This window comes from Bicyclus anynana, chromosome 26 (genome assembly GCF_947172395.1).
Source record: "Bicyclus anynana chromosome 26, ilBicAnyn1.1, whole genome shotgun sequence".
NCBI lineage: Eukaryota > Metazoa > Arthropoda > Insecta > Lepidoptera > Nymphalidae > Bicyclus > Bicyclus anynana.
Genome location: NC_069108.1, coordinates 2534694 through 2606782, shown reverse-complemented (window position 1 = coordinate 2606782; position 72089 = coordinate 2534694). Strand labels below are relative to the sequence as shown.

Below are 72089 nucleotides of genomic sequence, written 5' to 3'. Positions count from 1 at the left end.
GAAACATAATGGTTTGTGAATCCTGACTTTTAGGGGTTTTGCACAATGTGTTTCTTTGAATATTGTGCAAACTTTATATTTAAGAAATTAGTGGTTCCACAGCTTTTAATTTAATTCTAATCATTGTGCAAAGTAGTTGCACAATAAATAATACACTGTTAGTGGAGTATTTAATCCACCATTCACATCGATCTATTAAAAAGTGGATGCACAATCAGCGACCAAAAAACTTCCCCGCTCAATGAGTGCCAAACATAACTTCTTGGCACTCAATTCAATTAGTCGCATTTGCAAATTAAACCCTAAACTCAATCCTTAAGGTTGAATTTACTCTGAATTTGGGCTTTTGTTGAATATTGGACTATATTTAAAGGTATAATTGTCTTTACCAATAATTCTAAAACAGTCAAAGCAAAATTGACCAGTTTTTAAGTGTCATTTTCTATAGAGTGTCCTTTTATTATGAGATGTCAATGACCATAGACTTTTAGGGTTCATTTACACAAGCGGTACGGTCGGTAGCAACTACTTATAGTCATTGAGTACAGTCTCAGACCAATTATAGAAGGACCTGTATCGCACTCATAGTCACGAACAAAATTGACTGTCATTTTCTGAAGAAAACGAACTTAGATTTGGTATATATCTTATACTAAACTAGAAGTTTTTTACACAATTCAATTACACAAAAAGGTATTTTTACGAAGCTCTTTAACCGACGAACACGATTACAACTATTTAACATCGATTCTATAGAGACAGTTTTTATAATCGCATTAGATCGTTGATCATATAGTTTGACAGAAAAGTAACGTCTAGCGAGGCAGGTCCAATACAATAATTGGTCTGAGAGTACAGTATACGTTACCCAGTAGATGCTGCCTCTCGTCGGTAGTGGGCAGCACGTAGTCGTTCGCAGACAGCGACACGAACAGCGCGAACGGCACCACCCATAGACACAGCGTGAAGTACGACAGCACCTGACCATCGACAATAATTAATTTTTAACTAGCGGACGCCTGCGACATTATTCTTTAAACGAACCTTCAAACGAACACGATGACAAATAAGAAACATTCATTCTATTTATTTATTTTTAAACAGGACAACAACAGGTTACAATAAAATCTTATAATAAAATATATAAGTTACGGCAATAGGGATGATGACAGTTTTTTACATTGTATATAAATTAAGAGTACTTTCAGCAAAGCAATTTTGTAAAAGTAACAGGGTATCTGCGATCATTACTTTCGGAGCTACAGGGATTTAAAGTGTCAGATTTGCGGCGCTGCCGCGGATCCCTGAAAAACGCCCCATACAAAATAGCACGATTTAGTGACGTCGTTGGCTCGCTGATCGTTAGGTTTGTATGGGCGTTCAAACAAAATTACTTATAACTTTGTTATTTGTGCGTTTATGTTTATAGTTAATTTATTGAAAAATGACACTTTTAATGTAAGGAAGCTAAAACTGTATGAATTTTCATCTAATTACGATAATTAAAATTTAATAGATTTTGAAATTTTATAATCTTATTTATTTTACAAATATCTAGACAATCTTTGCTTTTTATGTATAAATTAGTTTAAATTGACCTTATTTACCCGAATGTATCATAAAAATCAATATATTGAAACCTAGTCATCATCCCCATTATTGCAGGCCCACTTATTGGTTGTCACAGCATGCATTAAGGATAAGGATAAGGCCTAGTTCGCTCTACTCCAGTAATCCAACTCCAGCCGAGTACAAACGATTTATGGGCGCTAAAACCAAAAATCGTTGGCATCCGACTAAAACAATAAAGTAATCCGAACTAGGTATAATAATATAAAATAGTTTATAATTAATACATAATTCAAAACATATAAGTAATGGGTCCTTTGTTTTGTTTAATTTATTATAATATTTATTTACCAAATTATTATGTTATCATTTATTTATTGTATTATTATTTATAATTGGCTTATTTTTACCACTTGTTTCTACTAGTAATATTTTTGTATTTAATTTACGTATCTGTCTCTGTTTAATATTTGTCGATGTTTGTTAGAGGCGCTCCGCACGTCTCGATACCGTCCAAACGTCACCTTAATGGCTTCACGGAAGATCAGCGCGGTATCCTTACGGACACTGCAATATGCTGAGTGGTGACCCTTTTAGGATCACATCATGCAAGTTGCGATGTATTTAATTTATTGTTTTTTTTTTCTCTCTTTTCTTTGTATGATGTGTATTCTGAATAAACTTTTCTTTCTTTCTTTCTTTCTATAATTCTAATGTACAAAGAACCGATTAAAGTAAAACTACATGTAAAACGAAATATGTGTGTATTTGTGTGTGTGTGTGGTTCTACTCGTATAAAGACAGTTTTTTATAATCGCATTAGATCGTTGATCATATACTTTGACACAAAAGTAACGACTAGCGAGACTGGTCTTCACGTAATTAGTCTGAGACGGTGATCGATGACTCATAATTGAAATCGTATTATCTTACAGCGAGCTAAAAGTCCTTAGACCCTTGATTGTCCCGCCGCATTTGACCGTATCCGTACAAACGGTCAAATGCGATTCAAAAATTTAATAAAAGTCATACGGTATAAAGTTACAAAGCCTACAAAGCCTAGTACCTACATACTACTAAGCACTTACCTTACCGTATCGAAAGTGACTAACGAATTCTGCACTCCTGTTAGTATTCGCGGATAGATACAAACGTTAGCGTGACGTAGCACCGCGCAGCGCCATCTTGTTTCGATGTTGTGAACTAATACGTTTTGAGAGAACTCTATGAATGAATGTGTTAAACCTAAATTTTATTCATGAAAATTTAGGTTTAACACAGAGTTCCCCAAACTTTTTTGTGTCGTAGACCCCTTGCCATGTTTTTCCGTGTTGGGTAGACCCCCTACTCAGTGCCGACTTTAGCCCCTGTGCGAGAATATTACGGCGCCCCTCTCCCATTGAAACACATACGAACATTCTGTGTCTGTATGTGTGTGTATGTGACACTGACCTCAGAGAAGTTGTAGTAGACGCCGGAGAAGTGCCAGAGCGTGTCTGTATGTGTGTGTATGTGACACTGACCTCAGAGAAGTTGTAGTAGACGCCGGAGAAGTGCCAGAGCGTGTCTGTATGTGTGTGTATGTGACACTGACCTCAGAGAAGTTGTAGTAGACGCCGGAGAAGTGCCAGAGCGTGTCTGTATGTGTGTGTATGTGACACTGACCTCAGAGAAGTTGTAGTAGACGCCGGAGAAGTGCCAGAGCGTGTCTGTATGTGTGTGTATGTGACACTGACCTCAGAGAAGTTGTAGTAGACGCCGGAGAAGTGCCAGAGCGTGTCTGTATGTGTGTGTATGTGACACTGACCTCAGAGAAGTTGTAGTAGACGCCGGAGAAGTGCCAGAGCGTGTCTGTATGTGTGTGTATGTGACACTGACCTCAGTGAAGTTGTAGTAGACGCCGGAGAAGTGCCAGAGCGTGTCTGTATGTGTGTGTATGTGACACTGACCTCAGAGAAGTTGTAGTAGACGCCGGAGAAGTGCCAGAGCGTGTCTGTATGTGTGTGTATGTGACACTGACCTCAGAGAAGTTGTAGTAGACGCCGGAGAAGTGCCAGAGCGTGTCTGTATGTGTGTGTATGTGACACTGACCTCAGAGAAGTTGTAGTAGACGCCGGAGAAGTGCCAGAGCGTGTCTGTATGTGTGTGTATGTGACACTGACCTCAGAGAAGTTGTAGTAGACGCCGGAGAAGTGCCAGAGCGTGTCTGTATGTGTGTGTATGTGACACTGACCTCAGAGAAGTTGTAGTAGACGCCGGAGAAGTGCCAGAGCGTGTCTGTATGTGTGTGTATGTGACACTGACCTCAGAGAAGTTGTAGTAGACGCCGGAGAAGTGCCAGAGCGTGTCTGTATGTGTGTGTATGTGACACTGACCTCAGAGAAGTTGTAGTAGACGCCGGAGAAGTGCCAGAGCATGTCTGTATGTGTGTGTATGTGACACTGACCTCAGAGAAGTTGTAGTAGACGCCGGAGAAGTGCCAGAGCGTGTCTGTATGTGTGTGTATGTGACACTGACCTCAGAGAAGTTGTAGTAGACGCCGGAGAAGTGCCGCAGCGCTGTGTAGTGGTGCAGCGCGAGGTTGGCGACGGCGGCGCAGAACACGGCGCTGGCGGGCCGCACCACGGGGAACTGGCGCAGCAGCAGCAGGTGCAGGAACTGCTGCAGCAGCCCCAGCGCGTGCAGGTGCAGCGGCAGCTCCTCCAGCAGCGCCAGCCCTACGTGGATGGCTGCTGTTATCTGGAAATAACAATAGTTGCAAAAAAAAAGGATGCCTCAGAGCAATTTGTAAATTATGTCAACGAGACAGTTGTAAACCGTTCTCCAAAAAATTAAAAATATTAACGGTACCATCATTATATATTTATGAAGCAGTCATGTTTGTAGTTAATAACAAAAAAATATTTATACCTTATGAAAATAAACGCGACAATGATAAATTTAGATGCGAACAACATAAAACTACTCTGTACCATAATAGTTTATTCATTGCGGCAGTAAGAATTTATAATAAGTTACCAAATGAAAAAATGGAAAAAAGAATTAATAATTTTTCTGGAAAATTTTTTTTATTTACAAGTTAGCCCTTGACTACAATCTCACCTGATGGTAAGTGATGATGCAGTTTATAAGTAATAAAATAGAAATAAAAATTTTAATAAAAAAAATTCAACCAACTTCCAACTCAAAAAATAACTTTAACTAAAAAGCAAAAAATAACATCCTACTTATGTGCTACCTTCTGATCAGTTTGAAGGCGGTGCCAAGCCAGTGATGTTTTAATTAAATACGTTTAAACTACAAAATTTCTGTGGTTATTCCAGAAACAGCTTTAATTAAAACACGACACTGGCTTGGCACCGCCTTCAAACTGATCAGAAGGTAGCACATAAGTAGGATGTTATTTTTTGCTTTTTAGTTAAAGTTATTTTTTGAGTTGGAAGTCGGTTGAATTATTTTTATTAAAATTTTTATTTTTTTATTTTTAGTGTTAGCATACCCACTGCGTGTGTACAGTCACAACCTATCTAAGTGGAAAGTTCTTATGAATACAAAATTATCAAGTCCAAACACAAGGTAGCTACTGTGAGCCGTCGAGGAGTTCTCTTCACTGTGCTTCGTCTTCATCACCAGACCCTTAATACAGTCGCAATCCATCTTGGTGGAAAGTTCTCATCAATACAAATTTATCAAGTCCAAACACAAGGTAGCTACTGTGAACCGTCGAGGAGTTCTCTTCACTGTCCCTCGTCTTCATCATCAGACCCTTAATACAGTCACAACCCATATAGGTGGAAAGTACTCATCAATACAAATTAATCAAGCCCAAACAAAAGGTGGCTGCTGTAAATCCTTGACGAGTTCCATCGTCTGTGTTTCGGCTCCATCATCAGACCAACTCCAAACCTTCATAAAGTTGTAGTGGTTTAAAATAGTCGCCGTCTCTACAACTTTCGAAAGTTCCCCTCAATTTCTCCAGGATGCCATCATCAGATCCTGACATGAAAAAAATGGGACCACCCTGGAAGTTAACCCTACAGAACAAAAAAAGAATTTTCGAAATCGGTCCACAATTGACGGAATTATCGCTGGACATACATAAAAAAAAAAAAAAAAAAAAAAAAAAAAAAAAAAAAAAACATACATACAGCCGAACGTAGAACCTCCTCCTTTTTGGAAGTCGGTTAATAAAATAACACAAGTTGGAATGATTTAACTGTATTTCAAATAACTTATTACTCATTCTTAAACAAATCGTTACTTTAGTAGATAGATGGTTAATACATTCATTAAATTTACGTAACACCGTCATCATCTTTTTTTTACATAGACCACAATACCAAACCAAACCTCAGAATAAAACCATAATCATTAATAAACAGTACAGATTAAAATATTTATCTGGAAAAAGGAGTTTTTTATATGTTGTCTTATGTATTTATAATTATTTAAATAATTAAAAATCTAACATAACTTAGAAAGCATAATTTCGGACATTTTTTTTTATGGTGTCCAACCTGTGGCAATTTGTTTTTAATTTAATTTTAATATCCTTTGACCATCGGAGATCTGTCGCTGTACCATGGTCCGATCAAATGACTGTTAAGTTTGTTGTGGACACACATCCACTGATGTTGTGTCTTTTCAGAAGTGAGTATAAAGGTTACTACAGTTTGGCAAATTCGTTCGCAACAATCCCGATGGGCCGCACGACTTCATACCCGCGCAGTCCTTCCCTATAGCCCGCGCGCTTGACTTCACACCCGGACAGTCCTTCCCACCCCGTTGCCCGCATATCATAGGAGTGGCAACGAATTTGCCAAGCTATATATTATGTTTGCCAATTGTGCCTGATACATTCAATTTGTGCACCTTCAAGGCAATCTTAGATTCATCTTAGATCATTGCTTTCCATTAAGCATGATTGTAGTCAAGTCATAAAAAAGATTAGTTTTGTGTTAGTAAAATGTATTATAGTTATTAACTATCTAAAAATGGCCATGTGGTTAGTAGAAGTGAGTGCGAGAGGATTACCAGCAAAGCTCTATAACTTGCCTTGGCCTCTCTAGAACGGCAGAAAGTTCTATGTATATTAGAACGGGTATCCAAAGCTGCTCTAATAGGATATTACCAAATTTGGCTAGGCAGAGAGAACAACACGATCGGACAATGGGAGTGCTAATCGATTATCAAGGAATAACCATCCACAGTGAATCCATGGATTGCTAAGATATTCGTCTCTATACTTACAAAGACCAACCACGTGATGACATATTTGGCTGTGACGGTGTACTCCTCAACCACCTCAGCCAAGTAGTACAGGCCTGCCGCTGAAACATGCATAAAAATTTCATGTCAAACTGTTTCTTTATTCGCTTTCTAGTCACTGTTGCGCTGATTTTTTTTTTTTCGTTCCGTTGGCTCCATGTGGGACTACTACGGCGTCACCGGGGGGTTTGGGCAAGCGCAAAAGCATCGCTGAGATCCATTTCAATCAGCCTTCAGATTTCAATTTTCTGAAATAAAGATAGAGGACGGAACGACTCTCTAAAGGTGTCTCCTATGAGACTCGGACCTCGGCTTAGAGGTTAGAGGTAAATTCACCACGCATACCACTGTGCCACGGAGACCGTCATCACATTACAGTTGCAAAAGTTTCAGTGGTACAAAGTCCACCCAATGAATATGTAACACAAAAAAAAATTAACCCAATGTGTGGATTCCCAAAGTATGTGTCACCCCACCAGTGGGGGCAAATATTGAGTGGGCTCTGCAACATGAGCCAACAAATCTGTAGATATTGTTGATGGTTATGATAAATAAAACAAACTCCCAGTTGGTACAAAGATTATAACTAAAGTTACAAATAACAAACTATAATTACAAATAAACTATATTTACAAAGAAACTATAACTACATATAAAGTTCTAAAAACCATCACAAACGCTCCATGGTTCACCAAGATATTGGAATCTCATGAGTATGTAGACATGAAAACAATCAAGGTGAGTCTGCAACTAGCGCTCGTCTAGCACGGTAGTCTGTCTAATCTGTCACTCAAAATGGTGGTTAAAAAATGTGTGTCATGTAAAAAAAATGTTACGAAGAAATCTCCAGGCTTGGAGTGCAGTTGATGCCATAAGGTGGTTCATGCTGAACCATCTTGCTGTAGGCTGTCAAACAAGCAAATAAATACGCTGCGTAACGCAACGGGCGTCGAATGGAACTGCGAGGAATGTCTTCAAAATATGACCCACAGGTCATCCTTTATTTTACCTGATGACGACACGGATGAAGATTCTGATACAGGACATACTATCCTCAATAAATCTACTCTCGATACGCGTAAGTTGGTTCAAGACATTAGCCGTGAAATCAAAAAAACATTGCTTGAAGAAATTAGTAACTTGATTGAACGCGCTAATCTCAGGAATTACTGGTCCGATTTGAAAAATTCTTTCAGCGTTAAATAGCCCATTTATCGAGGAAGGCTATAGGATATATATTTTCCCCGTATTCTTACGGGAACGGAAACCACGCGGCGTCAGCTAGTGAGCTATAAAAATCGCATTATTATCCATGAAAACAAACTTGCTACTGCCCTCAGTGTCCCAATGGATGTTCGAAAGCTAAAGCGTACATACATATGGGATTTCCTACAAAATAAATAACAAAAAATAACAAAGTAAATTAGCCAGCATGACATTTCATGGGAAATTGACGACCTCCGTGGCACAGTGGTATGTGCGGTGGATTTACAAAACAGAGGTTTGATTTTGAGGTTTGAGGTGATTTTGAGATCAAACAGAGGTTTGAGGGTTTGATCCCCGACTAGGCAGATTGAGATTTTCTTAACTTGTCCAGGTCTGGCTGGTAGGAGGCTTCGGCCGTGGCTAGTTACCACCCTACCGACAAAGATGTGTTGCCAAGCAGTTTAGCATTCCGATACGAGGTTGTGTAGAAACCAAAAGGAGTATGGATTTCATCCTACTCCTAACAAGTTAGCCCGCTTCCATTTTAGATTGTATCCTCACTTAACATCAGGTGTGATGAGGTCAAGGGCTGACTTGTAGAGTATAAAAAAACAGTTTTTGTTAGGTGGGTCAGAGCCCAATAGACTTTGGGAACCACTGAATTATAGATACATTCAATTGCTAGGCCCTATGACCTCTATGCAAATGTCTATTTTTACAATAATTTTTGTAGTAGGGCTATGTAGGTAGTATTTTAAAAATTACTTTTGTCATCATTATCACCCTATTTTATGGCCCACATAGGAGCCAGGCCTCTGTTTTCATAGCAGAATGGATATGGATAGTGGAGATAGATGGAGGTCTAAGCCCACCTCTGCTACAATGTTGGTGGGCTTAGAGTAATAATATTTTAAATATCATAGTTATATGGTAAATTTGAACACTAACTGATGTCTTAACTGTCTCTCTCTCTCTCTGAAGCAAGGGGGCATAAATATTAAGTACCCATTTCCAGGCTGAGAAATTTAATAGAACATTTAAAAAAGCAACCAATATTTAAAATTGAAGGCTAATAAACATAATTATTTACTAAATAATGATTTGTTTTGCTTTTATTTAAGAGCAATAAACAAATCAAGGGGCCCTCAATATCATTAATTTTTACAAGCCCCACGATTCTATATTCGTAATTAAGTGACATTAATAGTGATATATTTTTGTTTGATTTTAAAATTCCTTGGTTGATACAACACCGAAAACTCGTCAATATTTAGTCTATTTTTACTTTGCTAGGATAGCTGCCAATCAAGGCCTTTGCATACTGTAGTAAAGTTTTAAAAAAACAAAACAAACATTACAATATTAGAATTATTGACGAATAATGAATGAATAATTAAAATATTTACCTATAGATAAAGTTACGAAAGCAGCTTGTACCACTATGGATAATATACTTAATAAATAAAAGAATAGCATATTAAAAAATCAACTTTTTACACTATTGTTTGGATATTTTCACGTTCACAGTATTTTTGAATGAATTTGATAAACAATTAGAGGTTATTTCGTTGTCAAATGTCAAAGTCAATTAAGTCAATGTCAAAAAGGTTGCTTCCGAATGACTCACAGATCCGAATGACTTTGCATTTGCGAAATTGATAGAAAGTACCAAAAAGTCAATGATAAATATTAATGATGAAGATGATTAGGAAAAGACGAACCAATGAACATAAATAACGCAATAAACGTTGCGTTAATTGCCAAACACGCCCTTGTACGAAAAGAAAATTGATTTTTCACAATGTAGTAATCGGTTCACAACTTACAATCTTAAATTAATATTAAGTCAATGTGTTGTTACATTATACCCATTGTACTTTATCCACATGACTATGTTATTATGATTAAAAAAAACATACATACAGGCTGTATGAAACAGCCAAACATAGAACCACCTCCTTTTTGAAAATCGGTTCATGACAATGCTTAGTATAATTTGAGTTCAATAGGAACGCAACATTGTGTTCAGGGTTACCACAACACAAAAATGTTTTCCATTTTAAATATTTTTTTTTTTAACTTTGAGCTAGGATTAATTTAATGATACAAGTAATTCTTGTATGCTAAAATCATATTTTTTAAAATCAATCGATTCCTGTCACTTCGGAAGCGTAAATTGAAAATTATATATATTTTTTATTCTATCAATATTTTATTTTATAACTAGCGGATCCGGTCAAGCTCAAGCTTCGCTTTGACTTATGCGTACTTTTTCTCTATACTTACACTACCCTACCCTACCTTAGATAATAAAATATCTACCCACAGATTAAGAATAATAGGCAGATAGATAGAGCGCACGGAACATGTCGGTATCGATACTGTACACACTGTTCGACAATTTGAGATTGAATTCAATAGTTTAACCTAATACATATTTGGCATACGGTACAAAGACAATATGACAAAAACAAAAAAGCTATTGCATTTAAAATGTTTATTTCGATAAAAAACAATTAAGATTCAAACCGTTATTATTACAGTTTATTGCACATACAGTAGTGTTTCAACATAATCGTCGCCGTATTCGTTTTCAGCTCTGCAGCCATAGTATCCTTGGTCACTCTTCTGGATATTCTTGATTATGAAGTCAGACACCACCACGTTGCCCTGGGTCGATGTGACGGGTTGGGTCCTGGAAGGCCGGGAACCGTTGAAGGTCCACGAGACCTTGGCTTCGGGAACCGCGCGTACGTGGCATGGTAACGTGACGTCATCGCCTTGCTTCACAACCAACTTCTGTTCGGATTTCTTGATGAACTTAGGGGCGCCTGTGAACAAGTCAAACTTTGAAATTTTGCAAAATATTACCTATACCATACCTACATAAAGAGCAGTGATAGCCCAGTGGATATGACCTCTGCCTCCGATTCCGGAGGCAGAGTTGTTCGAATCCCGTCCGGGACATGCACCTCCAACTTTTCAGTTGTGTGCATTTTAAGAAATTAAATATCACGTGTCTCAATCGGTGAAGGAAAACATCGTGAGGAAACCTGCATACCAGAGACCTATCTTCATTCTCTGCGTGTGTGAAGTCTGCCAATCCGCATTGGGCCAGCGTGGTGGACTATTGGCCTAACCCCTCTCATTCTGAGAGGAGACTCGAGCTCAGCAGTGAGCCGAATATGGGTTGATGACGACGACGACGACCATACCTACAGGAACTAAAAGTTTAACGCATACAATAAAAGAAAATACGAATGTACTGTAGACCTCACGACTGTAATAAAAGTTCTTGAAAAAAAAGTTTCTGTACAATTTAAAAGAAACTCTACCTTTTTTATTGGGTTAAAAACAAAGATTCAAATATCTATGAGCCTCAAGCATAACTGTATCGTAATAGGTCCTTGAAGTGCACAAAAAGGGACTGTTTCAAAGTTCTGTATGAACGCCATCTACTGGTAGTTTAAAATAACAAACACTGTTCACTGTTCACTGGACATAGGCCTCTTGCATGGACTTCCAAACAAATTGATCTCGAGCCGCCAGCATCCAGCGGCTCTCTGCAACCCGCTTATGTCCTCAGACCACCTTGTGACCCCAATGTCCATCGGCTCTTCGAACTATGTGCCCCGCCCATTGCTACTTCAGCTTCGCGACTCGCAGCTATGTCAGTGACTTTGGTTCGTCTACGGATCTCCTCATTTCTGATTTGACCACGCAGAGAAACGCATAGCTCGTTCCATCACCTGCTGACTTATAAGGGCCACATCAAGTGTTAAAAATACTCACTGACAACTTTAACGTGGAAGCTGTGTTTCTGCACCTTCCCGATCTCATTGTCCACGCTGCAGGAGTATTCGCCGGCGTCCTCCAGCCACACTTCCTTGATGATGAGCCGCTTGCCCACGCTCTGGTTGTGGCGCGTCACGCGGTCCTTGGGACCGTTGTTGACGTCCTTGCCGTCCTTGAACCAGTCGGGGTGCGCCAGGGGACTGGAAGACACAGATGAATGGGTCATGGAGTTAAATATATCTTTACGTAATATTAAACTGAACATGTGGCTTATTTTAGATGGGACTGTCCATTTACTTAGACTCTTTGTCCCAGTAGTATCCTAGCCACCTAAGTATAAAACTCACCTTTGTTTTCACCTCAAATATTCCTGCGCTAATCGATCTTTCAGTAATCAGTCGGGATTATGGATTGACGTTTTTCCATGGAAAAACGGCGGATCCTAATGTGTGACAGTAAATTCGTTACCACATTTGCTGCGTCTCATATCATATCAGAGGGACAGAATCTAGACCGAGAGAAGCAGCAGAAAAAGTTAAAACCGATAAGTAACAGAAGCACAAGTATGCCTCTCTGACCGAAAGTTACATAGTACCTTTTGCCGTGGAGAACTTAGACCATGGAGTTGCAGTGCGAATATTTTTTCCACCTAATTTCACTTCACTCTAAGGATCAGGCTATGCAACGTGGAAATGCAGCCAATTTTGCTTTCTTTCTCTCTGTTTCTTTATTTCGGGTTACTTCTGCCTCTCTCTCTTCTTTATACAAGCCTAGTCCTTAATGGACCGTTAAAATAGGCTAATGATATTGATTTTTGATCTGTGAAAAAATACTTACTTTCCTCCATAAATGCAGTACAAATATACACTCTCTCCAGCCTTTATTGTGGTGTCCTTAGTCACATACTGCTGCACCATCTCATGATCTACCTCCTTCAAATCAAAAATAAATTATTATTATATTTTATGAACTTTGAAACCTGATTAAAAATATATCCCACGCACAGAACCAATCCCCACAACTGGAGAATGGTCCAAGGTTGAGTTTAAATTACCCGAAATTTGGGAAATTCCCCAAAAATTGGCAACACTGTCAGGATTCCTCCCATTACCCCTTCATTGGACGTTTGTAATTCTTCCTACAATAAAACGACAACCTCTTTGACGCAACTGGTAGTGTTGTGGTTCTCTACAGGTGTCCTGGATTCGATTCCCAGGCCGGGTCTGATTAAGGTTTTATAATTTTTAAATTGTCTCAGGTCTGGTGGCAGGCATCGACCGTAGCCTAAGACCGTAGCTACCGATGAAGACGTACCGCCAGCGGTTTAGCGTTCCGGTACGATACTGGGTAGAAACCGTCAAAGGTATGGGTAGAATAAAGTTCTATATGACTACCTTTTGCAAGCCCATTTTCATCATAAACTGCATCGTCACTTATCATCAGGTGAGATCGCTGTTACAGGCTAACCGCTTACTTGTTATTGAATAAAGATTACTAAATGAAAAATATAGTGGTCAGAAGACTGAAGTAATTATTTCAAAAAATATTCCGACGCATTATAAAACCTCATTTTTTAATTTGTTAAAAATGTTGAAAATAAAAACAAAGCGCCATCTATGAGCCTCTGACATAACTACATCGCAACAAATTCTTGAAGTGTACACAATGGGTTTGTTTCGAAGTCCTACGAACGCAATCTACTGATAGTTTAAAATAACAAACACTGTTTCACTTTGCCTGTAGATGGCAGCACGCACAACCCGATTACAAACATATCGCGCTCATTGAAGTATTCTCTTCAACATCATTGACCCATATCTTAATAAACCCAAATATACCATAGATAAAAGATAATATATTTTGTATAAAATTATCATTTGAGTATCATATTGATCTGTGCTCTCTCTGAAAAGCGTGCGCAAAGAGGTTTTATTTAAAAAAATGTCCATTACCTTGCTGGGCACCACGCTCTTCAGTACATGCTTGGCGAGCACCACCTCGGAGTCAGTAGCGGGTGACTTGGCCACGCACACATACTCGGTGTCGCCCGTGTCTTCTTTCGTCACACTAGATATGTATAGGTCGCCTTCATCGGATATTGTGAACCTGAAAACCACGTGATGTCTATAGGATGACGTCGCTCGATCTCGAGTTGGCTAGTGCTGAGACTAGATGGTATGACTTGTTTCCGTAAAGAGTAGGGAGTTAGAGAGGGGTAGGGATTGTTTGGCGGGACGACTATCGATGTAAGGCGCTCGTCGTACGGTCGGCTTCAGTATGCTCGTGCCGTTCGAGCCGTCCACATTTCTAATTGTGTAATTCTTTATGGGTTACTTGTGATAGGATAGAGTGACTCGAGTGGAAAAGGGGAGTGTTTGTTAACAGTCAAAAGCGCCTTTAACCCTACACACATCATTCACAAGTGCGTGACTCCACTCGAGGTCATTCTCTGCCATTCGAGGGTCTTATGTTGGTTACAGCTTGGTTTGTTAATAAAGTTGTCCCGACAAATATTGTGAAACCTTTGTTGAACATTGATTTTCTTATTTTTTTTTAATCCACTTTTGAAGCTTCTGCTAAGAATCTAGTATTCTATTATAAAGAGGGAAAATTTGATTGTTTGTTTGTCTCTCACTGTTGGGAAGCTACACTATCCCCGAGTTCTATAGGCTATATTTTATATAAATAATATTGTAAATGTGAAAGTCTGTCTGTTTGCTTATTCGTCTTTTACGGCAAAATAGTTAAGTGGAGATAATTGATAGGATGGATAGTGACATAGGCTACTTTTTGTCTCTTTCTAACCCCCCCCCCCCCCCGCCCCCCACTTCCCAAAAATGGGAGGTGAAGGTTTGTATGCAGCATTCCGCAATTTTCAAGGTAGAAAATAAAAAATTGGTATACAGAATATTTGTGACTAAAAAATCGTGCACATTTTATTTTTTAAATCCGCCCCCAATCCCATTAAAAGAGGGAGTGAAATTTTATACGGGACTTTTCGTAGGTTTCAAGGTAGGAAGCTAAGGCCGAAACCGAACCCGAATTTCAACTTCAGTCTCAGTTTCGGTTTCAGCCAGTTCTCAGCCGTAACCATAATTTCTTAAGTAACCAACCGCACTGCTAGGGGGCAGCTAGACCCCCCCCCCCCGGACTTCGCTACGCCCATGAAGGGTAAGGAAGAAGCGCTCATTAGTTAACACGTCGCTCGTCGTACGGTACGAGGTTTTTTGACCTCGTACTATAAGATCAGCGTTGCAATACGAGGTTCAACGACCTCGTACCTCTTGAAGACGATACTTACCTACGAGGTCAATTGACCTCGTCCCGCAGTGACCGAATTAAAGCGAAGCTTGACCGGGTCCGCTAGTATTATTATAAGATCTTTGTTTGAAATAGACTTACCTCTCTCCTCTTACATTATTCTTTGACTTGTCTGTCTTCAGAACCCAAGAAATCTCTGGTTTTGGGTAGGAATCGGGTATTTTGCAATCCAACTTATAAGTCTTGCCTTCTACAGGTGAGTGCTCCTTCACGGCTACTTCTGGCTCTTCTAAGTACGCTCGCTTGACGTGGACGGGTCTAGAAGTAGCGGCTCCCAGTGAGGATATAGCAATGCAGGTGTATACCCCTTCGTCTGCTTTGGTGGGATCTTTAAAGACGAGGGTACCTTCATTGCGTTCCACCTTGGCTTGTTGGTCCGGGAATGGTTTGCCATCCTTTTGCCATGTGTATCTGTAAATGATTAACAAGCTTTTGCCATTCAGTATACTTGACGGCATTCGTGGCCCCAACCAACTATATTGCAGCCTTCCTTGACGAGTACTGTTTACCAACAAAGAAATTATAAATGAAGGTAGAAAAAGCATGTCATTTCATAATTATTTATTTTAAATTATGTATTGTATGTTTATAAAATGTTATTTAGAATATGTGAACCATATCTAATTGTTCTAAGCTTATTAATCAAACTTATTTTAATTAATTAAGTAACAAGTTAATTATAATTTTTTTTTTTATTTTGACGCAGTGGTATGCGCGGTGAATTTACAAGACGGAGGTCCTGGGTTCGATCTCCGGCTGGGCCGATTGAGATTTACTGAATTGGTCCAGGTCTGGCCGGTGGGAGGCTTCGGCCGTGGTTACCACCCTATCGGCAAAGACGTATCACGTAAAATTACTAATTAGCGGCCGTCTCCTGCTGTCATCCGCTTCATTAATCCGGCCCTGACGAAAAATTGTTTTTTAGCAGCCGTCTACTATAACTCCCTGGCAACATTTCATCTTTGTACGTCAAGCGCAGCTTTCGATATTTCGTGATGAAATTATAAATTAGGGATAAATGTATCTTACGAGTCTTTTTTTTTACAAGTTAACCCTTGACTACGACTACAATCTCACCTGTTGGTAAGTGATGATGCAATGTAAGATGGAAGCGGGCTAACTTGTTAGGAGGATGTAAATTCACACCCCTTTCGGTTTCTACACGACACCGTGCCGGAACGCTATATCATTTGACGGCACGTCAGCCAAACCTGGACTAATTAAAAAAACCTCAATCTGCCTAAACGGGGAACGAACCCAGGACCTCCGTCTTATAAATCCACTGCGTATACCACTGCACCACAGAGGTGATGATAATAACATACACATTTTTTTATATACATATTAAATAGGAAAATACTTACTTGACGCCCACGTCATCAGCGGAGCATTCCAGGACTAGTTCCTTGTGATCTCTGAACAACACTTCAGAAGGGAGTTGCTTCAACACTGGCAAAGATAGCTTTTCCACAGGTTGAGATGCGCCTGCAAAATCATTTGGCTGTACAGTCACCAATCTTTGCATGTCCAGTAGCGAAAAAAAAATATGGTTAATATTTTTTAGGCAAAGACAATCTTTGTAAAGACTAGAGAGAGACCGTCTATGCTAAAGCCATAATCTATGTACACAGTTTATCAACAAACTATATTATTCGAAATTAAGGTAATACTTTTTTTTTAATTCTTTTTATTCTTTACAAGTTGGCCCTTGACTACAATCTCACCTGATGGTAAGTGATGATGTAGTCTGAGATGGAAGCGGGCTAACTTGTTAGAAGGAGGATGAAAATCCGAACACGTACCTGTATGCTAACTAGGAACGGCCGAAGCCTCCCACCAGCCAGACTTAGACCAATTAAGAAAATCTCAATCGGCCCAGCCCAGGGATCGAACCCAGGACCTCCGTTTTGTAAATCCACCGCGCATACCACTGCGCCACGGAGGCCGTCAGAATGTTATAACTTGTGTATAAATAAGTATTGTTTGTTTTTTTTAATGTTGTCCAAAACTATAATATCTAATGATTCGAAAATTATTAATTATTTATATTTTCATTAATTTTAGAACAAGTTAATTAAAATCAAGTATTATTAGATGTGAAATTACTAGCGATATCTTATTTTTAGTTTGTTTGTTGGTAACAGTGCACATCGAGTATGGCTTAAGTCTATGTAATGTGAAATGTCCTTCGTAAACGGGTGAAAAGCAAGCAAAAATGAAATTTTATTAAAGGTAAGTAAAGTAAAATTAAAATAAAAAAGGAATGTTCGTTCTACTGTTCGTTGTACTATTTCATAAAATATAAGTTTTTGAAATAACGTACTTAATAAAACGCAGAGCGCTAAAACCGCACAGCTTGTGATTCTAGCCATTTTGATCCTGAAAAAAAAATATAACTCTAACTATCTATGTATGTAAAAATATATTTTTAAATACATCCGACCCACGAAACTAAAAAGCGAATAATACATCATTAATACTTTCTACCACTTTGATCACCTTGAAGGCGGTGCCGAATTATTCACCTAATACCAAAATCGTAGTCTAAAACACTCATGCACAACTTCCACTTCACTTGTACACTTTTAGAGAACTATATTAAATTAAATGCATTTTACTTTATATGCAATAAAACTCTAAAATCAACGAAAATAAAACTAAGAGCTACGTGTAGGTAATTCCTACGATTTTCCAAAGCCAATTATTGGACTTTCAAAATTAGACAAACAATTGAAATAAAATTATCTGAACTTCATTTAAATGAATGAATCAAGATAATCCTTATAAAAATACATATATGTTTAACAACACCTTGCGTGTATTACGAAAAAAAAAACACAGTCCTTCTTATACAATGATCAATTCAATAACAATAACCACGATAAATCAGCCTAGCATTATTCGGTTTCACTCATGTAGTTCCCGTTCCCTGGAACACGGGGATAAAAGCCAAAAAAGCACTCACAAATTACGTAAAAGAATTTTAAAAATCGGTTCAACAGATCCAGAGATATACAACCTCACAAACTTACAATATTTATCTACTCATATCCAGAGATATCAAACACAAACTCACAAACTTACAATATTTATCATAATAAAAGTATAAATAGACAAATAAATATAAATATTTTGAAATAAATATTATTATTTTTAACGCACCCACTCGCGTCGGTTTGTGGCGGGAATGTGTTTGCTTCACCTATCCGCCATGTTTTATAGGGATCTCTGTATGCGACTCATCAATGGACTACGTATACATGCGTATGGGGTAGGTAAGCGATATCTGAGACACAAAATCAATACATATAAATAAAATTGAAGTGTCTGTATGTCTGTCAAAATAATTGTTTTCTTATGTGCTTCTAACGATACCAAAACATGGACAAGTTTTATTTTTTTTATTTTTGTCTGTGTGTCTGTTTGTCTGAGTTAATCTTTGTGAACCGATTTTAATAGGACTCACATAGAAGATAAGCTAAGCTTGCCAAGCTCTGTTAGGAGATTAATTTGGAAACTTTCCTGTATTAAAATCGATAATTTTTAGCGCAAAGGCCTGCGCCTTTTAGCCTGGCTGTCCAGCGCGGAAATGCAGCCAGTATTTTTGCCACCATTCCACGTGGGCGTGATTTGTATAGTTATTAGGATACGTTAGCTTAAGTTCCTTATGTATTCTTTCTCAATAAAAAATAAAAAAGAGGACAAAACCCTGAACACAGAGTAGTTAACCAGAGTGTGTCTTTACAAGCAACGTACTGAAGCCGATGAAACCCATTAAAAAAAAAAAACGTCACGCGTCTCCTTATCAACCGAATATACAAACATTTTTCATAATTTGTATTTCAAAATTTAACACTAACAACTTATTGTTACTTTCTCAATTAAAAAAGAAAACAAAAATACTTAAATTAATATATTTATCAATAAAAACTCCGTCTTATTTCTTTAGTTTTTGAAAACAGTTGTAAAACCAGCTAATTCTCATAAAACTGGTAAAAAATAAACGAGTAAAGTCAGCTGTCTGTAACAAGTTGCGAGGTAAAGTACCTACGACCTAGCGACAAGTTTTTTTTTTATTTCTCTCCACGTCGTGCCTGCAAGCCAACAGGAAAATATGTTTATTTACTTTTTATATGAATATTTAAAACGTTTTGAATTTATTGAGTGTACAAAACGGATACTTTTTTCATTCTTTTAATTAGGACAGTTATTACCTGTACCTACACGTATTGTTATTTTTTTTAATTCTATATTGTCTTTGTCTGTTTTTTTTTAATGTTTGAAAAAAATAATCGGGCCTGGAACACGGAACTTTACTGCCCAATTAACAAGGACACGCGCCGCGATTTTTTACAAGTAAAAATATCTATATACCTACTCGTACATAAAAGAAAGTCGTGTTAGATACACCATTTATAACTCACGGGGACGGGGATCGAACCACTATCCCTCGGTAATGAGTCTGACACCTTCACCACTGAGCTATAGAGGGTTTTATGTAAATATTCAGTAAAGAGGTGTTAGGTAGTGGTAGGTAACTATACCACATCAGGTATCAATTTCAAGGTGACTCCATTAAGACGTCTAATCAGGTAAACAAACCACATCGCTCAAGGAAAAACACCTGGATTTTATTACTTATTCAATTCAATTCAATAAGTATATACTATAAACCATAGGTTCTCAAACTTATTTTGCCCAGTGCCTCATCATCAACAACCCACTGGTTTCACAGTTGAGCACGAGTCTTCTTTCAGAATGAGAGAGGTTAGGCTAATAGTCTCTCAGGTATGCAAGTTTTGTCACGATGTTTTTCCGTCACCGTTTGAGACACCTTATATTTAATCTCTTAAGATGTAGGTACATACATAAGTGAATAGTTGGAGGTGCATGCCCCGGAGCGAATTCGTACCTACGTTTTCCGTACCGAAGGCAGAGGTCATATCCACTGGGCTATCACGGCTCATAATATTTAATATCTTCATTAAAACCGTGATTTGACCGTGTCGTAAATTTTCTGAGGATGATGAGGTATGTGGAATTTTACACACATAATAACATTATTCTAGGTGACAATACTTTTTATTTTTTTTAATTCTTCTTCCTTCATGCCATTTCTTGCTATTGTCACCAAAGATATATTTAGGGAGTCATTTTAGGTTATACTTATTTTTTGCAGTGAAACTTCTTTAGGCGCATGAGGGTAAAATTTTTACAGATGTAACGTCACGCCGGTATGCAACGGAAGTGTCGAAAAAGAGAGAGAGAGAGAGAGAGCGATCGAGACCGATTGAGAGAGAGTAAGACAGGGCGAACGTAGTATGAAGCAACTAGCCGTGGAGTGAGAGTAGGGAGCAAGCAAGTGAGAAAGATAGAGAGAAAAAGTGAGACAGAGCGAACGTCGTATCACGCACAGTGCTATGGAGTGAGAGGTGGGAGAGAGCTATAGTGAGAAAGATTGAACGAGAGAGAGAAATCGCGCAATGTAAATATTAAAGAAATAAATTGAAAAAATTAAATTTATAATTTACATTAATTTTCAACACTTTTTATATTTTAATGACAATTGAATTCTAACCTATCTTCCTCTTTCCCTTCGTCTTAGCCTCGAAAATCTAAAGTTTTAGATTTGTATAAATATAAACAAGATTTATAAATTAGTTCGCCAAACAAGTTTCACTTCTGACATGTGTACTTTGTACGCACGCATTTTTTTTTATTTTTCTTTCTTTCTGCGCCATGTCAATGCCATCTAACTTTCTTTGTATCCTACTACCCGCCTGAAAATATCAAAATCTCCCACAATCGCCCACTACGAGGCGTGAAAAACTCAAACTCACAAAAGGACGTTGTTGCCCACTTTGAGAACCTATGTTCTAAACAATTGCCTTCCGTATTTCCTTGTCGCATCGCCTAGCGGGGATTTCTTGGATTAGATCACAAGTTAATAGCTATTACTATTATTAAAGTTGATTGGATAAGTGAGGCAGTTTTGTTGGATGACAAATTTCTCTTGAAATGTTAATAATAATAAAAACATTTATTCAGCCAAAAAAAACAACATAAATAAGAAAAAAAACATGAGAATGAATACTAACTTAATATTAAGGCTTTGGCTGAATGGGGCGCTGCCTCAGCTCTATGCTATCGCTAAGTAACTAGCGCTGATTTTCAGGCATGACCCCAGGGTGAGCTCACGGACTGATCGGGAGAGTGTTGCGTTATTTATTGGTTCCAAATTTAAAATAGATAAATAACATACTACTGTGTATCCACATATCTATGGTAAGTAAAATTAGATTGGAGCGAAGGACGACCATTAATATTATATGCAAAAAAAAAAATAAAAAAAAAAATAAGATTACTAAACAACTACAATAAGGACAAAAAAAAATAAATAAAAAGAAAAACAACTGTCAACAATTTATTTGGTTATTGTTTCTGTAGAACTAAGAGATGTTCTTTAATTAATTTTTTGTAAACAGTAAGAGATTTAGCTAGTCTAATTGGTGGTGGTAGGTCGTTCCACATTTTGCAGGCTGAGTACTTAAAAGTCCCCTTAAAATGTAAATATCCTACTAGATTTAATGACTATTGGACTAGAGCTTTCAAAACAAGACAATATTTCTATATCATACGTATACGTTTTAACAAAAAAAAAAATAACCTATTTCAAAGATACATTACTCTAAAAAGCGAAAAATAACATCGTACCTAACCTATGTCCTTTCTATTGATCGGTTTAAAGGCGGTGCTATACCAAATAGCTTATAATAGTATATTGTTATACAAGTGACTAAAAAGACCCATTATATACGAGGTATCTTAAGGCACGAACGTAAGGCGAGGGCCGCTAAATAGAAACCAAGTTTTTAATGAGTTTAGCCCCGCGTATTACACTATCCTCTTCACTACGATTGCGAAAAAATAAAATGATTCAGTACATTATAAAATGTTAAAATTCTTTTTGCAGAAGCAGCTCGCAACTCAATAAAAATCAAATACTTGAAAAAATACTACGCATTCCACAGACAAGAACGCTGCATTTCGTTCCAATTTCAAATTTTTATAAAACAATCAGGGCCATAAATACTATGTAAAAAGTATAAATACTTTACGACGATTCCATTTACGAATAAAACCTCCTTCGTTGTATAGAAGTAATTTTATTATTTTAGTATGATTAAACTTTTTACGAATTAAACCTTTTTCGTTTTTTAGTAGGCTAGTAGGTACTCGTAAAAGACAACAATTAAAAAAGAATATACATAATACAATGATACATAAGAAATAAAATAAATGTACAGAATGTGTAATTATGATATCAATAACCAAAGTCACCGACATAGCGTAACGTGTCGCAAAGCTGAAGTGGCTAGGGTGGGGCTCATAGTTCGAAGAGCCGATGGTTGTTACGGTCCCAAGGTGCTGGATAGGCGACCCTGCTCTAGAAAATGCAGTGTTGGTCGATCCACCACTAGGTGGACTGACGACATCAAGCGAGTCGCAGGTATTAGCTATTATATGCCGGCGGCTCAGGATCGTAATTGTCCCTACCTATGGTCTATGTCCTGCAGTGGACGTCCATCGGCTGATATGACGATGATGATAAACATGCCTATAATAATTCTTGGACGTTTTTTACAGCTTATAAATTACTTTAAACTATCCAATAATTAATAGTTTGCAAGAAATACTTTTCATCGTAATCGAATTATAAATACAATTTATTGAATACATTGATAAAATCGTGAATTAGTTAAATATTTTCATCAATAATAATAAATTTTTTGGTCCTTAACTGACAAATCGATACTAAGCAATTATTTAATTCCTGAATATCGATTTTGTGACGTCCCTATTTACATCATATAAAAATCAGGCAACACATGAAACGTCATTTTTGTCTCTGTAGTGAAAAAACACACTATAGAAGCTGAAACAGTGTTTTTGAGCAAGAGTAGTGAAAAGTTCATTTTGTTTTCTTGGCACCGCCTTCAAGCCGATCAATAGAAATTTTCTTTGTGTGTCTTAGCGCCGAGACCATATACGACACACTAATGGCAATCTCGTTCACTTTCAATTATTTTGATTTCAACACAAAATTACTGAACCGATTTTCGTGAATAAAGCTGTATTACAATAATAAATAACGAAACCACATTCGATGTTTAGTGGCACACAAAAATAATTTCAGCGGCGTTGTCAACGGCACGATGACCACCATAGTTAGCACCCTACCGGCAAAGACGTACCGCCAAGCGATTTAGCGTTCCGGTACTATGCCGTGTAGAAACCGAAAGGGGTGTGGGATTTTCATCCTCCTCCTTACAAGTTAGCCCGCTTCCATCTAAGACTACATCATCACTTACCATCAGGTGAGATTGTAGTCAAAGGCTAACTTGTAAATAATAATAAAAAAAAGAGCTCAGGTTTGCTAATTAGCATAGTTTTAACGTGCCATCATTGGGTAACAAACATAAAAAAATCGTATTGTGGAACCTTCTAAACATAAAAATATGATTGTCACGTCGATTATGTATCAATCAATTATTCATGTCACCAGACAATGTATCACTTCAGAAGAAAAACGACTCGTTTTTCCTGGTGTGACCATTCGCGGTTAATCCCTACAAATTAGCTTTGCTAGTCGAGCTCTCTGGCCGCCAAGCGATTAAGCGTACCGGTACGATGCTGCGTAGAAACCGCTAGAGGTAGGACTATAAAAAACCTTTTGACGACCTGCGTGGCGCATGTATGTGATTTACAAGATGGAGGTCCTGGGTTCGATCCCAGTCTGGGCCGATAGAGGCAGGGTCGGCCCGTCCATGCGGCGAACAGAGCAGTCGCTCCAGGCACCAAATCCCAGAGGGCGCTCAAATGGAACGTTGGTCACTCCAGAGTATGGTCGAGATCTTCACATTTCATACTTTGCGCTCACAATTGGTATAGGTATATATTATTAGGAGCAAAACAGGAGAGGCGGGGATGATGACTAGGTTTGAATATATTGATTTTTGTAATAAATTCGGGTAAATAAGGTCAATGTTAACTAATTTATACATTAAAAGCAAATATTGACTGGATATTTGCAAAATAAATAAGATTATAAAATATCAAAATCTGTTAATTTTTTTTTATCGTGAAAATTCATACAGTTTTAGCTTCCTTACATTAAATGTGACATTTTTTAATAAATGAACTATAAACATAAACGCAGAAATTACAAAGATATTAGTAATTTTTTTTAATGCCAATACAAATCTAACGATCATTATGTACCTACAACGTCATTAGTTCGTACCATTTTGTATGGGGCGTTTTTCAGGGTTCCGCGGCAGCGCCGCAAATCTGACCCTTTAAATCCCTGTAGCTCCGAAAGTAATGATCGCAGATACCGTGTTATTTTTACAAAATTGCTTTACTATTAGCATACTCCAAATTTATTTAGCGTTCCGGTACGTTCGTACGTACGTTCTCGGCTCGATGATTTATATTTATTTTATTCTGTTTTTCAGTTTAAGGCAACAGAAGTACATCATCTGTGAAAATTTCAACTGACTAATCGATTCATGAGATATGGACGGACGGATAGCATCATAGTGAGAAGGCCCCGTTTTGCCCTTTTGTAACGGAACCCTAAAAATGATGTTTATGATGATTACCTTCATTTTTAGGGTTAAGGATAAGCCGACAAGAGCAAGGATGACGCCATTTACCTTTATACCTTCGGGGGGTTGTCAAGCAATATAATAAACGATCAATTACGATACTAAAGCAGATAGCATTGTATAACCTTGAACCCGATCAGTGGATAGCAACATAGGTTGTTACGGTCACCTACACCTAGTGAACAACTTAAGCAAAGTATTATAAACTGGTTATTGCAAACCGGGTCTCACAAAGAGTGCAAAAAACATAAGAAAAGTTTCCGAGTGTGATTTTATTTACACTGTATTTTTCTTAGACTAATAACCTATAGACCCGCAACACAAACATAAGAAAAGTTTCCGAGTGTGATTTTATTTACACTGTTTTTTTCTTAGACTAATAACCTATAGACCCGCAACACAAACATAAGAAAAGTTTACGAGTGTGATTTTATTTACACTGTTTTTTTCTTAGACTAATAACCTATAGACCCGCAACACAAACATAAGAAAAGTTTCCGAGTGTGATTTTATTTACACTGTTTTTTTCTTAGACTAACAACATAAAGACCTGCAACACCTGACAATTTTTCACTCAAAACGTAAGCCACTTCTGTGACTATGTGAGCGTAGTGCCTAGTTCGGACTACTTTAGCATTTTAGTCGAGTAGCATACTAGGGCCTAATTGTCTAACGGAAACGATTGAATTTGACAATTGAAATCGTACGTTTTTACTTGTCAAATGGCTATTTCGGATTGTGTAAGCCAATGGAAAGCCATCGGTTGGGCATAGTTTGTTCCAAAAATCGTTCGTACTCGACTAAAATACCAAAGTATTCCGAACTAGGCGTAAGAGCTAAGCTAATTGCCCTCGCAAACACGCACACAAGCGTACTTATCGTCGATTTCGGGGCACATATAACGACTTTATGAATCCGGCGACTACCATAGAATTACAATGTACTAGTACCGAATCGTAAATCTATGGGCGACTACACACTATCTATGTGTTATAAATCTATGGTATTTTTAGGGTTCCGGTGCTTCAAAAGGAAAAAACGGAACCCTTTTAAGATCTCTTTGTTGTCCGTCTGGTTGTCTGTGTCCATTTTTTTTAAAGGTAATGGACCGTGGAGATATCAAGTTGAATCCGCATATTTGAGACTCAAGTGGTTATGGGTAATTGAGTAATTGATCGGATACGTTTGACAGGTTTGACATAATAATAATAATAATAATAATAATAAAGCCTTTATTTCCAATAATATACAAGTAATTTCAAAAACATTATTCATCATAAATCTAATTTTATTCTTTTAAACAAACATGTCAATTCTACATAATTTTTTTATAGATGTTTTATGTCAGAAAAATTCTTCGTCATTGTTAGTAAGTATTTGTTTAGTCCAATTTAGTCAAAGAAAATTAGTTCTATATGACGTTTGACATAAGCTTAAGTCTTAGACCATTATTATCGTTATTAATGGTCTAAGGCTTAAGTGAAATAAATGTCAAATCCCTAGGAAACTGTCAGTTTGACTCCGCGCCACGAAAGAAATCCCGCGGCTAAAACCGAAACTAAAATTCATATAATGTAATTTGTGTAACGACAGCGCCTTACACAAATTACAATATGGCCGCCATTACCAAATGACATTACGCGCCATTACGACATTAGCGCCGCGTCTGAGGGACTTGTTTCGTGGCGCGGAGTATACAATGGAACGAATGTGCTGTCGAACGGATCCGATCAGATTTAAGGTCCAATGGAGCTACGCACGATCAGTGGCACGAGGTCCTGGATCCAAATCCTGGATCGGGTCCTGGAATACCTGAGTACTAGTGATGCGCCGACTAGTTGCCGACTAGTCGGTAAAGCCGATTAGTCGGCAAAAAGCGCCGACTAGTCGGCTTATTATTTTGTATTAATTTCCCAATAATGTTATGTATTGAGTAAGAAAACACATTTTTACTAAAGATTTTCTTTTTGTCATGATCAAATTTTAAATCAATGTTATAAAATAACAAATATAAAAAATGAGTTAATGAATATAATATTAATTTTACATCTACAGAGTTATTGATTGGTATTGCCATACTTTACTGTAGTGAGATGACAAATTTTGTTGAGCACGGCAGTAAATTTATTACCTCTCGTACACTCAAGGGGAAACGTGACACTCAGGATTCTTTTTTTAAATATTAAAATCCTTCGTTTGCTCCCCATTACGCGCAAACGAAAATTAAGAAAAACACATCGACACACTCGCAAGCGACTTGCGCTTAAATCAGCTGTATCTGTGATCGACATTGCCGACTAATCGGCCGAATAGTCGGCATCTTTGCAACCGACTAATCGGCTAGTCGGCTAATCGACAAAAGTCATTGTCGGCGCATCTCTACTGAGTACCTAGGTACTTCTATCTTGAAATTTTCAATAAAATTCCTCAACCTCAGTTGAGAAGTTTTGCCTTGTTTGAGCCTTGATCCCAATCATTATCATTATCATCCGATAGCGTTCGTTAATTATTAAACATTAACGAAATAAAAAATATAATTTAACTGCCTCATTGGTCCCGTGGTTAGCTGGTTCAGCTACGGACAATGAGGTCCAGGGTTCGAATCCAACAAAAACAAAATAGGTTATTGGGATTTTTTTTTAAAAGGAAAATCTTAATAGCAGCCTGGAGTTGGGAAGTTGGCGGTGTTAGTACACCCCCGTGCCTCGCAGAGCACGTAAAGCCGTCGGTCCTGCGGCTGATCTCACACCGGTCGTGTCGGTCTGCCGTCCCATCGGATTTCGAGAGTGAGGGAAGAGAGAGTGCACCTGTGCTTGCGCATTCACATGTGCACTATAATATCTCCTGCGTACATGGCTAATCTCACCATGAGATTAGCCGCCGTGACTGAAAAGTCGGTCGGGAGCATATTATTATTATAACCCCAATCCCGTGATGGCCCAGTTGATATGACCTCTGCCTCCGATTCCAGAGGGTATGGGTTTGAATCCGGTCCCAGGCATGCCCCTCCAACTTTTCAGTTGTGTGCATTTTAAGAAATTAATTATCACGTGTTTTAAACGGTGAAGGAAAAACATCGGGAGGAAACCTACGTAGCAGAGAATTTTCTTAAATCTTTGCGTGTGTGAAGTCTGCCAATCCACATTGGGCCACTATTGGCCTAGCCCCTCTCATTCTGAGAGGAGACTCGAGCTCAGCAGTAAGCCGAATATGGGTTGATAATGAGGAATGATGATCCCGCCAAACCGCATTGGGACAGCGTGGTGGGTCTAAGAACCTACATTCTCTTTTATAAGGAGGGATATTCCCAGGCATTCTTCCTTACGGTGGTTGGGTTAAGTTAAGATTGCAATCATTCACTTATTTAAATACCTATAATATAAATAAATATAGGATATAACCATAGTAAATATATTTCTTTTAAATCTGATAAAACCTTATTATACCTATTATAATTAAAGAATAGGGAATGATCCAGAATGAGTCTTTACAAGCCGCGCGATGAAGCCGGTGAAACCCATAAACAATTCAAACTTCCTTGACATCCAAAGGTTTCTTCGAAATCGAAATCTATAATCAAAATTGATCTTTTTTCGAAAAAATCGCCATCCATAATTTTAATTTTAATTCCATCATTTTCCGTGTTATGTTAAGTTTTGTCATTTGTGACAGCCATTGACAGTAGGGATGGCGATTCTTTCGAAAAAAGATCGATTTTTGAATCGATTTAAATCTGAACCTGATAAATCGATTCACTAAAAATCGAGACTTAAAAGATCGATTCCTCAAAAATTTTTTTGAAGTTTGCTTATTCGATATAAATATAATTCTATAGTACGAAAAACAACATACATAATCCGATAAATCGAATACAAAAAAATAGATTTCTTAAAAATCATACGTTTTTCAAATTTGCCTATACAATGTAAATTGAAATCTATATATAGAAAAACAAAACACATAATCATACATAAACATACTGTAACCTGATAAATCGATTCACCAAAAATCGAGATATAAAATATTGATTTCCAAAAATCGTTTTTTTTTCAAGTTTTTTTTTATATAATGTAAATAAATATAATTTTATATTAAGAAAACAAGATACATTATCGTAACATAACCCGATAATTCGAAAACCAAAGATACGAGATTTAAAAGGTCGTTTTCTAAATAATCGATTTTTTTCAAGTTTGCCTATACAATCAAAATATAATAAATTTTATGAAAAACTAGCTGACGCCGCGCGGTTTCACCCGCGTGGTTAACGTTCCCGTAGGAATATAGGTATAATATATAGCATATAGCCTTCCTCGATAAATGGGCTATCTAACACTGAAAGAATTTTTCAAATTGGACCAGTGGTTCCTGAAATTAGCGCGTTCAATCAAACAAACAAACAAACAAACAAACTCTTCAGCTTTATAATATTAGTATAGACAAGAAACATATTACAACTATACATAACCTCAACGTAACCTGATAAATCAAATCGCAAAAGATTAAACATTTTTTAAGCATGTTTAAACGATATAAACGGTAACGAAACCTGAAAAATCAATTCACAAAGAACTTTTGCTTTTTTGATATGACCGAGAAAAACAGAAATTATCGAATGTCGATTTTCAAGGAAGAGATATCGATTCACTGGATCGATTCGATACTACATATCGATTCAAAAGATCGATTTTTTTGACTTGAAGATTCGATTCTTCGATTAATCGATCTCATATCGCCATCCCTAATTGACAGCCCACTAATGTTGAATTCACTATCTGAGTGTTAAAATCAAGTTATAATGCTATTCTTTATGTATTTGTGTTCATTCGATTGCATCAAACATTACTTGGGATATTAACAGTAAGTACTTTTAATGTAAAACATTGATACTTACACGATTTAGTTATAGTAATGTATGAATATCGAGGTTAAAGATATAGCTTCTAGCAAGCATTTGTATTCGCTAATTGGGTTCCTTTCACAAGATGAAAGGTATTTGACTGGTTGGTTTAGGTGAATCCGATAGACTACGATCATTTTTGAATATAAAAGATACCTGATGTTATCAATGTGTTTAAATCATAATTAGTTTACGTATTTGTATGATATAATATTAAAAGTAATTATATAATATTAGAATTTAAGCAGGCGCCCCGCGGTTTCACCTGCGTAGTGCCTGTGGTAATATGGGGTTAAAATATAGCTTAAGCACTCACAAATAATGTGGATTTTTACACTAAATTAATTTTTAAATTCAGTAAATCTAGACATTACCCTCTACAACCTCGTATACTTTACCTCTTTATAATATTACTAGGCGATCCTCCGCGGTTCCATTGCGTAGTTCCCGTTCACATGAAAAAATTTTTTTCTTTGCTTAGCACATTAGCCAAGTTTGTCCTCAAGTTAAACATGCTTAAATTAGTTTTACTTTAATCATCAGCTTACCAATTATAATAGTGCTTCATCGTCATTATCAACCCATATTTGGCTCACTGCTGAGCTCGAGTCTCCTCTCAGAATGCGAGGAGTTAGGCAAATAGTCCACCATGCTGGCCCAATGCGGTTTGGTAGACTTCACACACAGAGAATTAACAAAATTCTCTGGTATTTGCAGGTTTTCTCATGATGTTTTTCCATCATCATTTGAGACACGAGATATTTAATTTCTTAAAATGCACACAACTGAAAAGTTGGAGGTGCTTGCCCCGGACCGGATTCGAACCCACACCCTCAGGAATCGCAGGCAAAAGGTCCACTGGGCTATCTTAGCTCTTTCACAACAGTGTTATCTCACAGCAAAATGATATTGACTTCCAGATGCCAGCGCCCAGGAGGTTGTCAGTGAAACAGCTGAGTAAACTGGTAGAGTTTGCGGAGAACCACCGAGATGTCGCAGTGGGCCGAGGGTCGGGTGCTCTGGCTTTCAAAGCCACCCGTGATGCCTGGCAAGCTGTGGCTCAAGACTTGAACTCGGTGCCGGATGGCATAAAAAAAACCCCGGAACAGTGGAGAAGAGTGAGTATTGTTGAATTTAGTTTTTCATGCACTTTTGTACATCAGATCAATGATGTTAAATACTGTTAGATGTGTTACTAACATATGCAGTGCTGAAAATGTAAAATGAGGCGCTCAAAAGAGGTAATTTATACACAACTTAATGTTAGTTGTGGTCAACAACGAAAGTTATTTAAACAAATAATATATTTCTTTTGTAAATAGATCTTAAATTGTTTTCCATAAATTGTATCCTTATAATATGACCTAGCTAAAGTTATTCATTGATAAATATCATGAAGTAGCTTACTACAGAGTGCGGAGTGCCAGTTGCAATGTGTCGTTGATATCGACAGTACCCTACGATTATGTATTTTATGTTACATGGATAGTCAGAATTATTTGAATTACTTTGTATGAAAATATATAAAAAGAAGGTTTTTTTTTTGTTATGAAAAATTAGTTACTCCTATAAGTAGACTTGTCAACACCTTGAAGTTATGGGGAGTACTCCTGAGCAACCTGTATAAGAAGAATAATCATACTTGCTTTGTTCAAACAGTACTGGATAGAGTTCAAAGCCAAGACGAAGTTGAAGGCTGCCGACTCCAGGAGATACGGTGCCAGAGTGACGGGTGATGGACGCAAGCTCACCCCTCTCACGGAGCTGGAGAGGAGGGTTGTGGAGCTCCTGGGCCCCGTAGCTACCAAGAGATTGCATGGCGTGTGGTTACCGCTCAGTGTTAGTATTATTTACTATTACAATAGAAGCTTTTTATTCCCATTAAGTAGATTATATGTATTTACTAGCGGACGCCCGCGACTTCGTCCGCGTGACACTCGATGTAAACTTTCAACTACCACTACCCAACACTACCCCTACCATACCCCCTACCCTACCTTACCCTACCTTACCCTACCCTACCCTACCCCTACTTTTTCCTGAATTTTCTTTGCTATAAACCTCACGGAGCCTGAGACCTTTCCAACGAATGCAAAACCGTGGAAGCCGGTTTGTGCGTTCTAGAGTTATAGCATCAGGAAGGAAAATCCGACTTATTTTTATATGTATATATATAGATATGGGCCTCATAAGAAGGCTCAGAGTCACACAGAGCGGGCGATAGAGCGATATATGTTTGGAGTATCTCTGAGTGATCAAATAAGAAATGAGGAGTTCCGCAGAAGAACCAAAGTCTGTCTTCAGCTGAGAAGCTGAAGTGGTCGGGACATCATTTGAAGAGCTGATGGATGTTGGGTCCCAAAGTGCTGGAATGGAGACCTCGCACTAGTAAGCGCAGTGTTGGTCGACTCCCCACCAGGCAGACCGATGACATTAAGCGAGTCGCAGGGATTCGCTGGATGCAGGTGGCTCAGTATCGTGATGTTTGGAAGTCCCTACAAAAGGCCTATGTCCTGCAGTGGACGTCCATCAGCTGATATGATGATGATAATGGTGCCGCTCAACAAGCTGAGAATGACTTCCTCTTTATAGTAATCAGACAAAATATGTGATATTATTAATAATAAATTACTTAATTATTTTGCAGACAAAAACAGAATCTGAGCCCGATGCAGACCAAGAGTCTGAGTCATCGATAGCAGAGGAACAGACGGGAGAGGAAAACAGATGTGTCTCCGATACTCCGGAGGGAGAGCGTATCAGTGAGGTGGTCATGAAGGTGGAGAGGTCCTCATCACCGGAGGAACATGTTGTTGAAGTGGAGTTGCAGCAGCAGAGAGTGGAGTACGAGGAACCTGCGACTCTATCCAATAATAGACAAGGAAATGGTGAGAATCTTTTGAATTTTTTTTTCTTTACGCATGCATTATGTGAGCCGTGATAGCCCAGTGGATATGACCTATGCCTCTAACTCCAGAGGGTGTTGGTTCGAATCCGTACATTTTAAGAAATTAAATACATCGTGAAGAAATCTGCATACCAGAGAATTTTCTTAATTCATGAATGTGTGAAGTCTGCCAATCTAGAGTAGTAGACTAACCTAAGCCCTCTCATTCGCAGTGCAGACTCGTGCTCAACAGTGAGCCAATATGGGTCGGTAATGGTGATGATAACGTGAGGAGTAAGCTGGTGAATGTGTTACGAAAATTATTATATTGTTGTATATGTATTCTGGCGATGTGTGCTGCCATCTACAGGCACAGTGAAACAGTTTTTGTTATTTAAAACTACCAGTAGATGGCGTTTTTTTAGAGAACTTTGAAACAAACCCTTTTAGTATACTTGAGGCACCTTGCGATGTAGTTATGCCGGTTGCTCATAGATGGCGTTTTATTATTTGTAAGAACTTTGAAACAAACCCTTTGAGTGTACTTGAGGCACCTTGCGATGTAGTTATGCCGGTTGCTCATAGATGGCGTTTTATTATTTGTAAGAACTTTGAAACAAACCCTTTGAGTGTACTTGAGGCACCTTGCGATGTAGTTATGCCGGTTGCTCATAGATGGCGTTTTATTATCTGCAAGAAGGTTGTTATATTCAAATTCTTTTTGTATTTCGCTTTGTGAACATTTATGATACAAATAATGTAATTTAATCAAATTATATATTTCAGGACGTTTGAACGATGTGCTAGTATACTCCGGTCCGGCGCACCACGCGCTGCCACAGAGACGGAAGAAGCCAAAATGTGAGTCACAGAAAAAAATATCTATATATATAAAAATGTTTGTTAGTCTCGCTAAAACTCGAGAACGGCTTAACGGATTTATCTTATCTTGGTCTTGAAATGTTCGTGGAGGTATAGGGAAGGTTTTATTGGTAAGAAAAATTAGTATAATTGCCGGGAAAACCATAAAAACAACCCTTTTCTATTTCCCATACAAACGTTTAAGAGTCAAGCGGTAGGGGTAGGGTAGGGGTAGAGGTATAGAAGGGTAGAGTAGGGATAGAGAATAAGTGCACTTATGTCAAAACGAAGCTTGACCGGGTCCGTTAGTTTAAAATAAATAGCATTTATAGACTTTGCCGATAAAGTCTAAGTCAAAGTCAAAATTCATTTATTTCAAATATGCTTAGTTTACAAGCTCTTTCGAAACGTCAGGTGATAATATTAAACTTAAGATAATGGTGATAATAATCATTCGAAAACTTAAAATTAAAGTTACGAGGGTTCCAAACGCGCCAAACGATAGAAATGAAAACATATCTAATAGTATAACTTTACTGTATACACATTGACCGGCTAAAGTGTTTCTATACACTTCAGGCGCTTCGTATGGACTTTACGTGTGGTCTGTGGGTATTTGGAGACGTTTGACTCCTAAATGGACGACCGGTCGTCCATCGTATCCGTTACGTGACATGTAAAAAAATATAAAGGGAACTAAGGGCAATAGGCGAGCACAGTATCATGCTCCGCGCGATAGAGAAATATAAAGATTATTTAAATGGCTCACAACGGTAGATTAAAACCGCATTCCCTGACTGTCGGCTTCTTCAACGCAGACTGGCTCACCGATAAAATACTCGCGGGCAGCGAATAATTAAGAATGCATCCCACTATACCGTTAATTATAATACCATTCGACTCGCACTTGGCTGGTTAGTTTAATTATTCTTGTCCAATATTTCCAGTACGTCAAGACGAAAACGTGCCTCGCTGGGCGTACAACATAGAGAGGCGACGGATCGCTGTCGAGGAGAGACAGGCGGCGGCCATGGAGGCGCTGGTCAACATCATGAGAGACATCAGGGACGACATACGGAGACTCGACCCCAACAAGTGTCGGTTATAGCCCACCGAGCCACATTACAGCAGCACGGTGGGGTTAGCTCCACATACATCAGAGTACAACTGTAGAGGAGAGACAGGCGGCCATGGAGGCGCTGGTCAACATCATGAGAGACATCAGGGACGACATACGGAGACTCGACCCCAACAAGTGTCGGTTATAGCCCACCGAGCCACATTACAGCAGCACGGTGGGGTTAGCTCCACATACATCAGAGTACAACTGTAGAGGAGAGACAGGCGGCCATGGAGGCGCTGGTCAACATCATGAGAGACATCAGGGACGACATACGGAGACTCGACCCCAACAAGTGTCGCTTATAGCCCACCGAGCCACATTACAGCAGCATGGTGGGCTCGACATACGTCAGAGTACAACTGTAGAGAGACAGGCGGCGGCCATGGAGGCACTGGTCAACATCATGAGAGACATCAGGGACGACATACGGAGACTCGACCCCAACAAGTGTCGCTTATAGCCCACCGAGCCACATTACAGCAGCACGGTGGGGCTAGCTCCACATACATCAGAGTACAACTGTAGAGGAGAGACAGGCGGCGGCCATGGAGGCACTGGTCTAAATCATGAGAGACATCAGGGACATCATCACTTACCATCAGGTGTGATTGCAGTCAACTGACTTGTGAAGAAAAAAAAAGCCACATTCGAGCAGCATGGTGGGTCTATAGCACAAACAAATTAAGATCAAAGTTTGTAATCAAAGAAAAAATTCTCTAGTTATTTTTTTAAATGGCGACGCGATGCACGTATTCTGTCAAAAAAGCCATTTTCTATTTTCACATTGTTAAAACAACACAAATGAACATTTTGGCTGGTGGGAGGCTTCGGCCGTGGCTAGTTACCACCCTACCGACAAAGACGTACCGCCAAGCGATTTAGCGTACCGATACGATGTCGTGTAGAAACCGAAAGGGGTGTGGATTTTCATCCTCCTACTAACAAGTTAGCCCGCTTCCATCTTAGACTGCATCATCACTTACTATCAGGTGAGATTGTAGTCAAGGGCTAATTTGTAAAGAATAAAAAAAAAACGTTTCAAGATGCAATAATAATTCAAGGGAATATATTTTTGTAAATATGTATTTAAAGTTTTAAATCTTAAATATCTTGTAAATAGTAGAAAGTAGTAGTAAATTAAATATGTAAATTTTAATTTTACTTTTATCTTGTAAATATAAATGAAATCTATATAAGACTAGCGGACGCCCGCGACTTTTACTACCTATTTCACCAATTTAGACGTTGAATTTTAAAACTTCTTGAATCACATCATATTTTGTATTTTTTTTTATGATTTATGAATTTTTTTTAAATAACTCTAAAAATTAAGGACTTTCCATACAAACTTTAAACACCTATTTCACCACCTTCTATTTTTATTTTAGGGTCAAAAACCCTATGTTTGGCTCCAAGGTCCCATTTACCATAATACCAAAATTCATCTTTATCGGCTCAGCCGTTTAGCCGTGAAAATGTAACAGACAGACACTTAATTTCGCATTTATAATATTAGTATAGATAAGGGCAAGCTCCTTTTTCAAAATGGATGCAACATCAAATTTGTATTTTGTTGTTAAGGTTTTGTTAAGGCTTTGAAAAGACTTCAAGACAGATCAGAGACTGCCGAGATTTTTATATCTATTGCTCTTTTGAAAAATCAAATTATTGTTATTTTGAGCTTTTTGAATTTTAAAAGCTGAATGGAGCTCTGTGACAAAGCATCCTAGAGTAAGTAGGTTGAATTGTAACTATAAGTAACTGTTTTGTTAGGTGGATAACCTGTTAAAATAGTGGTAAATTATATATATTTTTTTTACAATTTATTGTTTTTTTTACCTGAACAAACCCTGAAAAAAACTTGTTTTCCTGAGAATCAATTGACAACTCTGATAAATATATTCTCTTATCTGGTTTCCCTATTTTGAATTTCAATCGTCTCCAGCTTTATTCATGTTTTTGACTCTAAATCTATAATAATTGAAGAATCTTAAAAAACTAGGCACATTTGGTTTGAGGAGTAAGTTGGTGAAAGAGTTCTGAAATTGTGCGTGCTGCCATCTACAGGCATAGCGAAACGGTATCTGATATTTAAAAATACCAATAGATGGCGTTCTTAGAGAACTGGAAACAAACCCTTTTGTACACCTAATGGATGCAGATGATGCAGTTATGCCTGAGGATCATAGATGGCGTTTTGGTTGTTTTACCGTCTAAAAAGGAGGAAGTTTTCTATTCGTCGAAATCCAATTTTAAACTCTTTAAATTTTATAAGCTAAATGGAGCACTATGTGGAAAAAACATCCTAAAGTAAGTAGATTGAATTGTCTATGTAACTGTTATATTATGTGGTACCTGTTAAAACGGAGATAAATTATATATTTTTTCAATTTATTGTTTTCTTTACCTGAACAAATCCTGAAAAATACTTGTTTTCCTGCAAATCAATCGGCAATTCTGGAAAATATATTCTGTACTGGTTTCTTTAAGCTCTATTGATTTGAGGAGTAAGTTTGATATATAAGCAGTGTTTAGTATTTTAAAATATCAATAGATGGCGTTCTTAGAGAACTTACAACAAACCCTTTTGTACACTTCAGGAACCCATTGCGATGCAGTTATGCCTGAGAATCAGAAAAGGCGTTTTGTTTTTTTTTTTTTCACCGACAAAAATGACTGCTCTCAATTCGTCGAAACCTGTTAATTTTTTTTTAAAAGTTTCAGTCGTGTGATCTACACCTAAGTTAATGGGTCTAGAGCAAACTTTACAGACTAGCTAGAAAATCGTAGAAATTACAATAAAGCTTACGAAAGCTGCTATAATATCTTATTAATCTATGAACTGCGCGTAGGGACACTCGCATCTTATTCCGGTGACGTCATAATGTTTGCATCACACTTTAACCCTTTAACTCAATAAAGCCTAACTAAAATACATATACAGGGTGCTCGGGAGTATCTCGCATAACTTCAAGCTGTTGACGAGTCCACGTATAAGAGCCGAACTGCATATCTAATATTTTTTCTAACTAAATATAAAATCTTTTTATGTTTTAGTTTTCAAACTTGGCTACGTCATAATTATAAAGATGCGTATAAGGGACACATTTTAAGATCTATTAAGAAAAGAAATATTATTTACTCTGAAATGAAAACATTAATTTCAGAACACATGTTCCCTGAACATTTTTAATTAATTTTCGGTATTAATAATTTATTGAGATAATTTATTTATTTATTTATTTTATACACCTATATATGTAAACATTACAGGCTAAAACCTAATGTCTTTATATGTATAAACGATGTATAATTCCAGATTCATTTCATATTTAGAATTCCCTCGACCGCGCATGCGTGGATATATTGTTTCGTCCATCCATTACATCTTTACCACTTCATCATTCCACATCGCATCACCTATTTGATAGTACTTTTATTTTATATCCTTTTACAATTATTATTATCAGTGAAATAATAAATATAGGTACCATACCAATCAACAATATCGCCTCATTACTATATACTAATGTTAAACCTCCATGGCGATACTGCATTACTTGAACATATCTGCTAAAAGTTCTGTGAAATTCAGCAGGTTTTTCCCATAACCTCAGAGTTATGGAAAAAACTCCCCAGCACCCTGTATAAGTAAAACACATTTTCAATTTCTTCTCATTTATTATGAAATGCGAAATGATAATTAATAAAAACATAACAATTACTATTTGAGCTTATACTTTAAACAATTAACCGCCACATACCTACATTAAAAGATACAGCATTAGATAATTTGTGATATAAATATCTCTATAATTTGGCTATAAATTATATTCGTAGCCATAATAGGGATGATGACAGTTTTTTAAATTGCATATAAATTAAGAATACGCTAATAGTAAAGCAATTTTGTATAAGTAACAAGGTATCTGCGATCATTACTTTCGGAGCTACAGGGATTTAAAGGGTCAGATTTGCGGCGCTGCCGCGGATCCCTGAAAAACGCTCCATACAAAATGGTACGAACATATGACGTCGTAGGCAATTAATGATCGTTAGATTTGTATGGGCGTTTAAAAAAATTACTAATATCTTTGTTATTTCTGCGTTTATGTTTGTAGTTTATATATTAAAAAATGTCACATTTAACGTAAGAAAGCTAAAACTGTCTGAATTTTTATCTAATTATGATAAAATATTTTTAGTAGATTTTGAAATTTTATAATCTTATTTATTTTGCAAATATCCAGTCAATCTTTGCTTTTTATGTATAAATTAGTTAACATTGACCTTATTTACCCAAATGTATCGTAAAAATCAATATATTCAAACCTAGTCATCATCCCCATTCTCGTAAAACTAAAAAAAGGCAACTTTCCTTTTCACGGCCCAACAGCGCTCCCCCATATATACAGTAGAACCCGTTTAATACGATTTCGCAGGGACCTAACTAAAAACGCGTCTTAGACTGGAAAGCGTATTATACGGGATACGGGATAGTAAAAAAATTAATGACTAATGTACACATACATAGTATTAAAAATTTGTGTATTTGGTGTAAAGACTACCTAATTATGCTACTTAAAGTAATCACTAATTCTGGTATGACAAAAAGATTTTTATGCATTAGCAATTACGAAATTTTCAATTAAATTTGACTTTTGCAGTGTGTCTTCAAAATGTGCAATTCAGAATCGCATCATGTCAAGGGTCGTTTGCTGTCAGGGTCTTTCAGTTCTTTAAGATATCATGTACAAGTCTTGTCTTGATCTATCAGTTGTAATTTATTTGTCGCATTTGGAATTAGACGCGTGTGACATGTAGGCGTATTAAACGGGATGACGAATCGTATTAAGCGTTAGGAAATGTATGAAAACATGTCTCAAGTTGTAGAGACTGGCGTAAAATTACGTAATATGAGTAACGCGTAAACCACCCATGGGTACTAAAGTTACCAATTTCTTTTAAGTTGTGTATTGGAGCTATATAAACAAATTTATTGGTGGAAATCATTGTTAAACAAACTAATTTTAAAAAATAAACGTAATCATAACTGCAAAACAACGTATTTTAGAAAAATAGTTGAAATCAGACGAGCGATAATGGGGATGATGACTAGGTTTGAATATATTGATTTTTATGATGCATTCGGGTAAATAGGGTCAATGTTAACTAATTTATACATAAAAAGCAAAGATTGTCTGGATATTTGCAAAATAAATGAGATTATAAAATTTCAAAAACTACTAAAATTTTTTTATCGTAATTAGATGAAAATTCATACAGTTTTAGCTTCCTTACATTAAATGTGACATTTTTTAATATATGAACTATAAAGATAAACGCACAAATAACAAAGATATTAGTAATTTTGTTTGAACGCGCATACAAATCTAACGATCATTACATTGCCTATGACGTCATTTTTTCAAGCCATTTTGTATGCGGCGTTTTTCAGGGATCCGCGGCAGCGCCGCAAATCTGACTCTTTAAATCCCTGTAGCTCCGAAAGTAATGATCGCAGATACCCTGTTCCTTTTACAAAATTGCTTTACTATTAGTATACTTATACAATTTAAAAAACTGTCATCATCCCTATTGCCCGACTATCGCACAAAACCCGCTATTATTTAAATTTTTATCTTTATTTCTAGATTGTCTTTGGTTTTTTACTTTTTCTATACATTATTTTACTCTACCAAGGAATAAAACATTCATAATGTACAAAGATAAAAAAAAATATGTTTTTGAAATCACGCGTCTGCGGACGGACCGCGCACTCAGAGCGCGGTTTTAAAAATAAGAATTTAATATCCATAGACGTGTTTTGTAGAAGTAGTGCGGGACCTATTGCCATCCTTGTTCTTTTTACCATGTGTAATATAAGTAAGAGTGTGACACAAAATTGGCTAAATAACCAAAAGAAGGTAAAAAATAAATCACTACGCAATCGACCAAAAAATGGTCGACCAACAATGGGGTGATATTGAAATCGACCATATTTTAGTCGATCAACATCGGAGTGGAATGCGAGAAATCGTTTTATGCGTGATCGTCTTAAGCGGGTTCTACTGTTTATGCCTACTATATGAAGCCTAAAGTTTCGTTCGAAATGTCCCCTTCCTCTAATGACCGCCGCCTTCCGCCATAATGACCAACGGCTTCGCCTGCGGGTCGTCGTATCTACTATTCGTGTTTATGTTATACATCGACACGACACCATACGTCAGTATGCCGAGACACATTGACGTCACCATCAGTCCAGCCAATATGTGGGCACTGAAATACGGCCCACAGTTAACTGCTGGGCCGAACTTGTGCGAGCCCGCGTCAGGTTTAGGGCTCTCCTCAGGGCTCTCAGAACTCGCAGGGCTGTCAGGGTTCAAATCCTCAGGGTTATCAAAATCTTGCCTTAGTGCTGCATGGTTTATGAAGGGCTGGATCTAGAAGGATTTTATTCAATTACTAGCGGACTAGCATTGGTAAATATCAAGTAGCTTACTAGTGAAGTGCGGAGTTCCAGTTGCAATATGTCGTCGATATCGACTGTTAGTCGCACTACTATGATTACGTATTTTAAAATGCAAGGATAGATAAAGGCGTGTGTTACATGGATAGTCGGAATTATTTGAATGAAGTTGTATGAAAACATAAAGATAAAGTTTTTTTTTTAGTTAAAAAAAATTGGTTACAATATTCGGCTCGACTTGTTTGATGTGTGACACTTGATGTTATGGGAATTACTCCCGAGCACCCTGTATAATAAATTAGTACACCTTGTAAAAATATGACTTTAAACATTTTTATTTCCATTTTAAAAAATATTTCTATTAAAAAAAAGACCTTTTTCTATTAAAAAAAAAACAACCCCTTTTTAAACACAACTCAACTCATGTTGACCAGCACCAACGGCTCGTCACGTCTCGTACGACCAGTTCTCTGTCACACAACACACAACACAACTCACTTGGTAGTGCGCGATGGTGACCGCGCTGCCGTCCCTCATGTTGACCAGCACCAACGGCTCGCTGCACACGTGCGACCAGTTCTCTGTCACACAACACACAACACAACTCACTTGGTAGTGCGCGATGGTGACCGCGCTGCCGTCCCTCATGTTGACCAGCACCAACGGCTCGCTGCACACATACGACCAGTTCCAAGGCGCGCCCGCACGCAGGTCCGTGCGCCCCACCTCCTCGCCCCACTCCAACAAAGCCACGCTATCTGTCACATAAGAGTCATCACCATTAACAGACGATAAACGTCCACTTCTGGACATAGGCCACTTACCGATAGACGTTAAAATTGAATATCTAGTCCCTAAAGAAAATTACTACACATATAAGTATAAAAAACCTAAGCAGTTCTTAAAATCTCTAAGAAATAACAGAAAAAAAAATATATAGTGAAAGAACTACCGGCTACATGGTGCCCAAAATATATAATAAAATTGAGTGGCTCAAAAAAGAAAGGGAGATCAGTGAAGGAGTCCTCAAGAAGAAATTAAAGAAAGTTTTCCTTGGGGACCCAATCCATCACTGACGGATTTACTTTATAGAAATTGTTTTGCACCTTTTGTAATTTTTTTTTTGTATTATTTCACTTTATAATATTAAATTCCTAGGTTACCTTAGTTTTAATTATCTTATTAAAATTAGATTTAGCAATTACTTTTAAAAAAAATAACTAGAATAATGAGCGTCAACTCGCCAACAAACTGCCTGTACAGTTTGGCGAGAGTATCGATATGTAAAATAATTGTTATATCTTATCAATAAAATAAATTTAAAAAAAAAAAGTGGTCTTCTAAACAAAACTGTCTCAAGCCGTCAGTTTCCAGCGGCTCCCTACAACCTGCTTGATGTCCTCGGTCCACCTAGTGAGGGGTCGACCAACACTGCGCTTCCCAGCACCTTGGGACCCCAACGTCCATCGGCTCTTCGAACTATGTGCTCTGCCTATTGCCACTTCAGCTTCGCGACTAGTTGAGCTATGTCAGTGACATTTTTTCTGCAGATCTCCTCACTTCTGATTCGATCATCGCCTGCTGAGTGACTTTGAGCCCACAAGAGTCAATAGATAAACTCTATAAAATGATTTTGAATTTTGTTGTAAAGTACAGGGCCAGGGAGCTAGCTACAATCGTTTGCAAAACCATCATTCATATACGTCCATCTTATACAGGGTGCTCGGGAGTATTTTCCATTACTCTGGGGTTACATTCTTTGCCGAATATTAATTAAAAATGTTCAAGGAACATATGTTCTAAAATTAATATTTTTCGGGGTAAATAATATTTCTTTTGTAAATAGATCTTAAAATGTACGCATCCTCATAATTATGACGTAGCCAAGTTTTAAGTATTTAAAAATGCAAAGATACTATAGTCCACAACTTTAGGTTTTTTACACAACAATAATACTACTCAAAAAGGTTCTTTTAAGCGACACTTTTCGTTTCGATTTACATACATTTTATTTTTAATAATAAGCTTTACGGCTCTGGGTTCTAGCCCTTTTGAGCCCGGATTCACATACAATTAATTAATTATCTTGGACTAATTATAGAAGGACCTGCCTCGCAAGACGTTACCTCTCTGTCAATCAATCAACGATCTAACGCGTGTATACTTATATCGTATCGATGTTTCATTGTTGTAATCGTTTTCGTCGACTGAAAAAACTCCCTAATCATTCCGGTTTGTGTAGTAAGTAGTTCAATGGCATGAAAAATGGTCAACAACTTCTAATTCACTAAAAGATGACGTGACGTTCGATTTCAGTTTCACCTGATGGTAAGCGATGATGCAATCTAAGATTTTTTTTTTTATTGTTTACAAGTTAGCCCTTGACTACAATCTCACCTGATGGTAAGTGATGATGTAGTCTTAGATGGAAGCGGGCTAACTTGTAAGGAGGAGGATGAAAATCCACACCCCTTTCGGTTACGGCATCGTACCGGAACGCTAAATCGCTCGGCGGTACGTCTTTGCCGGTAGGGTGGTAACTAGCCACGGCCGAAGCCTTCCACCAGCCAGACCTGGTCCAATTAAGAAAACCTCAATCAGCCCAGTCAGGAATCCAACCCAGGACCTCCTTCTTGTAAATCCACCGCGCATACCACTGCGCCACGGAGGTCATCAAAAACATAATTATAATAAATAATAAATTTGTAATAAAAACAAGCATATCTAAAAGAAAAATAGATACTATTCTTCTAACGAACGAACAAACAGCAAAACATCGATCCATTAATTTAATATTCTGTGTACAGATTATATTATTCTTGTTAAATATTTTATTATTTATTTTTGTTAAATATTATCGATGACTGAGTTTACCTCGTACCCTTCAAAAAACGACAGACAATTTTGTTGCTGCATTTGGGTGCGATCCATTTCCATTTCTAATTCCTCTATGTTAAATATTTAGAGTTTGCACAAAAACAATACAAACGACATAAAAAGAACCCAAGCAGACATGAGTCACAAACCATTATGAAAAATAAAGATATTGAGTTTTATGGGTATTAAATGTGCATTTATAAAATTAAATTATAACTTTAATTATTTTATAAATGTCGTATTTTCATATCAAAAGAAGAAAGAAGTTGTAATTAAAACGATGATTTCTTTTATTTTAATGTGAATTTAACCTTTCATTTATTGCAGAATTACCATATACTATGATAATTTTTTTGATTTTGTATTAATAAGTGAAAGAAGATTTGACATTTGACAGTTCACACTTCACAGCACAGAACACTACTTTATTTGCTGTCTATGACTAATACTCCTACTTATATATCAGTATTCGTTAATGATTCTTTAACTAAATCCAGTCTGTCGTGCGTATTTTCTTCCCTTGTAATTTTTGTTATTTCGTTTTGTTCTCGTTTCGTTGTTATTGTTAATTATAGTTTATTTGTTGTTTGTTTACTGTTTTTACCCGACTGCAAGAAGGGTTATGTTTTTCGCGCGTATCTTGTATGTATGTATGTAATATTCTTTATTACCTCATATCTTCCAAACCGTTGAACGGATTTACGTAATTCAGATAACGTTAGATTTGTTTTAATAACCCAAGTGTTCTTAGATAGGTGAAATTAGAAAAAAAAAACCAACAAGACGACTGTGAGACGCTATAGAATCGGGGTGAAGTTTTTTTTTTTGTGAATATTTCAACATGCGAATCAAATTCAAGGGATTTTTGTGAGAATTTCAAAATAGTATATCATGGCCATGTTAAAAAAACTACAATTAGGAAAACGTTATTTATTAATTCTAATATTAATTAAGTCTATACATAATACGCGAGGCGGACGACTATAAGGTGCGAGGTTTATGAAGTGTAGTTATAAAACACCTAAAATAGACTAAAAGAAATATATTGATTATAAAAATCGGACAAGTGCGAGTCGGATTCGGCCACCGAGGGTTGCGTAGATTTTTTGAATATTTACTTAATTTCGGTTGGACTTAGGTATACATTATCGTACTTTGTAACAAACGTAACCAATAAATCCGAAATTCACCATCTATCGTAACTAAAAAGTGTGAAATAAATTAATTAATTAAACAAATATAAAAACCCGGCATAAATGATATAAAAATTGATCAAACTAAAGTCGGGACCTAATAAAAAATGTAGACGAAATTCTATTCAATATAATAGGTCCCGACTGTTTTCTAATTGTTTTCTACACTTCTGGACTGAGCTTTTTTTTTCTTTTCAGTTTTTTTATCATTTATGCAGTCGGGTTTTTTATCAGTTTAATTAATTAATTTTATTTAGTTTAGTACGAAAATTAGTGAACCGGAGCCTGGTACTAGCCGGAGCAGTTATTCCGCGTTGCTATTGTTTCCGTCACCAAAAAAGAAACGTACGAATCAATCACCCTTATCGTCCTCCGAGAAAACCGTTTTGATTAATGTGTTTAAATATGTCGAGGAAACCTTATGCTTGCTTCTACATAATAAAGAAACAAAACTATAAGAGTTCTTTATTGCCTACGGAACCCTTAATATAAGTGAAGCATTATCTGTTTGATAAATAACAGGATATATTATATAGGAATATAAAATTAAAAAAATATTTGTTTACCACAGGAAGTTTTATTTCATGATAATATTCGTAAATAATGATAAAATGTTGAGCAAACCTGAGTCAGCTGTTTTTGTTTGTTTACATAGTTTAAAATACCTACTCAATCTGACTATAGGCGTGTTTTACATAGTCGGAATTATTTGAATTACTTTGAATGAAAACATTAAAAGTTATTAATTTTTTAGTTAAAAAATATTAATTATGCAGTTCGCCTCCTATAAGTGGACTTATCAACATCTTGAAGCTATGGAAAATGCTCCCGAGCACCCTGTAGCACCTTATAGGGGCTAGAAGTACGTACCTAAGTATTTTGTGGTACCTACCAACAGTCCATCGATCATCTTTAAATGAAAATTCGAATTCCAGCTCAAACTCTGTGTATGACATGCGAGTGTGTAGACCACGCTCCTTCCACTTTTCATCCGAGACTACGGGGACTTGGCTGAACATGGAGCGACGTTTGCTTGTTGATGAGGAAACGCCTAGAAAAAAAAAAACGAATTGTTGTCTATGCCACTGTTTTAATTACTCAAACAAAATTCAAATGCTAATACATTCTCGAGTCAGTACAAAACGAAGCGTCGCATTAGTACAAGTAATATTAATATTAAATATTATTCAAGAAAAATTGCGTTCTATAATTTGTATTTAAAAATTTAACATGCGTAATTGTTGTTAAAAATTACCTACGCAAATTAATTTATTAATCAATAATCTATATATATATAAAAGAAAGTCGTGTTAGTTACACCACTTACAACTCAAGAATGGCTGAACCGATTTAGCTGAAAATTGGCAGGAAGGTAGTTTAGAGCCAGGAGAAGGACATGGGATACTTGTTATTTTTTTTTTTTATACTTTTTATCACGGGTAGGGTAGGGTAGGGTAGGGGTAGGGTAGAGGTAGTTGAAAGTTTACATCGAGTTTCACGCGGACGAAGTCGCGGATGTCCGCTAGTTACCAATAAAAAATACTCCATCTTATTTCTTTAGTTTTAGTTAACAGGTTTTAAAATGTGTATTTAAAAACATAAGCCATTACTTGAATAAAATTGAAAATTACTGATGCGACGATTCGACTCGAGAATGTATTAGTTTTCCAATTTTGTATTTGGACATCGTTATGTTCCGTACGCTATATCTGCCTATTATTCTTTCTTTAGTCTGTGTCTATGATGAAATATTTATTCAGCAAATTTTAAAAAAATGGAGAAATTCGAAATAGCATTTTGTACACTTATTTGTCAATAGTAATTTAACATGTTTGAAGTTAAAAATACTAATAAAATTGCGTTTTATATAATTATTTTAGCAACTGGACTAACCGATAAATCTAAAAAGCGCTCCATTGCTGAAAACCGTCACACCTGGACGCGGCCTAACATTTAGATTTTCGGTTGGCAAAGTGTTCAATGCGTCGACATCAATAGGATTAACTTTGCCCGTGTAGAACGCCACGACAGGACCGGCCGCGACCTGACGAACGACCGAGTACACCTCCTTTATAAGCAAATCGTGTCTCCTCAAAGCAATAGATCTAGTTTCGTTAATTTTATCTTTGAAATAAATATAAAAATGGCGCAATCTTCCATCATAAACCTGCAACTCAGAACTAGAATCGCTTAAATAGAAAACATAACTCGCTAATGCTTGCAAATGACTTTTCAACGTTTTGTATGCTTGTGATACTGAAGGCAGATATGTTACTTTGTTTTCTTTCATCGCTTGACCTAAATGGTAGAAGGGTGTGCCGATATTGTCCTTAATAGTTACGTCTTCAGTACAAAGAGTCTCTTCTACGAATAGTATTACAATTTTCGATCGTTTTATAGCAATTTCTATAACATCTGAGAAGTCAGACGACTTTATCTTCGTGAACGGATTCGCTTCTTTTGATACTTCGTCGAGTACTTTGTCGTAATCTAATACAAATACTGGACTCGTATCGTGTGCCATGGCGTTTTGTAGACTTAATAAAAGTAATAAGAACAGCAACATATTTGTAACAATCTTAAACTTAATAATAATTTCTGCAAGACAAAATCTTCTTCCGTCTATTTTGAGCGTGTCATATTTACATGACAGCGTATTTGTAATTTATTCTATCAGACGGCTATCAAAATAGGTTACCATGTCCAGGTTCGTAAAACCTCATTAGAGGAATTTAATTTATTACTCGAAAATCGATGAAAACTTTCAACCCCCTTTTCGCCCCTGTTCTGCCAGGTCCTGCCTATTAGTTTTTCGTGACAAAAAGTATTCTACAGCCTTCATTTAAATTTATTCAATAGTTTCAGTGTGATGCCCAGTCAACATAAAATACGGACAAACAGCCACAAAAAATAAAAAAAAATTATTTTTAAAAATTAAGGGAACCGGAACTGCATTGTCAGTCTAATAGGTCATAGAGTAATAATTCGTCTGAGGTTAAAAGGTATTAAATAGACTAGAACCCAGAGCTATATAAATCCAGTAATTTTTAAAAGTTGCCGTCAACTTTAAAATGTTGCCAGTAAAACGTTCAACTATCCTCTTTGTCTTTGCCAACATTTAACTGCTTTACCGATATCCATAGACAAAATCATTTAATGTGATTATACTCTGTGAAATTAATCATATGATCCCCATAGACAATTGTCATTTTCTTTTTCACATGACCCGATGTTTGATTGACATCGCCCATTTTTTCGCCTTTTTACAACAATTTTGGGTTTAAAACGAAGTCCTATTTAACTAAATTTAATAGTCAAACGTAACGTCCACTAGTAATAATCTTGAAAATGGCTTATTGCCGTTTAGTGTTAGCTTTTTTAGTGATTTGTATCGCGTCTACGTATGGTGAGGTACAGGTGCCTGTATTTATATGGGGCGATTTGAAGACTTCGTCGAAGGCTAACCCTTTGTCCAGAGTCACGGAACCAGAATTTAATGGATTACTGAAGAAGCAGTTAGCAGGTGACCCGTTCACTGTAGTATTCATCGACAAAACACTGTCAGTCGAAGACTTTTCGATAAAAGACGACGAAGGCGAATCAGTGTTCCCTTATTTACATTCCCTAATAAGTGGGGCTACTTATCTACCCGCTGTAGACGATCCTCTGCCCGTCCTCAACCGTTTGGCCGACCCAGAGAACGTACGCCGCGTAAAAGTGACCGAAAATGGTTTGTCAGCGGAAATTGAGTCTGACAGTGGAAAAATGTTGTTCATACAGCTAAAAGACGCTAAAGCGGACGAGTCTAGAGCTGATCTGTTGCGTAGACACAACGATTTAATGGAGAACATGTATAACAAGCTCGTGGAACAGTATAAAGATGTTGTAGCTATCTACACCGCAGAGAATCCATCTTGGACTGTGTCAGAATCCCATGAAAGGTTCCGTCGTGATGTACGAAACACAGATTTGCAGAACGGCACGTTTGATGGGCTCAAACTGTACGTTAACAAAGTTTTGTTGAACGTTGACAGCGTGGAGACTAATGTAACTACGATTGATAGCGCAAGTTCGGTAATCAATGAAAACCAGAATATGTCAACAACTTTAACTTTTGGTGACGTCAGTCTGACGTTGAACTTCCTGTCCAAGGCTGGGTATTGGTATTTCAGTAAGTATCACAATATTTATTTTTATTAGAAGTTTTCCATGAAACCATCCGAATCACCTGGCTGTACAGTTAACTATACCATAGACGATTCAACGCTTGAAAAGACGGCAATTTTGATTGAAAGCCATAAATAACATTTACATGGAGCTGCTCCCACTGGGGAAGATTGCTTTTTGAACTGCCAAATTTACTTACAACACCTCTCCTCATAGTCTGTCGACTGATCGCACGAGGATAATAGAACAAAAAAAAAAAAAAAAAGAAATTTTTCATGAAGTTCTCCATTTTTAAATTATGTGGGAACCATGAAATTTTCTGGAATAAAACTAGTCATACTAATATTATAATGGTTCAAAGTTTGTATTGTTTGAATGTTTGTCTTTACAACTACTGGACCGATTTTAATGAAATTTGGAATGGAAATAGATTTTACTCTTTGTCCTGAAAAAATCCATGGTTTCCCGAGATTTGCAAAAACTGTTGATTTTGATAGTATGAATGTTTGTTACTCTTTCACGCCGCAACTACTGAAATAATTTAACTCAAATTTGAAATAGATATAGAAGAATATTTTAGCATCCCATGGATTCACCGTGCAGGTGCCGGGTCCATCGCATGGTAGAGAGAAAATCTCCAAGCAGAGTCTTGAACTTGACTACAGAATGTAGGGTTAAGGAATTCCTTGACGATTGATCAACACTCCTTCTCTGCTCGTGTTGTTCTCCCTGCCTAGCCAACTTTGGTAAGATCCTATTAGAGCAGCTTTAGATACTCGTTCTACTATAAAACTAGCTGCACTTCTAGGAGGCCAAGGTCTTTAAGCAACTTATAGAAAAATTTAGCTGGTAATCCTCTCGCACCTACTTCTACGGCATACAGACTAAATACATACATTTTTAGTTAGTTCATTTGTTAGGCCATAATATTCATTTCCTTTAATACTGTGGTCCTTTCGGAATGTTAGTCTCCCATGGCACAGTAAGCTCTACAAGTACTATTTGACATAGACTGCCATTTATCCCGAAAAATTCATACTTCTTGTTTTCTAGTATTTCTATAAAGCTTCAAGTTGAAGCTTTTTGAAGCTTTAAGTTCTATACAAATCTCAAGAAGTGAATAAATATTATTTATTTTATTTTATTTATTTATATAAAGCACGCCAACAATACACATATTAAACGTTAAAACATAAGATAACACATATTAAAGAGTTCTGATATGCATATAAACAATAGGCGCACATAACATTTATATAATTATATGTCAACACTAAACTAATTATAATATGTCAAATTTATAGGAAGGATTAAAGGTCAAAATTAATTATTACCTAATTTAAAATTTATAAAATAGTATACAATTTTAAAACAATAGCATAAAGAAGAAAACTTAACTTAATTAAATACAATTTTTAAATTAATTTACTAGGGATTATACAAAACAAAAAGAATAAATATTAAGAAAAAACATTAACATTAAACTAAATCTTACTAATAATAGAGACAATTTAATTATTATGGAGTTTAAAATGGTCATGCAACTTGTTTTTAAAGACATAGAAGGAATTGTGGAAGATGTCGATCTCCGGTATAGTTTTAGAAACTTCGTTATACTTGGCACATATTCGTCTAATGGGGGCCTGCATACCAAGGTTAGTTTTTACAAAAGGAATATGAAACAATTTCATAGTACGGTAGCGTGGATATCTACGCGGGACTGTTAGGGATACCCTTTCAAGTATGTTACCACACTTGATTTTGTTATTTAAAATCTTGTGGAGAAAGCATAAGTCCATCATATCGCGTCTTCTTCGTAGCGGTAACATTTCAAACTCCGCTAGTCGCTGGTGGTAGGGCATCCTATGCGAAATACCGGTCGATATAAAGGCAAGATGCCTAGTAAACGATCGTTGTATATTTTCAACGCGTTGGGAATGTGTACTGTAGATTGGATTCCAAATAACACTAGCAAACTCAAGACAACATCTCACCAAGGCATTATATAAAATAATTTTGGTCTTACAAGAGAACCCCTTTGTGTTGCGTTTTAAAAATCCCAAAAGCTGAGCACCTTTTTGAACAATATTATTTATGTGAGGTTTAAACGTTAATTTACTATCCATAGTGACTCCTAAGTCTTTTATTTCCAATAACTCTTGCAATATCGTGTTATTAATGGAGTAACTAGAAACAAGTGGTTTTTTTTTTCGAGTAAATTTAATGTGGAAACATTTGTTAGCATTAAGAGTCATGTGGTTGTTATCACACCATCTGATAATTCTGTTTAAGTCATCTTGTAGTAATTTAGCATCGTTGGATGATTTAATCGTTTAAGATGAGTGTTCTCTGTCTTTAATTGGTCAATTATAGTAGTCTTTTCTTCAAGTGCATCCTTAAGTTGTTCAAACTGCGCATTAATAAAAGACATGGACTCCCCGAAGCCTGATACTTGATCGTTTATTGTCTTAAGTTGAGCTGTGACAAGTTTTTGTATGGTTGACGACAGTTCCTGTTTAAGAATATTTCGTAAAGTGGATTCTGTTATATAGTTACTGTCATCGGATAAGTAAGTTGTTCCGGGGCTCTTAATTGGTTTTTTTCGGGTTGTAACGTTGGTATCAGTTGAATCGTCATCCGTTCCCTTGTATGATGAGACAGCCGATCTAACGGGTGTATGCGTGTTACCTGTCTTCGGTTGTTTGCTACAGCATTATGACCTAATAATGACCTAACTGAAAATGGATATGTGGTTAGTCTGTCATTCTACATTCTCAAAAAATAATAATAAATGTTGTAGAAAGATAATAAACTATTTGAGACTATTTAAAAAAAAGTGTCAACTAGCCTATTGTGCTAGAGTCGACATATTTCGGCATTACAACCTATAAGATACTTAATTTGTGATATCACAATTTCCAGGCTCAGTTACATACCAGCAGGCCAGTCGTGTTGTAGGGCTGCTACCACAGAATGAGTTGTTCGTTCCGCTCGGCTTCTCCTACCGATGTGGCCAGGACCTCACCTTCAGCAACACAACCAACCAGACAGTGATTGTGCAGTTTCGGGATATTAAGGTAGGCTAATAAGATAAGGAGTATATAATATATAAGATAGTATAAGGAGATAGCCCAATGGATATGAGTTCTGCTTCAGATTACGGAGGGTGTAAGTTCGAAACCGGTCTGAGGCATGCACCTCCAACTTTTCAGTTATGTGCATTTTATGAAACTAAATATCACGTGGTGAAGGCGGAAACCGGCATACAAGAAATTTTTCTTAAGCGTGTGTGAAGTCTGCCAATCTGCATTGCGTCAGCGTGGTGGACTATTGGCCTAACCCCTCTCACTCTGAGAGGAGAATCGAGCTCAGCAGTGAGCCAAATATGGGTTGATAATCTAATAAGATTAGTTTGCTTAGATATTCGTCTCACTAAAAATTACAGCTCGGCAAAAAAAAAAAATATTTTGTTTCCTTTTATTTTATTTTTATGCCAGTATAGTTTAGGTAGTTAATTTAGTTAAATAGTATTGTTTTAGTTAGTGGAAATTATTGTACGTTTTAATTTTGTAAGAGCGAAATAAATAAAAAAGTTATCAATAAAAATAAAAAAATCCTTTTTCACCACTCAAAAACACTGTTATTATCACTCCACAGCAGGGCTAAACAAGCATTTTAGTCTCTAAGGCCTCTGAGGTCTCATAAGAAGGCTCACAGTCACTCACTAGAGACTAGGGTTGCCAACCATACTATAATATATAGTATTGTACTATATTTCGGGTCTACATACTATATACTGTTGAAGAAGTATACAGTACGCAAAAATACTATATTTTTACGTTATATTCGACAGAAGCAATAGTGTATTGTATCCAAACATATCTTATTGTTAATTTTCATTAATTTTAAATTAAATGTGAAAAACCTTTATTATTTTTGACAAAAAATTTCTTGAAGAATCTAAAAAGTGCTAATAAATATAGTTTTTGCTTATTCTATAAAATACTATATATTCTTTATGTGTACTATATTATTTGGAGCTTAAATCTAAAAATGACATATTTTTTTGGAAAAATGTTAGCAACCCTACTAGAGACCCCTAATGTCATATATTTAATGGTGTTTTTCTTAGGGTTGCCATGAAATGAATCACTGGTATTCTCATATTATGCTGAGGAAAATGAGAAATAAATTTTCTTTACAATTTTATGGTAACATTTTTCAGGTGCAGCCATACTTTGCAGAGAGCAACGAAACATTGGTGTACGGTGACTCCATCAACTGCGTTGGGTTCTTCTCTGTTCCGATCTGGTCCGGACTGTTTGTGGTGTTCATCCTCCTCGCCATCACCTTCTACGGCATCATGATGATGATGGATATCCGCACCATGGACCGGTTTGATGACCCCAAGGGAAAAACCATCACCATCAACGCCGGAGAGTAAATGTATGTTTTGGTATCCAGCTCAATGTTTTGATATTAAATATTGCATGCCGATATTTTTACTCTCATCTAGTGGAAATCATGTTTTTTTTTAAAACCTGCAAAGAACAAAGGGTTCTTTTGAAGGAGATGTTCTGTTCCTGAGGCCGATTTATCCATTTACCAAATTTTATCCAAATTTGATCAGCGGTTTAGCTGTGAAATGGTAGTAGATACTTTTGCGTTTAAAATATTGGTATGGATATATTCTTTTTTTACATTTTAACAAAGTATAAAATAAACAACTATAATTAATCTAAAAAAATATACTATATAATTGTTAAAAAATTATAAACAATCTGCTCCGTTTGCAAGGCTTTATCTAAGCAATTATCGGTCAAGGTTCCTAAATGAGGAACCTCTTCACAATTCATATGCCTAATGTCTGGTCTTTTCAATAAATTATTATTAGTAATTATACATTTTTTTCCTCAAAATATACTCAGAGGCACAATTGTCCGCCCACTTTATTATGACGCGAGTGTATTAAAGTGGGCGGATAATTGTACCTCTGGGTATATATTCTATCAATATTATATTTTGAATTTCTGTTGGTGTGGCTGCAATATTTAATATTTGTTGATTTCAAATAAACCAAAATATTGAAATTGTTAATGAGCTGGTTTTTTAATGCATTTTCGAAAATCGATGCACCAAATAATATAGAGTACACGTCGTATATAGCTCAATATATTTGTATAAAAAAAAGTAAATTATTGTTAATGAAAAGCTGCTTCAAAAATTATTATTATAATGTAGATAATTTTTACAGAAAATACAACCAATTTTAATGAAAGAGCCTATTTGTTTAACATCTGAAGAATAAAAATTTAAAATGGACGAATTTATTGAAATTGGTTGATAAAAAAAAATATTGTAAGTGTGATCCATAGATAACAGAAGAAGCTTGTATTGTAGATAGTATAAGAGACAGTGTACCGAATGTTTGTATAAAATAGACACAAGTTACGTTCAAACGTAGTCTTACAATTATACATTTTGAATAAAGACTTCATTTTGAAAATAATGAGGGTGGTTGGCTATTAAAATGAAGACATTTTTCTTTCAATCGCCTCAAATTTTTCGCCAAGGCCAATATGGCGGCGCTTATAGTTTCACTGTGGTTACATAAAGCCACACTTTTTTTTGATGTGCGGTGAAAATAAAGAAAAAATTGTCAAATATTAGAAGAAAGACCTGAATTTTAAATTAAAAAAAATTCAAAGACCTTAATCAAACACATAACTATTTCATCTATATTATAGTGGTAGCTATTCTTATTGGTTGTTATTCATTTATTCACTCATTAATTTTTGAATAACATTCGAAAAATAATGAATTTACCAAAATTAATTTTAAAAACTGTGTAAAATAATAATTTTGGTAAAATAATCAGTTGTTATTTACTACTGTACAGTTCTCATCATCAAAAAAAAAAATTAAATAAGTATTTATTTTGAAAAAATATGTACAAAACAAAAAAGTTCCTCGGTGCACTGTCTACGGCCTATATACATATAAATAAAACTGCGCAACTTTGTTAAAACAATGAGACAATAAACGTCATAGATGTCTATGACAGTCTATGACACAACTTCATGTGAACGTAAATTAGATTTTTTATATAGAAAAAAATAAACCGACTATGTGCCTGTCAGATACGAATGTAGATTAAAAATAAGTGTGAATTGTGATTTGGTCGTCTTTATAAACGCTGTGTAGTCGGATGCAATATTTATGACGTCTCATAAATAAGCTAGGGAAATGCGTGCTGTGTGATGCCCTGCCGCCGCGCCGCTATGTAACCGGTGATACCCAAAATATTGTATTAACGTACGATGTTCCGAAACGTCAAATATTGCATTTGACTATACCGTGGGAGATATGTTCATCTTTTGTCTTACTTAGGGTGCCGTGTACAACTAATCACACGTTATTGCACCAGTAACGTCAGCAAGGATGACGTCATCACTATTACAATGACGTCATACGAGTTTTCATTACTGATGTATGCGTTGTTGTAATGTGTGTTAAGCTTATTGAATTTCGTGTAAAACCTATTATTACTATTCTATTTGTATTGTTGTAAGAGTAGTATGCTTCCAGAATAATTCTGATAATATACGCACTTCACTCTCGTCAAAGATACTCGGTTCGTGTAATGGACTCGAATGGACTCGCAGTGGATTTGCAGTTGTTTTAAAACAATTATTAACAATTTAAAAAACAAAGTGTCATACTAAATCTTAATATTTTTGGCGAGAGTGATAAGGAACAAGCAAAGAATTTTGCCTTATATAAAAAAAATATATGTATAAATAAGGACTAGAACTTTTGAATCATGTTGTGCTACTTGCCTTATGGTAAGATCACATTTAAGAGCTAATTCGTCATCGATAAAAATTGGAGCCAATCCATAGACAATGATAACAATAGAGAATATGCATTTTTATTTCCATATTTTGAATTTCAGACAACAAAAACTATGATAAAATATTAATAAATCTGACGTTTTCTAGAGATATATACTTAAAATATCGAACATATTTTAAGCATTTAAACACCAGAATACAAGAGAAATAAATAGTTAATTAATTTGATTTGATTTATGCATATTCCCTATTGTGCCACCAGCTCTTGTACTATAAATTGTAATTAGTTTGTTTCTTAAAAACAACAATTCTAAATATACCGAGCTTCAAAACAAATATAATGGCGTAGATTTAAAACAAAATTAAAATTATTGTCTTATTAATGAAAATGAGTGCCCTCCATATTAGTGCCAATCCAATATTTTCATTCCAATGTTATATTACGAATAACAAAATGGCTGAACTATTGTAATTAATGGGAAATGAAAATTTTGTATTTATTATAAGTGAATTTCATAAAATGGTTTATACGAACGGGGTTTTAGATTTACGTCTTTTTTGTGTAACGAAAGGAATCCTGTTATTACAAAATAATGAAACTTATTTGTAACCTTTCGTGGATCTATTCGGATGCAATTTTTTTGACGTCTCGGAAATAAGCTGCGGGTCATAGACAAGACGCGAGAGGCGCGTGTGGGGTGATGCTAGGGTTGCCAACATTTTTTTGAGAAAAATATAGTATTTTTCGAGATTTAGCTATAAAAAATGTAGTATGCTCCAAGAAAATATAGTATTTTACGGAATAAGTGAAAAAGAAAACCATTTATTTTCATACAAACTACCTATATATGTTTGGATTTCTTACATTTTTAAAGTTTTTTGGTTAAATAAGAGTAGTGTTTTAATGATTTGCTTTCTTTTAGCAAATTAAAAACTTTTTTTTTTGAAATATCACCAAGTAAAGTTTTTTTTACTTAAAATATTTTTAAACTCCGCTCGTATAAGCTTAGGATTTAAGCGAAAAATATTACAGAAATCATAATTATTTGTGTAAACTATACACCAATTGTAAATATTTTTTTTTTGGATTACTTGTTTATGCAACATATTATTTATTATTATTTCTTTGTTGTTTTGATGAAAGTATTACTGAAATAATAAAAATAATGAAAGAACATTTTCCGTTTTTTCAATTTTTTCTGTGTATGAGTAATTATTAAAATAATTATTTGTTAGGTGTTTTCCTAATTGGATAGTACCTTACTGTTAAAATGTTAAGGAAATAAATGCTTATTACGTATGTTCGAAAGCTGTTTTATTCATAGACTAGCGGAATCCTGTGGCTTTGTCCATTATACCGCATGAAAATATGAACATATATTTTTTTATTCAGGATAAAAATTAGCCTTTATGTTTCTCAATAACCTGCTATATCTTTCAGTACAAAGATTTTGGAGAGATTGAGATTATGCGGAAATAAACAATTAGGTACAGACAGTAAGCTAAGCGCACATTAATTTCAAGTAAGTTCTACATAGCCATTTGAACAAATGGTGTACAACCAAGGTACGATTTAATAATCCTGAGTTGACATTGATTTGAAAATTGGTTTGGTTTGAAAAATTGGAAAAACCAATAATATTGGTTTCTTCAACTATTTTAAAATCAAAATTCTCCATTTGATTGTAATTCAAAATTATGCGTAATTATTTAATGTTTTTAATTAATATGCGTAATTGTTTAATTCAAAAAAATCCAAATTTTTCATCTAAGTAGATTCATTTCTTCTCATTGGAGTTATGTTCTTTGGTTTTATTGCATATTATACCAAGGAGTTTTATTGAATCTGCGAGGCTGTAAATGACTAGAGCTCCGAGCCAGTATATTGAAAAAAAAAAACATACGAAACTGTGTTGCCAACTTATAGGAAAGTCCACAACTGTGGGGGGAAAAAGAAACACTTTATTATATAAAAATGAATAGCTTTAACCATAACCATGTCTTGCATTGTATGATAAAAGTATGTATTCATATTATATGTACTATTAACTGTAGCGTATATGGTATTGCTATAAACATTAACTTTAATAATCCCTCCTTACGGGAGGAAAACCGTTTAATAACGTTACGTGTTACAGCGCCACTCTATCTAGCTTGCGCTCGTGCGAGTATACACTTTCAATATTAAATAGTCCAACATGTTTTTTTAAAAAATATTTTCGCTATAAGATAGAAGCTAATGTACGAATTCTCACCTAATTACGATAAATATTTTTCAATTGTTTTTAAAATTTTTTAATCTTATTTATTTCACAAACATATAATACAGACAATCTTTGTTTTTATGTACGTACCTATTAATTAGTTAATTTGCCCGAAAGTCTTCAAATTTCACACTAATTACAGATAATAACTTATAATTATATTATATTTTGGTCTGAGTTCCAAATCTATTCATGATCCCCATTTTTTTTTTGATTAGTGGGGAATTCAGAAAATAGGTATGGGCAATAGTGGTAAGAATAACCGCCAAGCCAACCAAAGAAATATCAAATATCAATAGCTAATCCTGAGTAAATATGTATAATATGATCGCCATCTTGTTTTGACTTTTGGCGTGAGCCTACCCGTTCCGTTGTAAGGTTAAATAGAATTAGTAAAAATACAATAAAGTGAAATAAATACGGAACACACCATAGGTCAGACGTCAGAGACTGAATTACAAAACTGGTGCTGTTACATTTACGCCAACAAGTATTTTAACAAAGATTTACGCTGTTAAGCATGGTCAAAGGAAGATTCTGGAATTCTCTTCGTTATTCTTTCAGAAGGTTCCGCGTCCCTCCAATGCCTCCGTGAATAAGTAAGTTGTAACTTGTAAGATGTAGTCAAGAGATTGTTTACTTGCTTTTACTGCCGCATCGAATTCCGAAGTTAAATTCAAAGTGAAATTGGGTGAAACTATTTTTAATGGTCGCCTAGGTGATGCTGCTTGCTTCCAAAAACTTTGGTCTTGGCGGTAAAACTGACTGTAATTATCACTTTTAGTTCAGATGATAGAGAATAGTGATAAAAACTGAGACCATAGACCTATAGTGCTCAGAGTCATGGTGGCATAATACCACACCAACTTCCATCTTGTAAAGTTAATATAAAAAATTAATATTAATATCACGTAAGCTCTTATAGTATCTGATATTTCAACAATTTCAATATTGTAATGAATCTCATTACGCACATGTGCCGTAATGTAAAGTAAATTGCACATGTCCATCCATCCATGTAAGCAAAAAGTTTTTATGTCAGAAAAGTGTTCAACATTTTATGAATAAAATTAACTTTGTGAGATAAAATATAATAAATAAACATTTAATTCTTTAATTTTAATAATTTTGACAATACATGACAACCATTTAACTGTAAAGGAAAAACAAAAATATTAATTTACTTTATTAGTAATACTGGCTGTTTTTGGTGCATTTGCCTAAAAAAAGGTTGGTGCTCGCACTTCACTGTCTGTGTTTAAAATGACAAATGTCATCAAATAGAAAACAGTTAACAGGCATAGATGCATATTCATTTTCAGAAAGTGTGTTCAAAGTGTGTTTCCTCGCAATTGTGACACAAAACGTATGATATGTTTGATATAAACATGGTATTTGATAATTACAGCCTCCACTTCTATTCTCTTTTACTATAGCTCTCGCCGTCGGCTTGAGCTGCAATATCGCCTCGGCTATAATTTTCAACTTACAGCACTTAATATACTTATGTTATATTGATTATATATATTTGTGAATTTATCTTTTTTCATAATATTGCATCCTGTGATGATGATGATTGGTAGTATATTAATAACCATTTTTTTTTTTATTTGCAGTATCTCATCAGGACTACAATTTTGAAATCAATCTTTACTCATAAAAGTATGCCAAGAAATGAAATTGAAGATAACGGTTTCTGCATCGCAAAGCAAAAACAAAGGAGGCCGGAAGATAGTAAAATCCTTTTTACAACAAAATGATAACTACAACAGCTACAAAGTGCATGCTTAGAAAAAAAAATATTTATTATGGTTCTGGAAAAAAATCTTGATAAATATCTGCGTAAAGTGAAGAATAGACAATAAACAAGGGAATGTGAATTGAAACATTCATTAAATTGAATTTTTCAGTTCACACTGATGCAAAACCTATAAAATATTTTTAACTTTTATTATCAGGTCATTGCTGCCTGTACTCTGTTGATAGATATAAATGTGCCTCAGTTGCGCCTTGGTTTCTTCAGCCATATTTATTATGGTTACTTGCTTCTGGAAAAGTCTTGATAAATATCTCACAAAGTGTAGAATAGACAATAAATAAGGGTTTTAAATCAAAATGAATTGAAACATTCTTTAAATTAATTTTTTTAGTTCACACTGATACACAAAACCTATCAATCTTATCATCTTTTTTGACTTTTTATCAAGGTATTGTTGCCTCCACTCAGTTCACCGATATTGCTTCAAGCAATGGATCAAAAATGCACCTCAGTTGCGCCTTGGTTTCTTCAGCCATATTTATTATGGATACTTGCTTCTGGAAAAAAATCTAGATAAATATCTGCGTAAGGTGAAGAATAGACAGTAAACAAGGGAATCAAAGTGAATTGAAACATTCATTAAATTGAATTTTTCAGTTCACACTGATACAAAACCTGTAAAATATTTTTAACTTTTTTTATCAGGCCATTGCTGCCTCCACTCAGTTGAGCAATAGTGCTTCAAGCAATGGGTTTAAAATGCGCCTCAGTTGCGCCTTGGTTTCTTCAGCCATATTTATTATGGTTATTTGCTTCTGGAAAAAAATCTTGATAAATATCTGCATAAAGTGAAGAATAGACAAAAACCAAGGGATTAAAATCAAAGCGAATTGAAACATTCATTAAATTGAATTTTTCAGTTCACATTGATATTCACTCAAATCTTATAATCTTTTTTGAACTTCTTTATCAAGGTATGGTTGTCTCCACTCAGTTGACCGATATTGCTTTAAGTAATGGGTTAAAAATGTGTCTCAGCTGCGCCTTGGTTTCTTCAGCCATATTTATTATGGTTACTTGCTTCTGGAAAAGTATTGATAAATATCTCACAAAGTGTAGAATAGACAATAAATAAGGGTTTTAAATCAAAATGAATTGAAACATTCTTTAAATTGAATTTTTCAGTTCACACTGATACACAAAACCTATCAAATCTTATCATCTTTTTTGACTTTTTATCAAGGTATTGTTGCCTCTACTCAGTTCACTGATATTGGTTCAAGTGATGGGTCAAAAATGCGCCTCAGTTGCGCCTTAGTTTCTTCAGCCATATTTATTATGGTTACTTGTTCTGGAAAAAAGTCTTGATAAATATCTGCATAAATCGAAGAATAGACAAAAAGCAAGGGATTAAAATCAAAGCGAATTGAAACATTCATTAAATTGAATTTTTCAGTTCACATTGATATTCACTCAAATCTTATAATCTTTTTTGAACTTCTTTATCAAGGTATTGATGCCTCCACTCAGTTCACCAATATTGCTTCAAGGAATGGGTCAAAAATGCGCCTCAGTTGCGTTTTGGTTTCTTCAGCCATATTATGGTTATTTGCTTCTGGAAAAGTCTTGATAAATATATCACTAAGTGAAGAAAAGACAATAAATAAGGGTTTTGAATCAAAATGAATTGAAACATTCTTTAAATTGAATTTTTCAGTTCACACTGATCCACAAAACCTATCAAATCTTATCATCTTTTTTGACTTTTTATCAAGGTATTGTTGCCTCCACTCAGTTCACCGATATTGCTTCAAGTAATGGGTTAAAAATGCGTCTCAGCTGCGCCTTGGTTTCTTCAGCCATATTTATTATGGTTACTTGCTTCTGCAAAGACATCTTGAAAAATATCTACAGTCCTACATAAAGTTTATTAATATTGACACTGTTTTAATTTACAATAATGCATCAGTGTTAATGTTAATTGTAAAAACAATTCTTTAGTGTTAACAAAATAGCTGTGTGCTGTCAGGGCTAAAAGATTGATCAGTCTTTTGTATGTCTTTTCAAAATAAAACGTTTATTTTGTATTCTCATTAAATTAAACTTTAAAGTGAAGAATAAACACGAACAAGGGATGAAAATCCAAGTGAATTGAAACATCCATTCTCAGAATACAGGAAACATCAGAAGGTGTGATCACGCATGGGAATGAAGCCGTTGAAATTACTCTTTTCTTGGTGTACTTTCACGAACAAGAGATTTGTAACTCTGTGAGGGCTGTGTTGTGTGACCTGCTACAGTTACAGTTACAATGCGTGCTTTATAATGAACGTGGCTTCTGATGTTTTCTGTATTCTGAGTATCCATTAAATTAAAATTAATTTTTCAGTTTACTATAAAATTGAAATTGAACTCTATGAAAACTGGTTGTTGTGATAAAAATTTGAAATTGTTTAGTATTGACAAAATAGCTGTGTGTTGCCATCAATTTTTCTTTCAAGGTATTTCTGCCTCTACTTGTTTGAACATCATTGACGGCCTCCGTGGCGCAGTGGTATGCGCGGTGGATTTACAAAACGGAGGTCCTGGGTTAGATCCCCGGCTGGGCAGATTGAGATTTTCTTAATTTGTCCAGGTCTGGCTGGTGGGAGGCTTCGGCCATGGCTAGTTACCACCCTACCGGCAAAGACGTACCGCCAAGCGATTTAGCGTTCCGGTACGATGTCGTGTAGAAATCGAAAGGGGTGTGGATTTTCATCCTCCTCCTAACAAGTTAGCCCGCTTCCATCATAGACTGCATCATCACTTACCATCAGGTGAGATTGTAGTCAAAGGCTAACTTGTAAAGAATTAAAAAAAAAAAAGGACAACAGTGTTTCATGCAATGGGATGTCAAAATTGAAAATGAGCCTTTGTTGCGCCTTGGTTTCTTTAGCCATATCATGGTTACACCTGTGTCTGGAAAAAAACGAAATATCTGCAGTCCTGTAATGCAGGTTCTATGTAATGTTCATTAATATTGTATTTTTCATTTTACAATATACAAATATGTCAGTTCATTTTAGCAAAATAGTTGCATGCTGTCACGGTAAATAAGATGGTTGTCATTCAGTATGGTACACCTTGTCTCTTTCTTTATGTCAAGAAACTAAGGATTCGAATATAAGTGAATTGAAACATTCTTAAAATTGAATTTTTCAGTTCACACTGATACACAAAACCTATCAAATCTTATCATCTTTTTTGACTTTTTTATTGTATTGTTGCCTCCACTCAGTTCACAGATATTGCTTCAAGCAATGGGTCAAAAATGCGCCTCAGTTACCCCTTGGTTTCTTCTGCCATATTTATTATGGTTACTTGCTTCTGAAAAAAAAGTTGTGATAAATATCTGCATAAAGTGAAGAATAGACAATAAATAAGGGTTTTGAATCAAAATGAATTGAAACATTCATTAAATTGAATTTTTCAGTTCACATTGATATTCACTATCAAATCTTATAATCTTTTTTGAACTTTTTTATCAAGGCATTGCTGCCTCCATTCTGTTGAGCGATAGTGCTTCAAGTAATGGGTTAAAAATGCGCCTCAGTTGCGACTTGGTTTCTTCAGCCATATTTATATTATGGTAACTTGCTACTGGAAAAAATCTTGATATATATCTGCAGTCCTACATAAAGTTTATTAATATTAATACTGTTTTTAAGTTACAATATACACATGAGTGTTAATGTTAATTGTAAAAATAATTATTTGGTATTAACAAAAAAGCTGTGTGCTGTCAGGACAAAGAGGATGTTTGGTCTTTTGTATGTCTATTAATATAGTCTATAGAAAAAACGTTTATTATTTTTCATTATTTCTTATTGTTCATTAAATTAAACTTGAAAGTTAAATTGAAACATTCATTGAATTGATTTTTTTCAGTTTACACAAATTGAAATTGTTTCGTATTGACAAAGTAGCTGTGTGCTGCCATCAATTTATCTTTCAAGGTATTTGTGCCTTTTAATACATCAGTATTAAAGTAAAAGACAATAAATAAGGGATTTTAATAAAAGTCATTTGAAATATTTATTAAATTGATTTTTCCAGTTCACACTGATAGAGAACCTATCAAATCCTTTCATCAACTTTTTTATCAAGGCATTGCTGCCTCCACTCTGTTAAGTGATAGTGCTTCAAGTAATGGGTTAAAAATGCGCCTCAGTTGCGAATTGGTTTCTTCAACCATATTTGTTATGGTTACTTGCGTTTGGAAAATAATTCATTGTCCACCAGTGCTCATTATGGATGTTGAACGTACCCGCACGTGTAAATGTGGACTCGTCTGTCCACAGTATGTTTTCTTCGGGATGTTCGATGAGCCATCTGCACAGAGACATACGTGGTTGTGGATCAGTATAAAGACTGAGTTCGTCGATAGTGGAAAGGGTGCATTCCTTCCTTGTGCAACAATTTCCATACACAGAACTTACTAACTCCGAAATCTCTCGCTGCTACTCTAGTACTTCGTCGCGTATGTCTTTCAAAATATTCGAGTATTTCCTCTTCTATCACAGGCGAGTAACGAGGGTGACCGCGAGCTTGGGCATGTCCAGGTGTTCTGAATTGACCGTGGTCATCAGTCTTTGGGTCGCTGCTAAAATAGCTTGGTTGCTTGGCACTTGAGGATTGATTATACCTCGACTACGTAACATCTGAATGTTACTTGGCGTTCCATATAATCTTTTTGCTTCACTTAAATTATCACCCGCTATTTCTATCACCCATAATGATATTATGTTAACAATCTTATCAGTCATGTCTACAGACCCTTTCGATTTATTATAATCCAAAATAACTTTTGGTTTCCGAATCTGTTTGCCTTTTTTTACCACCACAGCAATTTTGTCGGAATGCTTTGTCGACCGCATAAGCACGTCCCTCTTATCTTTCCATTTAAGCACTGTTACTCCATCTTCATTCTCCATAGCCATTGTTTCACCTTTTTGCAGTTTCAAATCAACAACAGCCTTAGGCAATCCTCTTCTGTTTTTTCGCAATGTGCCAATTAAATGGGTTTGCTTCATCAATAACGGATAAGCCAGTTACAAGCTAGTGTATCAATTATCAGTTGCTAGCGTGTGACCTTTGTCAAATATATTTTCACATAGCGCCATCACCACATTTGTTGGCGTAGTATTTATTGCATCAATGTTTTTCCCACTATACAAATTAAGAATGAGTAAGAATTATTACTTTTAAAATGTTATTGTGCTCCTCTTGTAACTTGGAGAATGTTTCGGTCGAGGAACAAGCTCTTTTTTCAGGATGGGGGTAGATGACAATTTTAAGGATGGATGGCCTGAGGATGGAATGGATTCGGAGGATGCCATGACTGGGGATGAGGGAATAGGTGGAATATTCTCTATTATCTCCCTTGGAACTTCAAAGATTTTCCGACATGAAAGTAGAAAAAATAGCTTAAACATACATTTTAGCCAAAAGACAAAAACATGCCACATTAAATGGAATTAAACAATACACACATAGGCCTATTTCCGTATCTTCAGGCCCAATGCCTGTGGAGGCCTCTTTTCCTATAATGGACAGCACCTTATTGGTAATGTCCGATACTACTGGGACAGTAATACAGTTCCCAGTAGTGTGAGACGAGGCTGGATTTTCAGAACGTGAGTTTTTCTTAATGTCCTTCCATGTCTGCAAATAACATGATAAAGATGACAGGATTTGTTTTTGTTGATGGGACATGCTGTTTAAAATGCTGCAGCTATTGCAAAAATGTATCACCATTCAAGCAATGCTATATAATGGTGGAGCTCCGATCATCAAACGCCCGTTTTTGTCAATTTTTTTTTTGCGGAAAAATATAATGGCCAGTGACAATTCATCGCAAAAGTTGTTGTTTTTACACATATATTACTGTTCCTTAATATGTAAGAAACCACATCTTGTATGTCGGAAAACATTTCTATTGAATAGCTAGGTATGAAAGCAATTTTCCTTTCATTCTGTCTTTTAAATTTGTAAATTCACAATTTTTGCCATTTTTTTCTTACATTTTTTTTAAACCACAATTCAAATGTAGATTTGATTGAAAGAATCCGAGATGTGGTCATTGTAATCAATTTCGTTAGGATCACAATTTGAGAGTAACTTTTTTCTTGTGCTGTTGCAGAATGTTTCTTGCAAAATCCCCTTCATAATTCGATCCCTTAGAGTTGGAACTGGGAAAAAGGGCGTCATCGCCACATTGACCGTAGTGATAGTTGGATGAATGTCCAGCAGAATGATCTGCCGATTGAAAGAATCCGAGATGTGGTCATTGTAATCAATTTAGGATCACAATTTGAGAGTAACTTTTTTCTTGTGCTGTTGCAGAATGTTTCTTGCAGAATCCTCTTCACACGATCCTTTACAGTTGGAACTGGGAACAACAATGACGTCATCGCCACATTGACCATAGTGATAGTCGGATAAATGTCCGCCAGAATGATCTGCCGATTGAAAGAATCCGAGATGTGGTCATTGTAATCAATTTCGTTAGGATCACAATTTGAGAGTGACTTTTTTCTTGTGCTGTTGCAGAATGTTTCTTGCAGAATCCTCTTCACAATTTGATCCTTTAGAGTAGCTACTTATATTATTATCTAACAATGCAGCTGAAGCAACTTCAGAATTAGTACATGTGGGATTTATATTTCGCACACCGTGGCACTGAATAGCGCCAAAGAAATTCTCTAAATTCGGATCTAAAATTAAATGCGTCATCCAAAAGGTCTTCAAATTGTAATCCTTTTGTAATTTCTTTTAATAAACTCAACATTTTGTATTGTCTAAATCCAGTTATTATTAGATGGTATACATTTTATTCCCGTCGTTATCTATCAATTTCATAGATTTTAGCAGCTTAATCTTGGCTCTCTTCCACAAAGATGTGTGACTTGAAAGACGATGTTGTTGTCACTGATCCGCGAAGCTCTTTGGATCGCTGTTTCTTAAAGTTACCAAAACAACCATTTAATGAGTCGAATGATTCGTCAAAAAATATCTGCTGTGCCTCTGCAATCCTCAGGAATAATACCCGGTTTGAGATTCTCATAGCTCATAAATTTTGATACATCCTTTTTGCGGATTCAGTATAAGCTGGCCGATATCAAGCCTTCCACAATAGAAGGCTCTCATCCAGTGCAATATTCAGTGCAGTGTATTATACATTTGCCGCTTCCTCCTATAACAGTATTCTCAGGACAAAGTGGAAAATCTGAATGTGAGTCATGTAAACTTTGTGGGTATTCTAAGTCTAGTTCTAAAATATAGCGCACATTAGAATTATTAGGTATATTAAAATCAACATCGCAATCAACCCACTCAACACCACCAGTAGGTAGATATTGAGGCATAGCCCAACCATTTAAATCATAGTCAGGCAAATTCGTTGTAGACACTCCCATGATATGCGGGCGACGGGGGGAAGGACTGCGCGGATGTGAAGTCGTGCGCGTGGGGCATCGCTGCCCCCCTCCCAGCCACGCGGACCATCAGGAGTGTTACGAACGATTTTGGCAAGCTATATCATCTAAATATGTGAGTTAGGATGGAGGGGGCTTTTTCGTCAAAATCTCCCATGTAAATATTATTATCGATTACTACACTGTGAAACCCCATCACGTATACCTGATTTAACAAAAGCAACTTTATCATAATCGGTAAGCAGTTCCAATGTTACTTGTGTATGCTTCATCATTGCATCCCAACTAAGACCAATACCTTTAGACAACACTGTTCTATACTCCCATACAAACAATTCATAATAGTACTTAAGTAGGTAGGGGTACAGTAGGGGTAGAGTAGAGGTAGCAGTAGGGTAGGGTAGGGAAAAAGTCAAAGCAAAAGCAAATAAATTTCAAAAATCAAGTAAAGATAGTTTCATACATTCTTATTTATAATGATTTCCCATTGTGGGTTGGCACAAACGGAACTTGACATATTTTTTTAATATTTCTGGGGTATTTAGGGCATTGGTGACCTTATGAAGGCATTTGCTGTATGTTGGCTGAGCCATATTATTCAGCACAGAGGCGTCTAAGCTGCGTTGGTATGATCCATTTGCGTAAAAACTTAAAGCTGCTAAGACCTGTAAAAATTCTTCTATAATAAAAAAGGAATGATTTGATTTTTGTTTATTTGTTTGATGTGATTTAACACGAAAAAATCTTTAACATTTCCTTTTTATCTCCAATATCACTTTATCCTACAAGAACGGGAACTATGCAGGTCAAACTGTGGGGTGTCTGCTAGTACTGGATAACCCTGTTCTAAATCTTAAACTAACTTAGGAAGTGGAAGCTCACTATATAAATACAAATAAAACCATATTTCTTACCTCTAATTCATTGCGAACAGCAATTGTTCGTCGACCGGCCGGGTGAAGACTTCGTCAGACGAAAGCTCGCAATGAATTCGGTCTCTGGTAGCTGTAATGGAGACTTTGAATTTCAGACAAAACTTGCTGATATTCGGGCTTCGTCAGACGAAAGCTCGCAATGAATTCGGTCTCTGGTAACTGTAATGTAGACTTTGAATTTTAGACAAAACTTGCTGATATTCGGGCTTCGTCAGACGAAAGCTCGCAATGAATTCGGTCTCTGGTAGCTGTAATGGATCGCTTAAATCGCGCAACCGGCGCCTCTGTATGCGGAGACATCTTTTTTTTCGTTCTGCTTCCGCGTACATCATTAGATGCATGAATGACATGACTGGCGTATACACTACGAAAATAACATAATATGTATTAAATTCACTTCAAGAAGTGTACACAAGTCAAAGCAAAAGCAAATAAATTTAAAAATCAAGTAAAGATAGTTTCATACATTCTTATTTATAATGATTTCCCATTGTGGGTTGGCACAAACGGAACTTGACATATTTTTTGAATATTTCTGGGGTATTTAGGGCATTGGTGACCTTATGAAGGCATTTGCTGCATGTTGGCTGAGCACAGAGGCGTCAAAGCTGCGAACTCTGCCACATTATACTTTGTAATTCTTATCTAATGTAGTTAGTTTATTCAACTATCGTCATAGTTTACATTAAAACTGATATAATATAATCATAAAATTGTGATTTTATTGTTACTTACAAAATATTACTTATTAAAAAATTAAAGAAAAATGTTATTAGCTTCGTATTTCGTAATTAACAAGATTGGGAATCAAGGTAACTTTACTTAAACACTGCTCTTTGATAGTTTTTAAAGCGAACGACTTTGACAACTTCAGTGTCACCCCGTTCTATGATCATTAGACAAAGAACGATCCAAGATGACGTCATTTCAGTGGGAGATCTACGTTACATGATCGCTAAAACGAAAAATCGCTGTCATTTGTTGTCGTGACTGTGATTTTGAAGCATTCACCGAGTTACATAATGACCCTGCTGTTATAGGTTTTAATAATGCTTCAAAATCTGCATGAACAACAAATGGTAATTTAAGTTTCCGCTCATATTTATTGGAGGTAGATTATCCTCCATTAGCGGTATCTGGTACGCTCACTATTTTATGATTACAGTCACGTTCCTATGAGAATTTAGTTTAGTCTCTTTTGAGAAAATAAGCAGACATCCATCACAGATATGTTTCGCGCTCATTTTAGAATTTATCTGCCTACTTGATAAATTTTTGATATAACAATAGTGCCCGTGTGTGTGTGTTGTTACACCCAAACATATTTATGTTTTCAGCACTTGGTGAATTAGAGTGTTCCATTAACTATCGAGGTATTGCGTTCTATGTTCTATCATGATCAAGTCCAAACATTAACACTTATATTATTCAATCTCTCAAACTTATTTATATCCTTTAATTTTACTGGAAATGGTATGTTCGTAAAATTTTAAGGATTTGCCTTTAATGAATATGAACGTGCTCTATCCACGTTAGCTTTATTTGGATATAAAGCCGAAAGTATAGTGAAAACACTGGTATTTTTTTTTTTTTTTATTCTTTACAAGTTAGCCCTTGACTACAATCTCACCTGATGGAAAGTGATGATGCAGTCCAAGATGGAAGTGGGCTAACTTGTTAGGAGGAGGATGAAAATCCACACCCCTTTCGGTTTCTACACGGCATCGTACCGGAACGCTAAATCGCTTGGCGGTACGTCTTTGCCGGTAGGGTGGTAACTAGCCACGGCCGAAGCCTCCCACCAGCCAGACCTGGACAAATTAAGAAAATCTCAATCTGCCCAGCCGGGGATCGAACCTAGGACCTCCGTTTTGTAAATCCACCGCGCATACTACTGCGCCACGGAGGCCGTCAAAAATAAATAATCATTGTTTTTGACATTAATAACAGCGTTTATTCTTTTTCAAATCTTGGGGTAGATCTATAAAAAAAGAACCTCTTAATGAACTAAATTTGTTAATATTTAAATCAATGTATTTAATTTTTTTGAACTTCAACCACTATCTTTTTTTTCGAATTTACTTTTATTGAAATATGCTCAGATATGTCAGTAAAAATATTATTAAAATCGATCGTAAAAACAATAAAAAAATGTTTTCAGCCCTGTTTTACTGCGATTTGCTTTGTTATGGCATAAATTATATCTCGTGCGCTTTGATAATGTTTATATTATCATCCTCAGATTTCACATAGTACTTTCACAAATCTGAATATTTCCAAAAATCTTGTGGTGAAATGATTTTAAAAGACTTCATGTCAATTTTTTATCATGCGGGTTGCATTTGCCCTTTCTCCATCACCGGAGGAGATGTGTGATAATCCCCCTACACATGCTTTTGCAACTGAGTTAGAATCAGATACAAATAAAACGGGTTACAAAAACTTCTTTTCATATGAACAAGGTGTACTCCAAGAAACACATAGTTCTGTTAGCTTTGGCATAAATTAAAAAAAAATTATAAGCAGGATTTTCTTCATATAATCTTGTAATATGATCCCGTTTCCCTATTACTTCTTAATTATTAACCGACTTCAAAAAGGAGGAGGTTCTCAACTCGGTCGGTATTTTTTTTTTTTTTTTATGTTACGAATAATGTTTTTATGTTACATATTATTGCGGACACCCTTTAATAAGTGTGGTATATCCAAGAGATACAATTTCTTGTCGGTTAATAATAAAAATATTATGTTTTAATTACATATTATTTTATAAATAGGTATATCTCGTGTCGTTTACTAGGTTTTTAATTGTGCTCACATTAGAGGCCATAGACCAAGTTCACAGTAGCCATAACTTTAAAACCCGTTGATTGTACTTTTTTTATTACTGATGTAATTGAATGGCTGAGTTCAAGATGTCCCGAAAAAGAGGACTTTCTCGGATTTGCCCCTACTCGCCACATTCCCACAGGACATGGTGCAGGTCTTCCTCCGCCAGTCCACACACAGTCGCTAGTCTCGGTGAGGCATATATCGTGCAGAGCTACCAGAAACAGCCGTGAACCCTCAGTACCTGAGAGGTCTGTACTGAATATGATGTTACAAATCTAGATGAAGTTATGGGAGCGCGCAAGTGGTGTATGAATTCAACTCCCATAATTAATATAAAAAGTATTATAGGACTCAAAGTGATTACAAATATAAGAAAACTAATGTCGAACAAAGGTTATGATTCACAACACTTGTCAGGACAACTTAATTAAACTGTAACCAAAATAAGACCCTAGAATGGAAGAATGACCTTGAGTGAAGTCACGTTCTTGCGAACAATGTGTGTAGGGTTAAAGGTACCTTTGACTGATATCAAACACTCCCCTTTTCCACTCAAGTCACTCTCCCCGCCTATCCCAAGTAACCCATAAAGAATTACACAACAAGAGATGTGGACGGCTCGAACGCCACGAGCACACTGAAGCCAACACGAGATCGAGCGAC

The 72089-nt window shown here is 36.1% G+C and overlaps 5 protein-coding genes and 1 long non-coding RNA gene across 6 annotated transcripts in view; 3 read left to right on the top strand and 3 right to left on the bottom strand.

Moving 5' to 3' along the window:
* Nucleotides 1-9608, bottom strand: part of LOC112047096 (protein TEX261) — a 12201-nt gene extending 2593 nt beyond the window's left edge. Inside the window, exons 1-4 of the mRNA XM_052889667.1 lie at nt 9450-9608; nt 6820-6899; nt 4087-4308; nt 869-980 (exon numbers count right to left, since the gene is read on the bottom strand). Coding sequence (XP_052745627.1) covers nt 869-980; nt 4087-4308; nt 6820-6899; nt 9450-9519 — 484 coding nt within the window. The 5' untranslated portion in view covers nt 9520-9608. The remainder of the gene's footprint in view (nt 1-868; nt 981-4086; nt 4309-6819; nt 6900-9449) is intronic.
* Nucleotides 9609-10523: 915 nt separating this feature from the next.
* LOC112047095 (hemolin) lies at nt 10524-18418 on the bottom strand. The gene is made up of 8 exons (XM_024084017.2): nt 18322-18418; nt 17483-17538; nt 16524-16644; nt 15241-15570; nt 13791-13944; nt 12676-12770; nt 11836-12038; nt 10524-10874 (listed from the first exon to the last, which is right to left on the bottom strand). Exons 2-8 carry the CDS (start codon nt 17529-17531, stop codon nt 10588-10590), a joined length of 1239 nt encoding a protein of 412 aa, XP_023939785.1. The 5' UTR covers nt 17532-17538; nt 18322-18418; the 3' UTR covers nt 10524-10587.
* Nucleotides 18419-29564: 11146 nt separating this feature from the next.
* LOC112047106 (uncharacterized) lies at nt 29565-35799 on the top strand. The gene is made up of 6 exons (XM_052889659.1): nt 29565-29690; nt 30651-30848; nt 31390-31569; nt 32378-32618; nt 33404-33478; nt 34426-35799. Exons 2-6 carry the CDS (start codon nt 30651-30653, stop codon nt 34584-34586), a joined length of 855 nt encoding a protein of 284 aa, XP_052745619.1. The 5' UTR covers nt 29565-29690; the 3' UTR covers nt 34587-35799.
* Nucleotides 35800-40142: 4343 nt separating this feature from the next.
* Nucleotides 40143-47664, bottom strand: LOC112047098 (uncharacterized). The gene is made up of 4 exons (XM_024084020.2): nt 47034-47664; nt 46033-46191; nt 41569-41828; nt 40143-41044 (listed from the first exon to the last, which is right to left on the bottom strand). The coding sequence occupies exons 1-4, from the start codon at nt 47662-47664 to the stop codon at nt 40727-40729; spliced, it is 1368 nt and encodes a 455-aa protein (XP_023939788.1). The 3' UTR covers nt 40143-40726.
* Nucleotides 47665-48344: 680 nt separating this feature from the next.
* Nucleotides 48345-56756, top strand: LOC112047094 (V-type proton ATPase subunit S1). The gene is made up of 3 exons (XM_024084016.2): nt 48345-49311; nt 52230-52384; nt 53533-56756. Exons 1-3 carry the CDS (start codon nt 48489-48491, stop codon nt 53749-53751), a joined length of 1197 nt encoding a protein of 398 aa, XP_023939784.1. The 5' UTR covers nt 48345-48488; the 3' UTR covers nt 53752-56756.
* Nucleotides 56757-58740: 1984 nt separating this feature from the next.
* On the top strand, nt 58741-67006 carry LOC112047115 (uncharacterized). Its single transcript, XR_008252166.1, has 2 exons — nt 58741-59024; nt 60042-67006. It is a non-coding gene; the product is annotated as an uncharacterized LOC112047115 (long non-coding RNA).
* The last annotated feature ends 5083 nt before the right edge of the window (nt 67007-72089 follow it).

Bases quoted from the DNA above. Each gene is read 5' to 3' on its own strand.
- LOC112047106 (XM_052889659.1), top strand. From the start codon at position 30,651: ATGCCAGCGCCCAGGAGGTTGTCAGTGAAACAGCTGAGTAAACTGGTA. The intron at 30,849-31,389 runs GTGAGTATTGTT...TTGTTCAAACAG, and splicing joins CCCCGGAACAGTGGAGAAGA to TACTGGATAGAGTTCAAAGC. The intron at 31,570-32,377 runs GTTAGTATTATT...ATTATTTTGCAG, and splicing joins GCGTGTGGTTACCGCTCAGT to ACAAAAACAGAATCTGAGCC.
- LOC112047098 (XM_024084020.2), bottom strand. From the start codon at position 47,664: ATGGCACACGATACGAGTCCAGTATTTGTATTAGATTACGACAAAGTA. The intron at 46,192-47,033 runs GTTAGTCCAGTT...TTTTTTTTCTAG, and splicing joins AGCGCTTTTTAGATTTATCG to GCGTTTCCTCATCAACAAGC. The intron at 41,045-41,568 runs GTGAGTTGTGTT...AAATCCTTCTAG, and splicing joins TCACCATCGCGCACTACCAA to ATCCAGCCCTTCATAAACCA.
- LOC112047094 (XM_024084016.2), top strand. From the start codon at position 48,489: ATGGCTTATTGCCGTTTAGTGTTAGCTTTTTTAGTGATTTGTATCGCG. The intron at 49,312-52,229 runs GTAAGTATCACA...CACAATTTCCAG, and splicing joins GGCTGGGTATTGGTATTTCA to GCTCAGTTACATACCAGCAG. The intron at 52,385-53,532 runs GTAGGCTAATAA...AACATTTTTCAG, and splicing joins TGCAGTTTCGGGATATTAAG to GTGCAGCCATACTTTGCAGA.
- LOC112047095 (XM_024084017.2), bottom strand. From the start codon at position 17,531: ATGGCTAGAATCACAAGCTGTGCGGTTTTAGCGCTCTGCGTTTTATTA. The intron at 16,645-17,482 runs GTACGTTATTTC...ATGATTTTGCAG, and splicing joins AGCGCTCTGCGTTTTATTAA to GCGCATCTCAACCTGTGGAA. The intron at 10,875-11,835 runs GTGAGTATTTTT...ACTTGTTCACAG, and splicing joins CTTCCACGTTAAAGTTGTCA to GCGCCCCTAAGTTCATCAAG.